This window comes from Gavia stellata, chromosome 2 (assembly GCF_030936135.1).
Source record: "Gavia stellata isolate bGavSte3 chromosome 2, bGavSte3.hap2, whole genome shotgun sequence".
Taxonomy (NCBI): domain Eukaryota; kingdom Metazoa; phylum Chordata; class Aves; order Gaviiformes; family Gaviidae; genus Gavia; species Gavia stellata.
In genome coordinates this window covers 107,897,398-107,962,253 of record NC_082595.1, presented here as the reverse complement: position 1 = coordinate 107,962,253, position 64,856 = coordinate 107,897,398, and the positions used below count along the sequence as shown (strand labels likewise).

Genomic DNA, 64,856 nt, shown 5'->3' with positions numbered 1-64,856 from the left:
ACACAAGAGGGTGAACCATACCCAGACATTCCACTGCATCGGTTTTTCATTTTGCTACCTGTATGAAGGGCTGCTTCTTTTACTAGAAACTGAAGCTCTGGGCCTGCCCTGACCTGTTTTTAACATTAGCCTGCACTGAGTTTCTTAGATAACATTGGATAAATAAATAAGCACTACATACAGAAATAGTTTAGTAGCACTTTCTTCCCCTCCATTGTTTCATCCTGTCTCTGTTGGCCAAATTACTATCATATAAAAACAAGTTATACTATCCAATTAAGGGAATTTATATTCCGTTATATCAATGGCTAATTCTGGTACCCTTGATTTTCTACCTGCTTGAAGCTCAGTTTCAACATCATGACTGTATGCCACTATTTAAGGTACCTACGACCACAGCCATACTTGTAGAAAGTGTAAATCGTACCAAAGCTGGGTAAAAATTTCCTGAGAAACCTGTGCTTTCCTCAGAAAATACTATTCTATAAAACCCCAGTTCTCTTACAGGAGGATACGTAATTTTGGCAAAACTCCCAGGTGTTTTCCAAGATATGGGGGACGAGTGGCTGGAAAGCTGAAAAGGACCTGGGGGTGTTGGTCGACAGCCGGCTGAAGATGAGCCAGCAGTGTGCCCAGGTGGCCAAGAAGGCCAACGCCATCCTGGCCTGGATCAGAAAGAGTGTGGCCAGTGGGAGTAGGGAGGGGATCGTGTCCCTGTACTCGGCGCTGGTGAGGCCGCGCCTCGAATTCTGTGTTCAGTTTTGGGCCCCTCACTCCAAGAAGGACATTGAGGTGCTGGAGCGTGTCCAGAGAAGGGCGATGAAGCTGGTGAGGGGTCTGGAACACAAGTCTTATGAGGAGTGGCTGAGGGAGCTAGGGTTGTTTAGCCTGGAGAAGAGGAGGCTGAGGGGAGACCTTATCGCTCTCTACAACTACCTGAAAGGGGGTTGTGGGGAGGTGGGTGTTGGTCTCTTCTCCCAAGTGACGAGTGACAGGACAAGAGGAAATGGCCTCAAGTTGCACCAGGGGAGGTTCAGGCTGGATATTAGGAAAAATGTCTTTACTGAGAGAGTGGTGAGACACTGGAATAAGCTGCCCAGGGAAGTGGTGGAGTCACCCTCCCTGGAGGTATTCAAGGAGCGTGTAGATATGGTGTTGTGGGATGTGGCTTGATGGGCATGGTGCTGTGTGGTGTTTGGGTGGGTTGTTTTGGTGTGGGTTGCAGTGTGTTTTGTGGTTTGTGGGTGGTTTGTTTTTTTTTTTTTAGGTTGGACTTGATGATCTTACAGGTCTTTTCCAACCTTAGTGAATCTGTGATTCTGTGATTCTGTGATTCTGTGGGTTGTTCAGTCTGGAGAAGAGGAGGCTGAGGGGAGACCTCATCGCTCTCTACAGTCACCTGAAAGGGGGTTGTGGTGAGGTGGGTGTTGGTCTCTTCTCCCAAGTGACAAGTGATAGGACAAGAGGAAATGGCCTCAAGTTGCACCAGGGGAGGTTTAGATTGGATATTAGGAAAAGTGTCTTCACTGAAAGTGTTGTCAGACACTGGAACAGGCTGCCCAGGGAGGTGGTTGAGTCACCATCCCTGGAAGTATTTAAAAGATGCGTGGATGAGGCGCTTGGGGACATGGTTTAGTGGTGGACTTGGCAGAGTTAGGTTTACGGTTGGACTCGATGATCTTAAAGGTCTTTTTCAACCTAAACAATTCTATGATTCTATGATTCTATATTTTCCAAGATTTAATTTCTGCTTACAACCAAGGAGATGGGGGTTAAAACTCCTTCCATCCACACACTTTCTTTTTCCTCCCTCTCTCTCTGGCCCAATGAATATTTAAAGAGGAATTATTTTATTATCAGAGATTTCTGAGACACCTCCCTCCCCAAAGAACCAGCTTCTGTGCTCTGGATATCCAGCTATGGTGTTTGGGCATGGCAGCAGCAGCAGCTGGAAGAGATACTCTGCACCACGAAGTGCCACCCTGGAGCATCACCCATCCTGCGGGGCTACTGCAGGGTACCCAGGCATTAACCGTCTTGCTTTCATAGGGGATTTCAAAAGATTCTGCCTCCCTGTTGATGTGGAATAGAAGAAATAGCAGGTGGGATGAAATGCCACCTAGATGATCCTCTTTCTCAGCACAGACTTCAAGGAGAGCTTGGGTCACTCCACTTAGTTGTTCATGTCCCTGGAAAGGCTGAGATACTTCCGAATATGAGTTTCCCATATGCAGGTGAGGTAAAAGCAACATGACATTCACTGAGATCCAGCGTGTCAAATAACATTTTTCTGCATTCTCTGACTGCATTTTCACAAATTTATTTTTTATACTGATGCCCTGAGAGTTATTTCCTTTATGGGACTAGCATATGCTTTTTGGTATGTGCTGAAGTTACATATGCAGAATTGTGCTGCTTTTTAAGTGTAGTTCAGGGGAGAAACTAATAACACCGAGAATTTCTTACAATTTCAATTCTGGTTCCAGCTATACTCACAAGAAGCACATATGCTAAGAGATGATAAGAGCAACTACTATGGTACAAGTCTAAGACTTATCTGTGGAGAATGATGTAAGAGCTCTTAAGCAGTTAACTTACATGACAAGGACTTTAAACACAGAGTTTTGAAAAAATGTTATGAAGTAACTTTAACAGTCTTATGGCTTGCGAAGGAAGAACATTTTTAATATCTAAAATACGCCAACTGCAGTAGTCACTTTATCTAATTTAGCTATCTGGGAATCAGCCTCTGGGCTAAGAAAAATAAAAGGTCTTTCACTTCCAGTATCCTAAAGTCTTGCTGAGAGTCATGGGCCTAAATCTTCCCTGTTTTTCTCCATCTATGGATATGATAGAGAGAACAACTCTTCCATAAATCTTACCTCACTCATATCCTTAACATATCACACCTACAATAGCAGCAGGTTAAGCAGCTAAAGCTAAGACTTTATACTAAATGGAAATACTTTATACTTTATATTAAATGGAAAGCAAGGGTTGGAAACCTTGACATGCCATTAGAAATTTGTGTTGTCAGAATACCAAATTAATGTCCAAGAAACAAAACTGTAGCAAGATGCCTGAGCAAGACCAAGCAGCAAAGGGCCATCAGAGCTGGGACAGGATGATGATGTTCCCCACCCCTGGGCTGCTCCTCACTCCTCTAAGCCAGGCTGCCAAAAATCGGATTCCTCTAAGTGTAAGGGCCACATTTAAACTGTGAAAAACAGGAGACGGACTTTCTCATTAAGAACCTACTTGACAGCTACTGTCTCCGCTCCGGGCTGCAAGCAAGACATTTAACCTCCATGCATCGGTCTCACCGACTGCACCACAGAGATAAACTGACATAGTCAGGGCAAGGAAGATTAATTAGTGAACACTGAGAAAAAGAGCCTATGAAGCACTAAGACCTGTTACTTATACTATCACATTCAGTAGCCACACCTCCAGTATAATTATATCTCAGTTTAACCACAAGTCAAGGGGACACAGGGCACCAGGAGATACAAGTGAGGAAATGACACTCCCTCCCATGCTGACCCACCAGTAATGTCTGAAGGTTCATGGGCTGGTCACTGGGATCAGTCGTGTGGGCTTGGGTCTGCGCAATGCAGCCATGGGGTTGTTCCCTAAGACTAACGAAGACATGCTGACACCCATGTCAATAACAAGTCTTGAAGAAAGGCAATTTTTAGGAAAAGTTGAGGTAGCAGATTGGCATGGAAATACTGCTGCATACATTAAGAAAAATGCCCATGTTAACTATTCATTCTGTTAATGATGGGCAACCCAGTGCTCAACACATGTGTAAGTGAAAATGGCTCTTTAAAATGCTTATCATCAGAATTCGGGGTTTTTCCGCAGTAATGAATGATCATTTCAAGCCAAATGTCACTTTTCTCTTTCTGTTTTGCATCATTAACACTCCTTCTCTGCTTTCTTCTCTTCTCCCACTTCTGCATAAAGCAATGGAAGTAAAGAAGCAAACCCAAGCTGCCAAACTAAAATCAAATTAAGGCTTTTATTTGTTTTGTTGACAAATTTTGAATGGAACACAAGGGGTTTTTTTATTTTATTCATTGACTTTAAACCACCAATTTTTATTTTAGGGCATGTATAACCTTTCACCTACCCTCTTCAAACAGTACTTTTCCCAATGTAAACATATTCCAGAAACTTATACAGAAGATAACAAAGGAAGTATATGCTAAACCATTGTATTTTTATGTAGTGATATACACCATTCTTTGTGCAGACACTTATGACAACCCAAGTTTTCCACAAATTGATTCCTGGATGGTGAAAAACTGCTTATTTTGGCAAAAGTTGAAAGGTAGCCCTTGTGATTTTTGTACAGGATTGTAACACAGAGGAGTAAGGAAGAGTTTGTAAGCACTACTGCTTCTGAAGCATGGAAATTACACAAAACCAGTAATTTCAAAGCAAGAATGGATTCACTTTTTGTGCAGATGTGGCTGTGCAACTCTGGCCCTATGATGGAGGAGACTTTCCTCCCTCACCCAGCAATGTATCAGAAAACACAAAAATGTCTCCTATTTTTTTGAATTAGACTCCTAACTTAGTGCTTTGATTTTAGGAGTGGTTCCTGTGCAGGTGTCACTATTTCTTATGTCAGGAGATGTTACTCAACATATTGGCTACCACAAGTGACAAAACTCCTTTTTTTTTTTCCTTCTTTTTCTATTGTACAGGGGGTAATGCATTAGTAATGCAAAACTGTCTTTGATTAAAATGAATAAATCTGAAAGAAAATTGAGCTTTTGCATGCACATTTAATATTCTGGAATTTTGTCACATGAGAGAGTTTAATCATTCACTTTAATAACAAGTTGTAGATGTGCTTTGCAGCATCCATCTCTCAGCAAGCAAGCCCCCTTGAAATTTTTTTCACTCCAGTGCTTGAATCTATACATTATTTCCTCAGCCTGATGAGGAGCACAAAATATGATACTGTTCAAGCTCAGTCCAAATGTTAGAATGATTTATGGGAATATTTTTGTCAACTCAGAGGTGTGAAGAATTCTCACCTTCCAACATTTCTGTCCTGGCAGAAGTTCTACTGGACAGAAGCTTATAGCAGCAAAACACGTTCTGCACCAGAGATTCCTTTTTAATATTGGAGACATGTTATCAAAAGATCTCTTTTGCTACTAAAACCTGTGTATCCAGCTAGGAAGGAGCTGGCAGGATGTTTCATTGGTATATGAATAGAGACTTCTCATCTGCAGGTAGACTAACTCAAAGTCAAGTTCTGTTTTCACCACCTTGATCCAGAAGGCAATGAAAGTCTAATGATACTTGTATTCTAGCCATAAATACTTTCAGTAAGTAGAAAAGCCTACTGGTTGGTTGTGACAACAGTGTATATCAGAGCAAGTGAGTTAATATTTGCAAGATCCAGATGAAGATCTGGGAGTAGCTAGTTTGCACACACTATAACTCTTCTGGAAGGGTAAGGATAGTGTTCTTCCTCTTGGTTCAAGACAAAATCTGGGTATTGGAGACAATGGCAGGAAATGAGGCAAACACCTTGTTTCTGAAAGTTTCGTAAATCTGGACACATTTTACTCACAAGCCTTTCCAGATCAAAATCAGGTTTTGAGTCTCCTCCCTGCTGTTTTTTCCAAAGCAGGCACTATTGTTGCAACTTGGTGGTTATCTGGCAGGCTTTCCTGGAATTCTGCGGTTTTGTGACTGTCTGGAGAACTACTGTTGCAGGTTAAAGAGTTTTATTTACCACTTTACATACCCGGAGGAGGAAGCTCAACACTTTAGACTTTCTCCTTCCTCAGGCACCTACACTGAGTGCAGAAATGGTGCTATCTAGTACGCTGTTGTCTCAGCTAACCCTGTTCCTAGGAGAAATTAAAGCAGCCCTTGTTCAAGATACCTATTTATTTTCATTTTATATTAGCCTTTAGCTATAAATAACAGTCACAGGATCGTGTGATTATCTTCAGGATGTGCTAGGAGTAGTTGTGCCTAAAAAGCTTTTTCCAAAGCCCAGTTGAGACAATGGAATGAGTGGGTCTGATTGACACCTTTCGGTGACACAAAAGATGGGACAGGCTTCATTTGCCAAAACATACAACCAAACTTCTCACTTCCATTCACAGTGAATTTTCTGATAAGTCTCCTTAAGCATGGTACTTGACATTGAAAACATAAGAGTACCCTGACCAGGTGTCCTGCAGTCCCAAAGCAGAATTCTCAAAAGACAGACTGATGCTTGGACATCTCTTCATATCATCCTTATCTCAGCCAATTGAGGACAATGTTTGCAGTTAAGGCAATGGAGCTGGAGCATATCAGACAGAGGTCCTGGTGCCACACTTCTTGAGTCTCCCTTGGAAAGGATCCTGGAATAAGCCAGGGCCTGATCCTCAGACTGTGGAGGATTCTTTGCTTCAATTCCTCATCCCTGAAACAGAAATGGTGTTTTCTCAAATGAATAATCTGCTATGCAACTAAACTACTTAAAGTCTGTGAGAATTTCAGGTGGGATTCATCTCACCTCACATTAAAGGCCTGTGGAGTTACTCCTTTTTATATTTGAAAGAGAAACAGAGAGACAGAGAATGAAAAAGTGAGAGAGAAATAAGTAAATTTTACCTGCTTTGGGTAATATGTTGAATTACACCCCTCAAATAGCTATTTCCTTCACCTCTAATAAAGGGAGCACCAGCTCACCAAGATAAATGTAGACATCCACAATGTAAAGGTTCATTTCTGTAGATGCCACATGGAATTAAAAGCTAGGAACTCCCCTTTCTCCCTTTTAGTAATACAAGAAATGTATTATTGCAGAAACCTTAAAGACATTTGAAGTGTGCTACTGTGTGTCCTCTTAGTCTTCTTTTGTTCTAAATAAAAAGAAAACTTTCAATTGTTCTTTCTGGCTCATTGGGTAGAAGGCAAATATGCTGCAGGTGAGTAATGTACCTTCTTTAGATGATGGTAAGTTATTTGTCCAGTTCTAAGCAGCTCAATCTGGAGGTTTTTTGTGGTCAGTGGGGAGGAGGAGAAAATAGTCCAAAACTAGTAGGATGAAGCATAGGCCTGGAGAAGCCTCAGACCATAAAGGGAGTCACAGTGACTAGTTTGAACTAGATGCTTAACAGTTACTCATTTTTCTGTGATAATGTTGGAGGCAGTCAACATGAAGCAATTCTACAGCGGAAAACATGGATATATTAATTGAAAGATGACTGTTAACTACAAAAGTGAGGTTGTAATCAAATGTCACCTTAGGATGCATCACGCATTTCCAGAAAACAGAAGAGCTAATGCTATCTTATGTGATATTGGTGAGAATTCATTCGAAATTCTGTTTATAACTCTGGTTATTTGTCATTAAGTGAGCTGAAATTAAGCTCCAAAGGAAGAAATATTAACATGCTCAGGAAAACAGTCTACAATATCAGAGAAAACCAAAGAGTCCTCTTGATTAGAAAAAGCAAAAGCTGAAGGGGGATATGATTACTCTCTGCAAACATCAGAAGGGTTAAAAAAAATGTAAGAGGTGCTTGAGCTACCAGATATTTTCATCACAAGAACAAGATACATACACTGTATGAATAAATTTAATGATGAAATCAGTTTCTAAGCATTAAAATGGGAAAGATTAGCAGCAACCTTCCAAGTGAATGAAGAAGGACATAAAAAAACTTTACAAATAGAGGGCAAAACATTTATGGAAGTGATTATGTGATAAGCTACCTACAATTCCAGGAAGAGTCCTCAACGACCTAAAAATTCCCTGTGTTCCTAAACAGACAAATGCTGGGTGATTGAAGAGGTAAAAAATGTCAGTCACAATAAATAATGTGCTGGAAGCAGCCATCGTGCTTCTTCCACAGATCGTAGCAGCTGGGTATTCATGAGGAAATCAGCTCACAAATGGGAAAGGAGAGAGGAGGCAGTGGAAGAAAAATAAATGGATAAAGAACCAGGAGGGAAAAGTGAAATGAAAGCAAGCAGTTTGGAGACAAACCATGAGATAAGGGAAAGGCCATCCAAAAATGTAGAAAGTTTGCTGGACAGGCAAAAATCACCAGAAGTATGAATGACCATCCAAGCCTAGAATTTCATAACAGGCATCAGGGATGTTTTAGGGCACTGAGGGCACTCATAGGCTTTAATGGCCCTGACCAGCCTCCCTTGGAGCCTCTCCCATCACCTACCCACAGCCCCAGAAGCCCCATTTTGGCTCACCATGTCTCATCTCAGTGTACCTGTCTCTAGTCTTGTTTTTTGCCCTGCCTCCTGGATGGGCCTTGGACCATCAATAAACATAAGGATGGGTGCTTTTGAAACACAACAACAATCCGGACCATTTTGACATAATATTGACCATAAGTATGTCGAAAACCAAGCTTAAATCTTTGGAGTTCACTTTATTCCAGTAGCTTCACACTAACAGTCATTGCAGATCTAGCTAGACAGATCAGTTGAACAAACCAGTATGAAAGATTTTTGTCCAGCCTTACATGAGTTATTTAATGCCGGTAAGCATTTGTTTTAGATGTACCTGGAAAGTGTCTAAGAAGAATGTGGCATCTAATGAGCTATGGCATGAAAACTTGTATCTTTCACAGGTTGGTATGAACACTTCAGAGATTGGACTTTACTGAAATTATTTTTCCTTGTATGCCCATATTTATTGGCTCTCAATTCGTTGTAGTAGCTCCAGTCTTGGCTTGTCCCGGAAGGGGTGTTGTATTTTAGATAGTAAGTTGGGTTGCAGTTGTTCATTGAATTTGTTCTTGGCCCATTGTAAGGAAATAATAAATTCATCTTGTCAGTTCAATAGCACAGGACTACTTCTGGGTATTCAGTGATTTAGTACCTACTTCCTGGTAACTAAAAAACAGCCATGTAAGTTAATTATGAAGGTCACAAATCATGTCTTCCATTTGGTCAGCATTCAAGCTACAAACAAAGAAGTCCCTACTTTCCTGATATTCAGACAACTGAAGGACATGTTAGTTGTGCATAGGAAAAACAAGAAATATGGGAGTTTCTTGTAGGAAATTTTTTTTGTATACTGATTGTTCTACCTACCTTTGCAACTTGTGCCAAGGTTGCACTCATCAGAATTTGTGGATCAGTGTTAACACATGTAAAAACAGCAAAGTTTTTGTTGGTTTTTAACTTTTGATGTGTCTCAGAGTTTACAGCACTCACCAAAATCAGGTATTTACCACTTCTCTGTCTTGACAAATCTTCATGGAGGTCAGACCAATTATTTCATGCATCACCACTAAACAGCACCTTGCTGCTGTGCGACTAAGAACGTTACAGCTCGTCCTCTGAGAGGCTGATGTTTAGCTAAATGATGAAAGTGCCACACATAGCAGGAGGTCTGGGATCAGCTCCCTGGAGCCTGTTTCCTACAGTCTCAGTCTGCAGACTCCCTCTGCGAGCTGGCTGCTACGGATGGGTTGTTGTACAAAAGTAGCACTGGGAGCTATATTAGCGAGGGAAATTGAAGTTAACACATCTTTTCATTGAGGAATATTCCCTAGCCACCCTCTTTGACTCTTCATGCATGGATTGCAATTATTGCGGCAAACAGCATTATGCAGCTCACTTAAGATTTCTGTACCATTTGTGTACTCTGCAAGATTTAGTGGAGAGAGGAGTACTTAACCTTCTCAACAGGAGGGCACAATGAAGTGGAAGAGATAGGAACAGGCCCTCTTGCTGAAACAGAAAGCATGCCAATTTTCCTGTAGTCATCACTCCGGTGATGTGGCCTTTCCTTACAGCAAATGGAGCGCACAGGACCTTTGCAGGAACAGCACAGCACTGTACTGAGCAAAATTGTAACCGTAAAAGACCAGTGGGGGCAAAAGAAAAGAGGATTTATAAAGCTGAAGTCTTCAGCAAACAGGGAGATGGAAATCACACACACCATTTACAGATAATGGAATAGACACCTTAGAAACACAGAAAACTGGTAAAAAACTTGATGTGAGGAACAAAAGTTCCTGTGCCACAAGACAGGGATTGTAATGCATATTGTCACAGTCAAAGCAAACAGATGAATACACTTACTGTTGCACTTATATCCCCTAACATCATAGCTCTCTAGAGTCACTATTTCTCAAAAGCACTTTTTTTTTTGCCAGTTTTCCTCACAGGGAAACAAATCCCCACCCACTTGCAAACTGGTTGATCATGACAATTATAAAAGTGGCACATGTGACCTGTGCACAAGCCCAGAAAAATCTCTTGCATATGTCTAGAAAATGCTTTCTACAATGTGGCACTTGGAAGTAGAAATTAAGCAAGGGGGAAAAAAAGCCACTATGTAAATCAAACTGTCAGGGAAGAAAAGAATTGGTAGAGAAAATTAATATTATTTGCTAGGAAGGGTGAAAGTAATAAGAGAAAACAGCATGTTACAGAATCTGTGCAGATTCACAGATAATCAGGACTTTCACCTAGAGCTGAAAGTTCACTTAAATTTTATGTGATAGATGAACATAGAAGGGGTTGCTAGAAACTGTTTTGAAGACTCCTTTGGGCATAATGTGATCTTCAGGTAAAAGGTAATTCGGAAGAATACATAATTTCCTTGACACTGGAAAACAACCCTCCAAAGTCCATGCTGCCAATGACCCCCTAGCTAGCACAGCTAAGAAATCCTGTAAACAACATTGAAAAATAATTATTTTTAGGTGCATCTTTCCAGTTTTCTTTTTTAACAGCATCCCCACTACTGAGCTTCTACCAAAGCCTTTGCTTTGGTAGAATAGAGCTTTCTGTTTCCATTTAAATCTTGTCTTATGTTTTGGGAAATTTTTGTTTTGATTAACATGAATGTAACAAGAACACATTGGAGGAAACAAAATTAAATCAAGTGATGTTATAGAGTGTCTGCAACCCAAGAGAAACTTGGAGATAGCTCAGATTGACATGCATTTGCATTTGCTGATGCCAGTAAGGAAAGCTTTATCATGAAAGGTCAATGAGGAACAAAAGACTTCTCAATTTCCCTGACAAGTGCTGTTTCTTAGTGGTCTTCTGGCAAGATGCAAACAGTAGAGTGAACACAAGGGAATAAAGATGTATTCCCAGCTCCAGACTGGATTTTGAAGCCTAGAGACTGTCCTCAGTAAGGAAAGACAACTGAGATGATATGTTGCCATGTCTGAAGTCATCTCCCAGTGCTTTTTCAGAAGCTTAATACCAGCTTGCCTTTAGAGCAAGACTTAAGTAAGGGACTTCAGACTGTCAGAAACAGCATCTCTGTAAGAGCCACCTCAAGTGCCTAGATATGACTAAGGACAGAGGACTGATGGGGAGCAAGAAAAACACTGAAATTAACACAAGAAAGGACAACAGAAAAACATGATTTATCATTAACAACTGTTGCAAGTAGCATCTGAGACTTAAAGCATTCATTTCATTTGTACTATTTCTTATTGTTTTCTCAGGATAATAGATAGAACTATAAGGTGGATGTAAAGCATCCACTTTCCCTGCAGTAGTTCCTTTTTCATCACAAGAGCAGTACAAACTAGCCCTTGTGTAAGGGAGAACAAACCCCATTATCTCTTGCAAACAGCTTTCCTGCAACTTTGGGATACACCTCAACCAAAAGCTCCTCCTTCTGCATTTTATTCCTTCTTTGCAATGCTCATGCAGTAAAAGCAGGAAATGAAACAGTGAAGTCTTTAAGCCCACCATGCTGCTCTTCGAGAAGGTGCACTTTAGCCAAACACAGCTTAACTGGATGTAATTCTCTGGCCTACTTTATTTAGAGGGGAGAACAAAATGACTGAGTAATTCCTTCTAGTCTTAACCTCTATCACTTCTTTGTGCACTGGAAAGAGGAAAAGCATTGTAAAGTAATCAAGCAAGGTCTTCCATAGAGAAGAAAATAATTTCAAATGGAAAAATAAAACAGTTACTTCAGCAAAAGACCCTGTAATAACGAAGTAAACTAAACCATCATCTATCTATTAAGCTGTGGTTGCTATTTGTCCATTGTGTTTCCTCCCTCTTCTGATGGACATCTTAGTGTTGCCTGTAATAAATTTTTAGTGGTGCATTAGCAACCTTATTTTCCTGACGTTTCTAAGAAATCAGGTAAGAGGCTGGTGGAGGTAATACAGATTCATTCAAGACAATCTTACTGTTGCTCTCCAAAGAGTCAGAAAACACACTTACTGTCATTTCCCTCTTCGAGGTGAAGGAGGCTATTTAAGGACTGCATGGACAAACTGCATTTACTTGGCTGAGGTTTCAGCTTGAGGTGAGGTAGGTGTCTGCTGACTCAAAGCGTTAAAGTTAATGCTTAATGAAAAAACTCTTCTACCGTGACACCACAGAAATGGGGTAAATGTCAATGTTCTCAAAAAAAATTATTCAGCTCAAAGTTCAGGAGATCTAAGAAATATTTCTGTCACAGTGTTCAGGCAAGCTGCACCTTAGCCTACCTTTCTGGTCTCTGTAGCTATGTCCACAATAAGAGCATACACCAAGAAGCATCTTAAAGATTGACATGCACCCAAGTCATGCTCCATAAATCCACATCGTTGGCTGAGGGATCCTCATAGCTCAGACTTCAATGAGCTGAACTCAGAGTTTTAAATAACACCAGCTTCTTCAGCAGACCACATCAGTTCTCTTCTAGGAGGCATCCTGAAGCTGGTTTGAGCCTGTGTCAGCCACCAAACATGACCAAAAGGGCACTGAGTGCCAGGTCCTTGCATTCACCTAGCCTATTTAGCCTATTTTAGGTATCTTCCTTTAAGATGAAATCAATTGCTCTTGGAATTTTCTATTTCTCTCTTCTGACTTAAAAGGGAAGCATTGCTGGTTAGACCAGATGCAGAAATGTGTAGCATATATCCGGTCAGGTGAATGCCACTCCTAATGATGTTTGAAGGTATTCTGTAAGAAGACTAGTAAATGCAGCTTCTTTCTCACTCTTCAGGTAAGGATACTGCTCAAACTACCCCTTTATCTCTTACTTTGATTTGTCTGGAAGCTTAAAAGTCTGCCATAACTTTTCACATTTATCTCCATAAAAGCTGTGATACCTCACCATCACCATATTTTTCCATCAGGTGGAAAGGCAGGATGAAAAACCCAATGGCTATTTAAAAGACAAATACCCATATTTAGTTAATAGATCCAGGTATGCAACAGTATTTATCAAAGAAGACCCTCACTTCTTCCATTGTATTTATAACTATCATGACTGGGTTGAAGCTAATAGGGAGACACAAGGGAATTTTCTAGACATTAAAGACCAGCAGCTCACAATGTGTGTATTTTTGATTGCCCTATGCAGCAGCTGGATTGACATGCAAAGACTGCTGGCCTTTGAAATGAGATGTTGCAGGTGGCTGTTCCCCATCACCTGGCAAGCTTGTGTGAGAAACAAGACAATCAGGAAAAAAGATGGGAATGACAGAGATAGCCATTGACATGGAAGTTGCTTCAGCTGGGAAATCTATCAGGCCAAAATGCAGGACCTACTGACTTTCTCCTATGCACAAAGTTTCCACTGTGATGTAAGGCTGCAGGATCAAGACCTTGTTTTCATGACTTAACAGGATAAACATTTTGTACACTCCACAGGTGGTATGATCAAGGGCCCACAGCCATCTGTAGAAGTTTTTCCATTTAATAGGGAACTTCATTCATACACAAATTACCTAAAAGAGTGAGAATACTCTCTTTTCCTCTGGATAAATGAAGTTGTTTCTGTTTTTAGCTGTGTATACAGAGGACAGCATTTATGGATCACTGTCAGTGCCTAATACTTCCCGTGATTTAATTTCACTTTTTTCTTTGAGACAGCCGCCCAGCGCGCAGCGGAGCTGGCAGAGAGGGGAGTCTGCATGCTGCAAACGTGCCTTTTCCTTGTCCCATGAATTTCTTACCAGGTTTGGATGAGCTACAAGGAGTTTAAAACTGCCATTTTCAGTGCTGGGGGTAGAGCAGCATCTTGTCCCAGTCACAAAGATCAATCCAAGCTTTTGGAGAGGAAAGCTGAAACTGTTCTCCCTGCCACCGCTGCTCAGACTCAGGGTATGGCTGTTTACCCCTCTTCCCTTGGAGAGGATGGAGGAGAATAGCTAAAAGACCTGCCATTTCCTGAAGCGGTCTCCAAACCCAAACATGATGCTGGGCAAAGCCCATCTCAGCAGGCAAAAAGTGAGGCAGTGAGTCAGGCCAAAATAGGTTTTCCTAAAAAATCCAGTGAGTAAAGTAACCCAACTCCACCCTCTGGGTAAAGCATCTTCTTCCTCCTGGCAGCTAGTGCTGTCAGTCCTTTTTTGCTTGAAGTTAGTAATATCCGAAGTTAAATGTTGGCAGATTAAGCCTCCTTAATGGTGAGAAGTGTTGCATTTACTTAGGAAGATAAATATTGGAGTATATAAGTGCTGGGATACAATGTCTTCAGAGTCCCTAATCACATGTAAATCACCTGTACATGTATGGGACCATTCATTTGTGGCTGCTGGACATCAGTTCACCTCACCGGGAAAATAGCTAAATTGCTCTTTCTGGTCAAAGAAAGAGGGGAAAAGAAAAGGAGGGGAGGAGGAAAGCTAGGCATTGGGCAGCCTGCTAAGAAGACAATGTGAGGTTTGCTAAATGTAATTCTTAAGGACTGTGTATTCCACTTACGCTGGTACATCAGCTTTCTGGCACATACGTGCTGGAGCACAGCTTTTGTTTGTACTCTCAGGTAACAGATCCTTGCTTCATCCACTGCCCAAGCCATGTGAATTACAGCAGAGCAAGCAAGAGTCCATTTGGCAAAACTTTGAAATTCTTTGGTGAAAAGCCTGGTCCTGAGTCAAGTTTCAAGAGTTTGTATGCTTAAATCTAAACTACTGACCAAAAGCTTGCGTTATAATCAGTGAAGGGAAATGAGAATCTCTAAAACATTCAGCATCTTTTCCTAAGACAGCTTTTTAAGAGAGTTGAGACTAAGCATTTTCTTGAGATGCCCATAATTTCATATTAACTACAAAGGCAGTATAACATGGCCAACTTAGACATGCACAAATACTCCTTCAATATAGATTGAGTGTCTGTGTGTGTGTGTTTATGTACCTGCGTGCAATTTAAAATATAAAGTAATAATCTCAGAGAAAGTCCTGCTCGAATGAACTTGACTTGACACATTTTAAAATTGAACCATTTGTTAAAAGGCACTTTCCCCAATAAGATTTCAACAAGGAGCCTTTTCTGCACCCCTGGAAGGACTTAATATAAGGATTGCACATATGTCATGTGGGATTCACTAGAGAAAACATTATGTAATGAATAACGCAAGATATTCATGGCTGAGCTATGGGTAAAAAACAATGAACTTTACTCGTGATTTTGTTATTTTTTAATCACTTCCTGTGCAAATGAAGGGGCTCACAAGTCCTTACAATCAAACATTGCCGTCTGTCTTATCCTGTGGTACAGCTGGGATGAGCAATAGCTTTTTAACAAAGCTCTGCTTCCTCTTTTTGAGCTGTTCAAATGAAATACAGTCGCTACAAAGAAAAAATATGTATATGTTTATTTTAGCTTTGCCACTTGCAAGTTTGATTCTGTGGTAGACTGGTATGTTCTTCTTCCTAAATAATTTGGTTTCCATTCCAAATCCACAGACCCATTTTCAAGGAGAAAAAGGTGAGATCATTTTAAACTCTGTCTGGACAATGGTCTAATTGCACCTTTATACTAGAAAACTGGACAGTGACAGGGCTTTTATCTTCCCTAAGATTACAACAGCAGTGTCAAGCAGACTTAATTGGGAGTTACCATGAACAGGGCACCATTATTAAAAGATGCCTGGTGTCAGCCACCCTGTTTGGCAGGCTAAATTTTGCCAAATACGTAAATTGGCCTCAGAACTAGAGAAAAGGCCATGCCACTGCTTGGTACACCAGTATAGATGTACCCTAAAAAAACCTGAGCTCTTGAAATCTCATCGCACATGAGCAATTTTCCAACAGTAGTCTCACCAGGACAGCAGCCCAATGTAGCATCACCTCCCAGCAGCATCTATAGATTATGCCGATTTTTATACTCGAGGACTGACACAGCATTTCTTTGCTGTATCCTACCACTACTACTTCATGACCAATTCGTCTACTACTGCAATATCATCCCTTTTTTAATAGATACAATTTTTCATGAAATAAAGGCTCCTGCCATGCAATTTTGGCCTATCTTCTGAATACTGGATGAACAGAGTAAGTAACTCAGTATCAGATCAATAGAATATTTTATCCACAAAACTTGTAAGAGTCAAGACAAATTTTGACAAGCAATGTGAATCTCAAGAACAAGTGATCATCCGACAGTAATCTAAGTGAAATTTATTTTACTCTTTTATTCATGAGAAAGTTTACAAACTGAGTTGTTTAAAATCATTTAAGAAATTTGGTCTCTGACTTATTTTCATTGTCTGAGCTAAGGAAAATGGAAAAATAAATAAATAAAATTGAAAAAAGATCCTATGTGAAGGATCCTATGTGAAGAGATAGGAGATTAACCGTGTTTCATATAAGATGAAAAACTATTTACCTTTTAAATCGAAAGCTACAACTTGAAGAAATGATTGACTACAGGAAACACAATTGAGTGTTGCTGTGTTCCTTGCTCTGTGCAGCAAACCAGCCAATGTGAGATTTTCTTCTAGGCTGTTTCCTTTTTAAAATACGTATAAGACAGTGAGAAACGTATCTGCGGCTAAATGAGCTGGTTTGCATTACAAACTGAAAAAATATCTAAGCCAGCATTTCATGCACAGAAATAGCCCGGGAAATAGAAATCGCTATATTGACCCATATTTTTTCCCTCCTGCAGTGGGTGTGACGGTGTGTTCGCCTGTCTCTCTGTTTTTTCATGGTTTGTTTTTTTTTTTTGCTATATCACCCAGATCCACTGAATTAGGCAGCTCCACTGAAGGCAAGCGTCCTTTATCAGGCTCTCACAGCCTCCTGCTCTCCTGCAATGCCTTCAGCCCTTGACACCAACATGAGGTTCAAGTTCTCGATCCTGGCTCTTCTTCTGGAAGTGATCATCATTGTTTTGTTTGGAATATTTGTGGAATATGACACCAGTGATGCCTCTCAAACTTTATACCCACGTAAGTGTTGCTGTCTAAGATTTATAGAAGTTAGAATTTCTTTAAACTAATCCTAAGCAAGATTTCTGAATAACTTACGAGACCTACTGATATAGCTAGAAAAGAAAGGCATGCTTTGAGGCAAACAAACTTTTCCTGAGGTGTGAAAGCAGCAGGCTTCAAAGACAAAGTCAGGTTGAGCATATATAAAATTCTGAAAGTAGCTAACTGCTGAGAAATTAGCTGTTCTGGGAGAGAAGAATCCTGAAAGTAGTTCTAGTGTTTGCATAGCAGGTTAAAACTTGGAGAAATATGAATTGTTTTGAACAATTCTAGCATGTTGCAGAGATAGATGGTAGTGCTTCTTGCCGGACCTTCTCTCCTGATTACTGTATGAAATAATGAAAATTAATGGAACATTTCATTACTATCACCCGGGTTTCAAAAGGTTGTTTTATGAGAACATGGAAATTGAGCAGCATATTCATCATCGTTACAAAATAATTTTGCAGAAACCAGACCCCAAGAAGGGCAATAGTTTTTGTCACAAGGTGGATAACCCCCTCCTATCTTTCAAAGCAGTGGCTCGATTGTTGACAGTAATGGTTCAGCCTGCAAACATTTCTGTTGATTTGTTGCTCTGCAAATGCTTGATGAATCTCAGGGAGAAAGCTTTTGGCCTGAGAAGTAGTTGCTGACTTCTCCCACCCTCCTCCTCCTCATGCAAAGATTAGACTGTTGTAAATAAATAAAAAAATAAGTCTGCAGAGAAACAGCCCGTGTTTTGCTGGCAGTATTGAAGGTTTGTTGTTCGTTTTCTTGGCTCTGATCTCTTAACGACTTGTAACCCTGATTGCAATCCTCTTAATGATGATCATAACGGTACAGAACTCCTTGCCTGTATGTAGTACCCATGTAATTTTGAGTGTATCCCTCTTTTTGTCTCATCCCAACTAACCTTTCAGTGACTGTGACAGGGGGATGTGATCTTGGGGTCACTTCATTCCCTAGTAGCCTTGTGTTGTATATTCTCACACAAAGCATTGTCCAGCTGAGAGAACAGTGAATGCATGGCATTATTCAGCTCCAGATGCAAGTCAGCTAATGAACATCAGGGGCTAATTACTCACATTTGGGTTAACTCCACTGAGATGCAACAGTATCCCCGAGAGGGAGTAACTCAGGCTATGCCAGAACCCGTTCGCTTTCTGAGACACAGCTTGGCCACGTCCGTGATGTTGAACTATCCCAGTTCCTAAGTGAGGTGGCCTTATCTAGAGGGTATATTGGGAATGACCCTTGGTCCACCGTCACCCAGGAGGTGATAGCTGGCCTAGGCAAAAACTATGCTAGAGACCACACTAATAATCGGACAGCACAGACAATTCTACTCTGGCACTGTTATTTTATTAACATAGCTATTGCCCAAAACACCTGTCCACCTACCTCTTCTCTGACTCTACCCCAGAACAACATGGCAACAACAGATACAGCCACAGAACAATAGTGTTTGGGGCATCTTTCTGTAATTTGGTAAGCCAGAAGGATGCTGTCTAGGACATAGGTCCTTCAGACTCTGATTAAGGTCTGTTTGCCCCGCAAGAACAGAGAAAATTACCTTCTCCAGTCTGAGTATCATACCTGCTGGCTCTGGTACTAAATTGACCTGCAATTTCTTGGAGTCCCCCTTACCAAGGAAAATGAAGAAAGGTGCATGAGATCCTCGTGCTTATGCCAGTAATTTAATAGTCTTCAGTGGCCCCTTACAATACTGTGGTGCATTTCTTAGTGAACCTCGAGTCTTCTGGATGGAGATTGCCTGTGCCACACACATTACCATGGGGAGCTCCTGAAATAGGCTGTTCTCGCACTTACCAAAGCCCTCTCCCAGCCCTCTTTTTTAATTTAATTTAATACCCCCATTTTAAAAAGACATCAGAGACAGGGCAGGAGCCTCATCCACATCACAGAGAAAAGCATTCTTCTCACCAGGTGCTAGCACTACAATATAAGCCTTTAAATGTAATCTCTCCAGTTAGGGATCACCTATAGTTATTTCATCCCTAATACCAGTGTCTAAAATACGTGGGAGAAGTTGCCTGCTGTCTCCCATGCCTTCCTGCACAGGCAGTGTATGACTATGTTATATCTGCACGCTGTCCCTGAGCTGTCCACACTATTGAACTGCTAGCAAGCTTCTGCCATGGTTTTGGCTCATGCAAACCAGCACCTTGACCTCCTCCTGGGTATGGTTTTAGGCATAGCATAGATAAGAGAGTACTCTCAACAAGCAGTACAGGTGGGAACAGTGTTTTGGGAGAGAAGAGCACGTAGCTGTACAGATGTGAGTCGACCTATGCCATTGGCCTTTTGGCCAGGCTGTTCAGTTTACCAGTAGAGACATAAACTAAGCGAACACCGCAGATGTAATGTTGGACTTTTAGATGCTGACCTAAGAGTTGGTGGATCTCATTCATAATAAAGAAATGGAATAAAAGCAGGATTTCCTAATACCTGTGGTTTTACTTTTAGGCCCTCTTCCTCTCAAACTTCCCTGTCTACAATGTGCACACAAGAGCACTCAGTTCGCCTGAGGACCTGGCAGAAAGTTAATGCTATGGTTGTATAGATGTATTAGGACATATGCTGAGCCAGGACTTCCCCTATGTTCACAAAATGATGGGTTCAAACTGCTTCCCACGCTATCCCCAGAGGTGTTAACCCACCTGTACCTCATAGATTTAGTTGTTTCATCCAGGGGCCAATTTATATTCTCAGAACTGCAGTGCAGGGCCTGCTTTTATATGCCTTAGATACCTCAGCACCATGAACCCAAGCTGTTTCAGTATTTTCAGACTGAAGATGGAAATAATAATTGAGGACCACCATAGTTTTGCACTTAGATAAGGGAGCCTGAGCTAAGATCATTCCCAAAGCATAGTTTTGCATATATATATTTCTGGTGGATCTAAGTACGGGCATGGTGAACGGGATGGACAACTTCAGGTGTGCCGTGCCACTAGAATGGGATACCACTAGTGCCAGTATCCTGTATACAATGTCCTGTGATTGATCCATGACTCATGGCTTAGGAAAACTTATGTGCCCCTTTTGTTCAGGGTTCTACGGTTTACTCCTTTAGGCAGAGCAAAATCACGGTTTTAGTATAAACCTAGATGCCAGAAAGATCTTTGCATTGAGACTGATCATCACGCAGAGACCTTGCAGTGGAATTAGTATGTTGCTCTTGGGCAGCCTTGCAGAGTCCTGTGCAGAGGTTTTGTTCAGGATCTGCTGGAGTGGTTTTCCCAATCTTTATTTTCCTGTCTCACAGAACAGAAGTACTATGTTTTGTTAAACACAACTAGTTACTGAAACAGTTTATTTCAAATTGTGCTGTTTTCTCCATCGTTTGAAATCATTCCAGACTTACTCTTCTTAAAAGAATGTGTAAAAGGTAGTTCAAGCACAACATATAGGCTAGATTAGTTGAAGCTGTCCACTCAGATTGTGAAATTTGTCCTCAACATCCATGAATTAACCTAGTTTTAACCAGGACTTTTAATCTTTTGTGTAAATAAGTCCAGACAGTTTTAAAACATTTATATGAATCCTGGCTAGCCTTCAGGAGGACCCTGTCAACCAGCTGCTTGTTTCAAACAGAATTGCTTCTCATCTTCAGGGCAGGGGTAAGATTTCTAAAAGCACCTTTCAAAAGAGACCTGAGCATGCAGAAGCCCTGTTGATGGGCACTGAGAATTAAACTCCTCAGTCTTCAAGGTGCTTTTGAAACTCGTTCTTTTGCTCATGTGTAGAGTCAGGTTACTTAAGCAGTAAAGCATCTTTTACTAATCTAGACATGATTTACTGAGATGTTGTGTATATGAATGGATTGTTTTGATGAGAACAATTGACTTGCTTTGTCTGCAATTATTTAACCCGGAGACTGCAAACGAGAGCAAGTAATGTGCTGAATGCTAACAAACTATAATCTCCCGTGGGAGACTGGGAAAACTTTCTTACCTGGAGCTGACTACCCTGAATGGGCAAAACCAAAACTTTATTGGAAAATCCATGGCATACGCTGATTAAATAATAAAAAGAGCAGAAGTAGCAGGCAATTTTCAAAGGTACCCCTCAAATTCAAGTGTGATACAGACTGAAAAGTGTTGAAGTCATATATCACTTTGACTTGTCATACTAAGAGTTTATTTAATACATTTCCATTTTCTTCTGCTAAAGTCAAACAAGAAGGCATCTGTAGATGTTTCTGTGCAGCTTTTATGGATTTGCCCTCTAGTTCTGTATTTTTCTGGTAACATTAACAAGCTTTTAATAAAGCGGTCTTACAAGAGTCAGACAAAGCTGCTGAACGCACAGGTTACTGGGCGAATGGTCACTAGCAGACAATTATTTCAAAAAGGGGAGAAAAAGGCTTGTTCAGCATTCAGTTTCCACTTATCCTCGAAAAAGAGGGGGAAAGATCTAAGGTTACTCCTTCCCTCATTTGAGAAGACCTTTCTCATGCGACCTGCCAACCTATATTTGTCCCACTTAAAAAAAAAAAAAAGATAGGTGATCACCTGTACCTGAGGTCATCAGGGTGGTGTTTAGAGGAAGGCTGGGAAGACCCTCCACTCAGCCTTACCGGCACTGACCACTGCTACATGTTTTCCAAGACATTTGAAGGAGAGTTGCTTTAGATGCGCAGTCCACCACCACGGTCAAGTCAGGCACAAAGACACAGATCTGTGTTCCTGTGGCACAGTTTGCTGCAAGCAGGGAGGGTGCACAGACAGACGTACCCGTCAATGATCTTGTACTTTAATGCCCTTTTCCTAAACACCCCTCTCTGCCTCCCTCTGACACAGGAATATGGGCAAATTAAGCTGTGTTTGGGGTTCTGCATCCAGTAGGACACTAAAAACTTTGCTGCTGGTAGGATCAGGAAGGTGGTATTAGCGTGGTTTGTTTATATTTTCCCCAGCCGTATCTGTTTCATCTCTTGTCAGGTCCTCTGGAGCAAGGGAGTATGTTGAGCTCTAAGTGAGACGGTTATTTTGGCACAGTATTGCCATATAAAATATGCGAGTATATCAAGAGCAGAAGCCCAAATGGGAAAGTTAAGTTGATTGTGTATCTTTTAAAATAGGTAGTAAGAACAACACAAGAGTTTGGAAAGTAGTTCTTGAAACTGAGTAACACGGAGGGAAATGGGAAACTTCCAAAGGACTGCAGGGGCCTCAGAAATCCCATCACTGGCTATTATTGAAGTCAGGAAAGAAATGTGAATATGTCCAGCCTAAAGAGGAAGCAAAAGGGTTGGGGATGTCTGCAAACCAGCTGCATTTCTATGCTGTTTCTTAGATGCGGGTAGCCCAATATAAAAGATCTTACTACATGCATGTATGCATTTCAGCGCTAGGTTAGGGCCGGAATACAACAGTGCAAATAGAATAACGTTTATTAGGAATCTCCAGTAACTTCTTATACTTCTGGGCCCTCTTTTGGCTGAACGTGGCAATGCATATAGCAAAACTATAGGAATGCTGAAAGTATCTCACTGGGAAATACAACTTCAAGCCAAATATTATACTAACCAGGTCAATGTCTCAAGTTTTTCCTGCATATTTGCGTGTAAGAGGCAATTAAATAGAAAATAAAAGAAATAGTTTCTCTGTACTGAGGTTCTTACTAACAAAAAAATAAGAGAAAAAGCTCTAATTACAGGACTCAAACCTGCTTGGTGTAGAGTCCATTAAATCACATAAAACATTTCAGAGTAACAAAATATTTTAAAATATAAAATATCCATGTTGTGGTGATAAACTCAGTTTGTATTAAAAAGCCTAAAAAAGGAAATTAAAAAAGAAAACCTAAAAAAAAAAAGAAAAGTAGAAAAATAACTAGCCATATTTTCATTAAATTCATATTTGGAAAAAAAAAAGCATATTTGAAGGAGGGCTAAGTATACGGTGATTAGAAATATTAATTTACTAGTGTAGCCATTACCTTAAATGCCTTTTTATTTTACCCAGGTAAAGAAGTCAGTCTGTTGTACAGTAGTTTTTAGGGATCACAGGCATACCTTTGCACTGGACCAACTAGAACTCTAGCAGACAAATCCCATGTGCAGTTTTGGAGTTAGCCAGAACACACTGGATGTGACAACCTTTATTTGAGGGGGAAGAGAACTTTTCTGTAAGGACATGAAGCTGTGATGTTCCAGGTAGCTTCACACACAGAGAACAGTTCCAGACATTAAATTTGCTAGTATAGAGATCTAGTGTTCTTTCTGTAATGATATAGCAAGGAACAAAATCAATAGTTGGTTCTTGCATTTTCCAGACACTCAATCTTCAACTAGTAAACTGGTCATGAAGTGGGGAAGGATGGATTACATTTATGACATGAGTTTGGAACTCTTTTCTATTAAATCTTCATTTGTCCCTAGCTTTCCTCCCTTCATAATCACTCTTCATAGTCACTACACAGACATGTTTTCCCTTCAGTCTTTCAGGATGTCCATGTGATGATATTTGTTGGGTTTGGTTTCCTGATGACCTTTCTGAAGAAATATGGATTCAGCAGTGTTGGCATCAACATGCTCATTGCTGCCTTCGGTCTCCAGTGGGGAACCCTGATGAAAGGATTTTGGCATGCGAAAGGAGGGAAAATTAATGTTGACATCGTAAGGTACATGTGAATTTACCAAAATTGACATTTCTATCCCTTAAGATATCAGGAGAAGCCATAAACTACAACATCTGTGGGATCAGACTTCCAAGTTCACTGAAATTTGATTGAGCGTTACTGTCCACCTCTCAACATTCATCTGCCCTTCACCCCTAAAGGAGCAACACCTGGTGCCCTGGGCCAAGGGAACCAAAGGGTGGGATGAAATATGAGGTGCTATGTTACATATGGTCATGTAGAGAGATTGCTTTGAATTTCTGGAGCTGGGGAAGCTGGAAGATTTCCAGCAGTAGCACAGCACCTCCTGCATCCAGCAAGCATGAAAGGATCTGTCCTTCCATGACACATGCGGTCACAGAAGAAAGGCTGGAACAGTATGTCTATCCACTCATGAGGTTTTCTCCTACTTCTAAAGGAATGATTTGCATGAGCACCATACTGCACTAGGTTTTGGATCCCAATCATGGAATAAGAGACCTCATGAGCAATGTCTCTAGATACTTTTAATCCCCCTCCCATTCATCTGTCCTGCTTCTACCAAGGTCTCAGAGTGTTTTCCACATCTGCAGTTCTGTTTTTTGAGACAACTTGCAGAAAATTTTGAAAGGAACAGCATCCAAACATTACTGAGAGACAAGCAGAAATAATATAAGTACCTCCTTAATGCTTACAGACAGTCATTTTTAGAGGGACCCATAAGTTAGTGCCCCTCTGTGCTGCAAGTTTTTTGACCAATTTGTGGTTTTATTTATCTTTGCAGTTCCCCATAACCTGTTAACACTGGTCCTTCCTGACAGCTAGTGCAAACATGATGCACAGTGATAGAAAGGCATGCAAGGCCTTTGAAATGACATAAACCATCTGACCAAAGCTGAGAGCTCCCTGTCATCTTTGGAGCTCAAGTGACAGTCAGAGCTGAAAATATCCCTGCACATCTGCAATACACATCTCATCTGACTTTTCACTATAACTTCAACTGGTAAAGCACATACATGGTATAAGCAGGAGGTAACCTTCCCACACTTTTTCCTCAGTAGCTGATAAGATCCCTACAAAACCCATCTGGAAAAGTTTGATTTAATTTTCATCCACAAAGATGGTCTTGATAATTTTATATCTGCAAAGTTAAAGCTCTATCATTTTAATGATATGACAGGTTTGATATTACAGCCTTATTTCTGGTATCTTTAAACTGTTTTTTTTTTTCCTGTATTTTTGTTTCGGTTTTATTCATTTTCTTAACTTCAGCATGATAAATGCAGACTTCAGTACAGCAACTGCTTTGATTTCATTTGGAGCAGTCTTGGGGAAGACAAGTCCTGTTCAGATGCTGATCTTGACAATTCTGGAGATCACAATCTTTGCATGCAATGAACATCTAGTTACAGAAATACTTCAGGTACAACTATATAACAGTAATTGTTTTCTGTTTATAACAAATGCTTTCACTTTGTAATACTTCCAGTTTACATACTCTACGTTCTAGTTTCTACCATAGAAAATAAATCTTTAAAGTCATCCAGATGTCTCCTTCATCAAACCCTCATCTTTATGCTGTATAAAATCTGTGGCATTATTTTGGGTCCCTATTACAGGCCACAGACGTTGGAGCCTCAATGACTATCCATGCTTTTGGAGCTTATTTTGGTTTGGCCGTAACCCTAGTCTTGTATCGCCCTGGTTTGAAAAACAAACACGAAAATGAAGAATCTACCTATCACTCGGACATATTTGCCATGATTGGTAAGTGAAGTAATAGTGAATGCTGATTAGTTGTTCATCCTTCTTTCATTCTTATGTTTTAATGATTGCCTATTATTCTGCTGCATCCATTTTCTTAACTACACTCCTATATTCTTTTTTGTCTGATGCATGCACAATGTTTTCAGTGACACACATATTTTTACGGTTTTTCCTTGGTTAAAGAAAAGAAAGATCAAATTAAAGAAGCATTTTCACTGGGCGTTAGTGGTGACTCCCTTTTTGTTAAACCTTCTGTTATAAGCAGCCATTTCCATAGAAATTGTCCATAATTAAAAGTATTGAGCTGTGCCTGTCCTGCTAATGAATGTTAGAAACCATACATCTATCTGTCCATGAGATCTGTCCATAGATCAATTTACCAGCTAAAACTATCAGTTATATCAATAGACGATCAATAGACATGGTTGGACTTGATGATCTTACAGGTCTTTTCCAACCCTAGTGATTCTGTGATAAGGGATTTGCATGTGAACAGTCTTGCTAATTGTGACAGAGAGAAAGAGACTACACTGGAAGGTTCAAATTAACATTTTATCTGAACTTCACTCACAGCTCCAATACGCCACTGTCGCAGGTTTTTAGGGATACAATGGAGGAACGCACTATTGCAATTAAATACACTATCACAACCGACAAGGCATTTCCAGAATTACTAACACAAACCAGAGGCGCACCAGATATCAATGCCCTAAGAGTGCACTCATCACGACCTTAAAGCATGCCAAATACCAGAGGTATTTTTCTTAATCACTCACCCTCTCTCTCAGGTAAGGCCTCTTAATCCCCGGGAAGTTCCCTTGTACAGAGTCCTGGACAAGGGGGGAAGAATCTCCTCCAGGCCGGCTGTATCCTTGGAAAAAGCCTCCCCCCTTTTCTGCCCAAACCTGACGGGTTTTATCCCCTGGTTTGGGGTGGGGGGGGGCAGGATTATGCACCCAGGTGTCTCCCTGGTGCCCTGATGGCTCCCCAGTCCCTGTGGCGAACTGGGCGATGTCCGGCACACACAGCCCCTGAGGAGCGGTGGAACGGCGCTCAGGGCGATTTGTTTGTCAAGGGATCAGTCGCGGCTCCGGTCGGCTTTCGGTCGTTCAGACAACCCCGGGCTGAGCCGTTTCCGCAGCTCCCCCCAGGTCATCTCTGCATAGATAAGGATCTGTCAAGGTGAGATGAAGCTGAGTCGAATCACAACTCCCTGCATCTCGCCTTTGTGCTCCCAAACCGGTTTAGCCGGGTGACCTAAGTGACAATTCCACCACTGATATATCATCATCCACCACTGATATGTCATCATTGGCCAATGTGTCTGTATAATTTTCATCTGACTCTTTAAGTAGAGCCAGCTATTCCCCAGTTTCTTGGTGAACCTTTACCTGAGAGATAGATTTTACAATAATTCTTTTAACACAACTAACGGCAATGCATGCTACAATAATACAAACGATAACAATCAATGTTTGCAACAAGTTAGTAATCCATCCTATAAATACCCATCCTATTTTACCAAAGATATTTCCCATCCAAGTGTACTTTAGTTGGTCCCACAGCTCATGTGTGACTTCTGCTATCTTCCTCATCTTCTGGAGGTTTTCCCAAAGGGGTAGTGACACATTAGGAATTGTAACACAGCATTCTTCTTGTTCATGGTTCACCTTCAAGAATCCACACCCCCCTTGTTCTTTGAGTAGTATCAGATCTGGCACAAGTCGATTTTGAAGCGTGACTCTCGAGACTGTTTGCACTTTGGTATTGAGCAATTCAAAATTGTCCTTAGTAAGGCCAGCTAATGTCTCCACCTGTGCAGCTAAATTAGGCAACATAATTCTAGTTCTAAGGTGACCTATTCCTAATCCAAAGAATCCTTCAGCCCATACTGCCAATTTCTGGGATACAGTCCAATCGGTAACATCCATACTTCGTTTGGTAGGGGAATGCCACAGTCCTTGAGAAATAAATTTTTCAGAGTAATAAGGACTTAATGATGGTACTCCCAAAGTACATTGCAGACCGGGATGAATAGGGTTTAACATGTCTGTAATAGTCCTGCCTGAGCATATCCAAGTTAATTGATATGGAGCATATATATAGGTGAGTCATCGCAATTGCCCATGGTTCAAGGGATCTGACAGGAGGATTTCTTAGGATATTTTAAATCTTTATAGCTTATGCTGGTATTACACCCCATTACTGGAGGATATAGCTTTATGTAATTTTGACACAAGCAGGCAACACTGATTAAATGCTGTAATGAAGGGATTAACCACAACCAACCCTTTCCTAGATCCCCTCCGGTGCTACAATTTATAACATTTGTCCAATTCCAGAGGGGATTTTTCACACTGGGTTGTGTTGAGGCTTTTTGTCGAGACGGTCAGGGATAGCAATCCTTCCTGTCATCTCTCCTCTCCTCATGGACGTGAGACCATAAACAATCAGCAGGTCGTCCCTGCATTACGTTGAACCATGTACATGAATTACTGTATGTTGAAGGAAACTCAAAGCACCACTGGGTGTTTACCGCTTCCACATATCTCAGGACTAAATATTCTCTCCAATATGGCTTATCCCCATACCGTGTATCTGCCCAAGGGTGTCTGGAACATGGCTGTTGGAAGAATTGTGGTTGTTTGCCTCTACATCCCACAGTCTTATTGTCCTGACAAAGGGGAGCATAGGAACAATTTAGACTCCAAATGGAAGTTTGATTTAATGTATTGTTAAATGGCCACTTCCATTCAAATTCACCCCAAATAATAGACTTATTTTGATTCCAGAGCCAATCTAAATTCTTACCTATATCCACAGGGAAGGCTGTTATGGGGATCCCCTGAGTGGAGGTACGTGGTAGAGGTAAACAGAGGTAAACATGAGAAAAATGAAGCATACGAGCAAAACCTTGTATCATCTTATAGATCATATTGTCTGGTTCAGTGTGATTTATAACTGGGGAACCATCAACATGTTGTTCAAAAGCCCGAGGCTGTCTATTCCATATCCTAGATTGTCTACTTATACCTATGGTTATTACAAAGCTAATGACTATTATTACAAAAGACCTTACAATCCCAGCCATGACAGAGCACCTACTATTTAAAACTTAGGTTAACAAGTAATTATCCTTATCAAACAAACATGCAAAAATCGGAAAACAAAACACAAAACAAAACAAAAAAAAGCCTTCTGGTCCACATTTAAGTTCTGCACAGCTTGTTCCAGTTAGGTACAGTTCATACTTCTGGTCGATGCTTCTTAGGTCCCCACCCCGTCATACTCCTCATCCCTCTTTTTGTTGGGGCGCACCTGCAAGTAAATGGAAAAGTGCTGCTCGACCATATATATGATCGACAATGAGTCAGTTAGAAATCTGGTATGATCCATGTACTACTTATTCAGTGTATGCAGCCAGAGTTATCTTTTGCTTCCCATGTATATGATCCCCTTGGATTAGTCAGTATCAGGGGTACAACTCTAATTTGAGGTAATCTGACCATTACTGGTTGACCAGAATGCAACTGTATGGGGAATTTGCCAATTTTATGTGGTTCCTTGAAGATTAAATCTCCAGTAGGACAAAATGCTTTTATCTTTGCATTTCTATTTTCACCCAATCTATTATTAAGCGTATGTACTGCTTCAGATAATCTTAGGTTGCAACTGGATGCATGGAACTTTTTGCTGTTTTTTTCTGTGATAACACTTATTTGAGCTCCAGTGTTGATTAGAAAATTTACAGATATTCGTCTGGGGCCTGTAGCTAAAATAATATGTGGGTCACTGACATGGTTAGGCCATTCTAGGTTAGATATTACACGGGTGGGTCAGCCTGAAATACCCCCCACGCTTTCTAGTTTTTTAGATCTATCAAATCCTTCCTCAAGTCCAAGAAAGGATTTGCAGGAGCAGAGGGGTTTTGCATTTTAACACCACCAGTACGCTCTGCAGCTTTGCTAATAGGCTGCTCCACCAGGTTTACCATTATACGAATATTCTCTGTGCACTGCCCACGTAACATTGATCGGGGTATTCCTAATGCCAACGCCTTCCTCCACAATTTGTTACGCTGAGGGTCGAAACGAGAATTGGTTTGTCGAGGGAGGCGGGGATTATTCTGCCTGCCAAACCCTGCCTGTCGGACCCGGTGCTGTAAACCTGAACCTTCCTCTAACCAACCCATCTCTCTACTGTAAATCACTATTTCTTGTAAAAGTTCCCCCCATGTTAAAATGGGCTGCGGTCGCTGATGAGGGTTGCGAGTGTTACCATCAATTGCCTGTGCAATCTTTTCCTTTAGGCTTTGCACATGCATTTTCAGAGATTCAGGCAGACCTCTAATCAATGGTTTAAGATGGACAGGATCCACTGGAGCAGCAAGGGGAATGCCCTGCTCACCACGGTCATACATGGCTTGTACACAGGCGGCCTTTTGCACCGATTCAGCCAGCCCGGATAACCCAGCAGTTTTAATAGCCAGCGGTTCGCCTCGCTCCCTGGGATCCATCCCGCCTGCCCAGTGGGCCACTCTAAGTGTTAAGGGTTGGTCGCCCACGGGACCCCTATCAAGGAACACACCAGGACCCCAATAACCCCCAGCTTCCTCCTCACTCAGCAAGATTCGATCTCCTCCTTTTAGCGAAACATTCCATAAATATTCAGTTGCACTTTCCCCGGGCTTGCGTGAAAATTTCTCTTGCATTTGCGCAAACTCGGGTCTGGACCACGGGGCGATACGTGTTGTAGAATATCTTCGATTATTTCTATCATTTAACTGCACCTCCGTTTTACTGAGGGGTTGAATTTCAATATTACCTGCCTGCTCGGGCTCAGCATCTGGGTCACCCCAGATGTCCCCGTCCCAAATATCAGGATCGACACACATAACTAAATTCCTGACTTGGGTGAGAGAGGGAGTCGGAGCATTTGACAATAACAGATCTAATTTTTCCTGTAACCTCCGATTCCTTTCTCTTTCAGCAATTAATTCATCTTTCAAAAACATGTTCTCAACTTCCAATTGTCTTTCATGAGCCCTTAAGGCTTCTTTCATCTTTTGTTCTGCCTCTAAAGCAGCTTTGGTAGCCTCTGCTTCAGTTTGCAGTTCCCAGAGTTTTTTCCTACATTCAGTTAATGCGGTTTCCTCCGGGTCGGCTGTACCCACTTTCTTCACCCTCTCAGATTTCCGTGCCTCCTCCTGTGCACAGGTTAAACACACCCCAAAAATAGTACACAGGATACCTTTACCTTTTCCGGTTTTTTTCTTTTTTTCCTTCATACATTGCTCTACCCATTCCACCACTTTCTCCTTACTTTTCCACAACCTCTCAGCCTTCTCCCTATCCTCGGGAGCAGGTTTGCAACCGTGTTTCTGCAATAGTTCTTCCATTGTATCCTGCCCACTACGCCAATTAATGTGACGGAGAGAAAGAGACTACACTGGAAGGTTCAAATTAACAATTTATCTGAACTTCACTCACAGCTCCAATACGCCACTGTCGCAGGTTTTTAGGGATACAATGGAGGAACGCACTATTGCAATTAAATACACTATCACAACCGACAAGGCATTTCCAGAATTACTAACACAAACCAGAGGCGCACCAGATATCAATGCCCTAAGAGTGCACTCATCACGACCTTAAAGCATGCCAAATACCAGAGGTATTTTTCTTAATCACTCACCCTCTCTCTCAGGTAAGGCCTCTTAATCCCCGGGAAGTTCCCTTGTACAGAGTCCTGGACAAGGGGGGAAGAATCTCCTCCAGGCCGGCTGTATCCTTGGAAAAGCCTCCCCCCTTTTCTGCCCAAACCTGACGGGTTTTATCCCCTGGTTTGGGGGGGGGGGGGGGGGGCAGGATTATGCACCCAGGTGTCTCCCTGGTGCCCTGATGGCTCCCCAGTCCCTGTGGCGAACTGGGCGATGTCCGGCACACACAGCCCCTGAGGAGCGGTGGAACGGCGCTCAGGGCGATTTGTTTGTCAAGGGATCAGTCGCGGCTCCGGTCGGCTTTCGGTCGTTCAGACAACCCCGGGCTGAGCCGTTTCCGCAGCTCCCCCCAGGTCATCTCTGCATAGATAAGGATCTGTCAAGGTGAGATGAAGCTGAGTCGAATCACAACTCCCTGCATCTCGCCTTTGTGCTCCCAAACCGGTGTAGCCGGGTGATCCCATACGCTAATGCATCCTATCCTGGTATGGTTTTCACAGTGGTGGTGGGCTCTGGCAGTGAGTGGGGCATGACAAGGGGTCACAATGTGTTAAAGTTTTCCAGTAAGTTTTGACAAGAGACCCTGTGACAAAATCCCAGCTGCCAGTATCAAAAGCTTCTCCGTAATCTGTTATCTACAATTCTCTGAAAGGGGGTTGCAGAGAGGTGGGTGTTGGTCTCTTCTCCCAAGTGACGAGTGACAGGACAAGAGGAAATGGCCTCAAGTTGCTCCAGGGGAGGTTCAGGCTGGATATTAGGAAAAAGTTCTTTCCTGAGAGAGTGGTGAAGCATTGGCAGAGGCTGCCCAGGGAGGTGGTGCGTGTGGATGTGGCATTGTGGGATGTAGCTTGATGGACATGGTGCTGTGTGGTGTTGGGTGGGTTGTGGCTTGTTATTGTTGTTGTGGTTTGTTTTTTTGTTTTGTTTTTTTTTTTTCAGGTTGGACTCGATGATCTTGCAGGTCTTTTCCAACCGTAGTGATTCTGTGATTCTGTGATTCTGTGGTGGAGTCACCCTCCCTGGAGGTGTTCAAGGAATGTGTGGATGAGGCATTGTGGGACATGGTTTAGTGGGCATGGTGGTGTTAGTTGATGGTTGGACTTGATGATCTTACAGGTCTTTTCCAACCTTAGTGATTCTGTGATTCTGTGATTTCTTCCAGCATTTTGGCTCTTTCATGTTTCTTACTGATCATCTTCCTCATTTCTTGTAGCTGGTTCTGTTGTGTTGGATCTTTCACATTGAAATACCTTATGTGACTGAATAGCCTTTGTTTTGTTTTGACTTATATTCATCCAGGTACCCTGTTCCTTTGGCTTTTTTGGCCCAGTTTTAACTCTGCCATTGCATCTGGAACAACTCACCAGACTACAGCAATTGTCAACACTTACTATTCCTTGGCTGCATGTACTGTCGTAACATTTGCCCTCTCCAGCCTGGTGGATCAAAGAGGCAAATTCAGTATGGTAAGAATTACAACACAACCTCTGTTAAATCGAGCCACCCCTCCATAATAAGGATGATTACGCAGATTCCCAATGTCCATGAGCTATCTGGAGCCTTTGCTCATATTGTGGGCAAAATTAGAGCTATTATATTTCTAAAAGCTATAATGTAAGATTGGGCCCTGAGGCAACCCACCCTGCTTTAGCTATGTGGTGATTCCTCAGTGGGATCACTGCATCTGGAGGGTGAAAAGCTCTTAGACATTACAGTGATGGTCCTGCTCCCTTGTTCTCTCTTGTCCACAGAACCTGCTGGACCATAGAGACATTAGTCCAATGTTCAGGTGGACTTTTGGGTCTTATTCCAAAGAAGATCCGATGTGAGTTACCGTTTTGCAATAGCCAAAATGGATCTCTCAAGGCAATTACCTGTTCACTGGCATCTCACAGTTGCAGCTGCACAACAGGCAAAGCCAAAGGAGGTTGGGGCTGCCAGGGTCCCAGTCTTCCATCTCCTTCCCCTAAAATCCAGCCCTATGTTTTCACCCATTTCTTTGCAGCAGTTGCAGAGTTTATCTAAGTCCAATATGATCAGGCGCAGTTCAATGAGCTTGCAGAATTTGCTGCTGTTGTAGGAGGCAGTTCTCCCTGGCTCAGCCCGGCTTCTTGAGAGGTCAGAGGAGTTTTAGTGACTTTGCAAAAGTTGGACTTCATTAATTTGGCCCCAGTTAAACTGGCTTAGAGCAGCTTCGAACCAACACCCTGAACATGTAACAGGGAACCCGGTTTTAAATTCCTGTTCATTCTTCATTGAAAAAATCCCACCTGAAGAAAAGGAAAACTTCGGTATGCAAAACAGCCTTCAAAGTCACTCAGCCCTAAAACAAGCCTCTTTTCCACATATATCATCTCCACCTCTGTGTCCTCTTTGCAGGTTCTCATTCAAAATGCCACCCTGGCAGGAGGAGTAGCAGTGGGTACCTGTGCTGACCTGTCAATCCACCCTTTTGTTGCTATGTGCATTGGGAGCATTGCTGGAATCATCTCTGTCCTTGGGTTCCACTTCCTGACTGTAAGTGTTGAGGACCCACCTCTGCTTTCATTTACTTATTGCTTCATTGGCTTTACTGGAGCTCCCTTGGTTTGCTAGAAAGGGAGTTTAGAAACTGGCTGATACAGTATAGAGAGTGAGCTCTAGATAACAGTTATTTTTAAATCAGTGTGATTTAAATATATGCTTATGAGCTAACTCCAGTCCATCACCTAGCTAAAAACAGAGAAGGATCACAAATATATTAGAGTTCATTAAAGTTGGGATTTCTGTTCAAGGAGCTGCCAGAATTTTGCTCCAAGCCCATGTTTCAGTGAAACAGGATTAATTACATTTCAGTCTTTTAAAATTTCTAAATAGATCTGTAATAAAAATACACTTTTGAAGTATAAAATGGAATTGTTTCATGTGCAAAATGTAGAAAAAAAATATTCTGACTGAAACTGTTTAAACTGGCCTTTCGTGATGGAGAAACATTCTGGAAGAAAATAGCTGACTAGCAGACTCAGAACAGGCATGTACGTGTTACTCTTTCAACCTTTGCTGCAGTGGCTGAAAAGATTAGGAACATCAGTGGACTGTCACGTGTTTTGTATCATTATATTTATGGTGGTAGTTTGGACATTTGTACCATTATACCTACATACTTGGGTTTCTCTGCATATAAACAATTTCACAATGAAGGGAAAGATAGCAGGTTTTATAGCTAAACTTTGTGTACATGAAATAAGTTAAATTGTTTCTTGTACTTCTGCACTACTTTCTTTTGCTTATCATTCTAGAAATAATGGAAGCCTGTAAACTTACTATAAACTTCATATTTCCTCTTATTTCAGCCTTTGTTGGCATCCAAGCTGAACATTCAAGACACTTGTGGAGTTCATAACTTACATGGTTTACCTGGAATACTGGGAGGTATTGCTGGCATCATAGTAACTGCAATAAAAGAGGTAGATAGGTGAGTTATAGAGAGAAGAGAGAAAGGAATTTATTGATTTTTGTAGGTCTATCTTAATTTTCCACCTTCCTTGGATCTAATATTTTTATTTTTAATTTTTGTTCACAAAATGCATCTTTGACTTAATGTCAGACATTGTGTTCTGGTTTAAATAAGACTCTTCTTGGTATCCTGCCTTTAGCACACCATTTATACGCCAAGCTTGTTCCAAATTAGAAGCACAAGTAAAAATAAATAAATCAAAAACCATTCAAACGTAGAAGAATCTTTATTATGATTCTACAATTATGCTGCTGGTAACTGTAAGATTTCCAAGAAAACTGGCAAAATGGGCTATTTCCACTATCTTGAAAGACTCCAAGTAAATGAAATGCTGGTCTTTTTGACAAAGGGGAGCATCGTCTAAAGGCTTACAAGGCACTAATAACCTTTTCAAAAAACTTGTTTTCATCTGTAGTCTAAAACAAAACGAAAATAAAATCAGGATTTCTGTCTTGTACACAGCAATGGCAGGATATTTTCCTATAAGCCATCTTGTCCAGCAGACAGCAAGTGCAAAGTTGTAAGACCAATTATCAGTCTCAAAGTGTAACAATTTTTTGATTGTCAATGGTTTGGTTTTCTGCCCTTTTCAGGAACGGTGTCCGGCTTACTCCTGGCATGCAGGCTGCTGCCCTGGGCAGTACAATTGGAATTGCACTGGTGGGTGGAGCATTGACAGGTCGGTACGACGCATATAGCAACTGAAATACACGTGAATTTAGAGGTTTGCCTATGGGGAACTTCAAGGTATCAACAATTTCATGTGAATAATACAAAATAGAAAAATAGAAATAATGCATGATGGCATACTGGCAGAAACTTGAATATGGAAAAGCAGTTTTCTAATAATTTTGTCTTCGAATGAAGCCTAGATATCTTACTGAATACATGCTTCGAAGATACTGGGTTGTATATATAAGAATATTAAGATGTTCTGGATGGAATTCTCTAGATTCGGACACTTAAAATTCTGAACAGAAACTAGTTTGAGATTAAGACATATTCATTTAGGTGTCATATGTTTCCATGTGATTGTGGATACTTTCCAAACAAAAATGCAGGCTGAAATAGAAAATTCCAGTCTGAAATCTGGGAAAGGTTTGAGCAATTAAAAACAAGCTCTTATTCACATCGACATGAAGAAACCTGCATCACCTCTTGTAATGAGTGACCTGATGTCCCAAGACGGTTGAGCATTTCTGTAGACTAGGAAATGAGTCAGAAAAATTAGATGACTCCCCAGGGCACATCCGAGGAACTTTTATTTGGGCATTTTGTCTTTTTTTTAACCTCTGATGCTGTTTTCCCTGCAGGTGGTATTCTAAAGTTGCCCTTCTTGGGACAAGCATCTGACCAGAACTGCTTTGATGACTCTGTTTATTGGGAGGTAAGATAAAACCTCTCTTTATTTTCACTATGTTTGAAGATGTACAGCACACCAGTCCTACTTTCCTGGGGTTTGCGGTTCGCACACATGAGTCAGCTTTCAAAATTGTTGCTCTGCCTCAGGCTGGGAATTTATCAAGGCCACCTTCAGGATTTTTTTTGGACTTGCTAGCTAGTTGTGCCATTCACATTGGACTAACCTTGAACAAAAAGCAGAAAGAGAGCGAGCAAATTGAGACCTCAGTTGAGCTCTTTATCTCTCTTTTAAGTGCTCACTGTGTCATGTATCCTCTTCCTTCTTGTAGTTTAGACACATGATATTTGCATTTTTGGCTATATGGTGCTGCTTTTCTAGTGTCATCTAGAATTTCATTCTGACTGAAATTTAAAGCACTTTTTCAGTATTTGTAGGGTGAGTCTCCCTTTGGCTGAGCAGAAGCTCTTCTGCTGCCTGGTTGAATGATCTGACCACTGAGGTTATCAGAAGACGATGGGCATCCTGGCACTATTCTTTTATACATGAAGACACAAACAATGGGGCTGAGAACAAGTACATCTGAAATAGTCCTGCTAGGCTCCCTTTATGCTCAATGAAGAGATGGCTCTAGATTGCAGTTCATTTGAATACTTCCAGATCTATGTTAGGTTACATGAATTCAAACCTTGAAAGTCTCTATATCCCTCACTGATAATGAGAGACCTTTCATTGCCGACCTCAAATGTAGAGCTCTATGCCGTAAAAACCTAGATTTGATCAGTTGATTCCCACATACATGTCTGAGTTGGATGCCTACAGTCAAGTGCAGAGTAGAAATTCAGACATACCTTTCCTCTTGGCTAACCTAAGAAGCTCTCTGTACTGTTTGTAGGCTTTCTGCATCTCCCTTCATTAGAGACTGATGACAAATTCTTAATTTAGGCAGTCTGAATTTTATCCTTTATACCAGGACAAACTCGAAAAGGCAAAACAAGAAGAAATACATGATACACATTTCTTGTAAATAAGATGCCATGAACCCAAGAGGAGATTTTATTAGTTTTTTAATGAGTTAAATTCCAGTATGAACCACACAATCTAGCTTTTGGTGAGAGAAAGTTTGCAGTCTAAGGGGAAGTTTTGAGACAAAAGATCAGCTGTAGCAATGACAATCAGAAAAAACAACTTTTAATGACAGCTTTGCAAGTCATTCGCTGTTTGGCCTCGGTAAAGTGAAAGGACTGGTTTTTGGCAAAACCTGAAATAGGCTGTCATATGTAAATGATAAAAAGTGTCAGGAAAAGGAAAGTTTTAAAGTGTGGCTGAAGAATTCACAGCCTGTGTTGACCAGTGATAATAATGCAACCCTACTCAATTGAAGGTCCTGTAGTATCAGTAGAACTGCTCAGAAATATTCTATTCTAAGTGAGCTTTATCAGGTAATGGGAAGGGACATTGATATTTGGCATACAACATCATTCACATTTCATTAGAGATGGTCATCTTGTTTCTTTAGAGCTCTTTGGAAATATCAGATATTAATTTTGCACTCTCATAGCTAACATCAGTGTTAAGGAATTCTTTTATTAAGAAAACCCTGAATTCATCCCTCAGAATTCAGAACTGATGGTTCGTGTCAGGCTGGGTCAATGTTAATAAATAGACACATAATATATGTAAACAGAATGACATTCTCAGTGCACCTTAGACTCCTTTTATGGCAAAAGGAAGTCTATATCGCATCAACTGAACTCTTGCTCTGATTTTCATGGCAGGTTCCAGAAGAGGAGAAACCACGTGAAATTCACTCCAACAACTATGATGAGCACAGCAGATTTGAAGCCACCATGTAGAAAAAGAATCCGTCTGTAACATTTGTCCTAATGATGCTCTTTTCAGTTTCTAATGCTAAAAAACAACATCCAAGTATTGTCCTAACCGCACTAAGTTATCAAGAAGGGGCTGTAGCTAGTTATATTTTTGTGATATAAAACAAGCTTAATTTTAGAATACATAGTCATTGTGACAAGCATGGGTGAATTAATTAGATCCTTCCAATCTATTTGTTCATCAGAAAAACCCACCACAAACTGCTCTACAAAATGATCCGTATTTTACCTTTTTTCATCACTGAGTAAATATAGCCATTGAAACAATCTTTGTGTTTCAAACCTATTACAGGATACCGTATTTAACTGTAAAATTTCTGAGTTACAGTCACATCCTTCAACTGTGTAGGAGTAATCAAGAAGAAATGGATTGATATTGTTTATTTGGATTCTAACAAGCTTTTCATCAGAGCATCCCAGATTAACTTTTTAAGAAAGTGTGTTGCCCTATTTTTGGATGGGGGAGAAAATGTGCTGTACTTTGAAGATTGGTTATGACAGAAAACAAAATGTTAAAATCATTTTCAGGGCAAAGCACAGAATATAGTGATTGATGAGGTATACTAAGTGGCAATACGAGTATAAAGATTCTGTGTTAATAGATTTATTGAAAGGGAGAAGAAAGTGAAATGGTGAAAAATTTCATTATTGGCATACATTTATTTAGACTGTTTCAAGGAGACAATAAGGCAATTGAGTAGGAGCTATGAAAAACATTAATATGTCTTATTATGTCCAACAGTAATAAGTGGATACTAACACTGTTAATGTCAATAGATATAAACTGAACTAAATGCTAGCTCCAAGAAAAAGCGTGAGTTGTTAGGAACTGATCAGAAACCAGCTATGTTCAACCTACGGAAGACTCAGTGGAGAACTTCTGTGTGGCGAGTTGCTACCTTTTAAGTTACTGCCTCCTAAAACAAGAGAAAGTGGAAAGAAGAAAATTGAAGCTAAATTAAGGTAAATTAACTCCACCTGGGAAGTGATGATAATGGCTGCTCAATTAAGAGAGACAAAAATCGAGGTATCTGAAGGAACTCTAGGAGATGACAGCTGGGAGCAGAGTCACGCATCTGTGTCTATCTACATGGGGTAATCCATTGAGAGGCAATGGATGGGAGATGAAAATCTAACAGAAAGATCACAGTGTCTCTAAGCATTATTCAGACACAGAAAGCTACCACTGATGTCTCAGAAGGACAAGCTGCAGTGGATGAACTTTCAAGACTTTTTTATATTAGCATTTTATTTCAAGTGTTACTTATCAGATTTAAGGGGAAAACTCCTCTCATATAAAATAGCACAGATATTTTCAGTTCTGCTGATGTATTTTTCCTTGAAAAACTTTAGAAAGATACTAGACAGGGCTTTCCTACATGTTATATTAGCTGTATACTGCTATATATGTCAGATTTCTATGACTGAAAATACATTTGTTACAACACACTTTAGTTCAGATATGCTCTTTGGAAGATGTGCAATGACTGACTCTTTTCTACCTTGTTGGCTAGAAGACATCTTTTATCCTTTCAAAGTTTTCACACAATCATTTTTGTAAAAACTGAGAAGGCATTTAACAATGCAAATGCTGCATATGTAAAGATTTTAGAAGTATTTTGTGCGTAATTTACAAACACGAAGTATTGAAGTACTTGAAAAAGATTCCATATGTAGACAGAATTTAAAAATCTTATCGTGAATACATGAAGCTCACCCCTCAAAATCCTGCTTGGGGATTCAGAGGGTCTTTCATTCACCTACAGCTGTAAGGTAGTTTCGCTGATTGTGAATGTTGACCACAAACGAATACCTGAGTGAGAAAGTACGACTCACTGTGAGTAAATCTTTCAGAATGATGCCCTCAATAGTTATCTTTAGTTCTTTGAAACAAAAGGGGAAAAAATAAACTCTGCAGTTTTGTTCTCCAGTTCTCTGTATAATCTTTCCATAGTAACCCAGACCCTCATCCACTAAGTACTCATTTTTGTCCTCTGCCTTTTTTCAGAAGATTACTGCCGCAGAGAAATCAGTCCTTCAGGTTCTCTCAAAGAAGAGAGCAGGGAAATGGATCCCTTTACATAGAGCTTTATTCCACCTAACCTAGCTATCATTCTCAGGAAATTCTTTGTTTCCTTTTTGACAAAGAAGGACCCTAGAAGTAGGGCCTGTAGCGATAGGATGAGGGGCCTGTAGCGATAGGACAAGGGGTAATGGTTTTAAACTAAAAGAGGGGAGATTCAGACTAGATATAAGGAAGTATTTTTTTACACTGAGAGTGGTAAAACCCTGGCACAGGTTGCCCAAAGAGGTGGCAGATGCCTCATCCCTGGAAACATTCCGGGTCAGGCTGGACGGGGCTCTGAGCAACCTGATCTAGTTGAAGATGTCCCTGCTCGTTGCAGGGCGTTGGACTAGATGACCTTTAAAGGTCCCTTCCTGCCCAAACCATTCTATGATTCTATGATTCTAAGTCTAGCTTAGCCTGGGAAACTATATTTCAGATGTCTGAAACCATGTGAGGAGTATATGACTTTAACAACTGGAAGAGTGATTACAAATGCATCTGTGAAAAACATTTTGATAGGTCCGTTCTGATGTTCACAATACTTAAAAACTAACAAATAATACAGAAAAAGCATTAGGACAATTAAAAATGTAAGAAGCATGTGTTGTAAAAACATCAAACAAGAAACAGGACTGTAAGTGATCATTTGAACAACGTTGTGCAGCCAGATGACTAAACCCTTATGTGAAGTTAAGCTAAATGAACAGGATGTGAGAAACTATAGACCATTATATGAGAAAATTGCTGGATGTGACAGGAAACACTCTAATAAGAATTACAGGTAACACCATGAAAAATGAAAATTAAGTTACATGAGAAACGGCCTAATAGCACAGATGATTGTAGGGGAGAATTGGGGACCTTCTGGGGAGCATAACCTTGAAAGGCCAGCAGTGCCCCTGTAATCATAGCTGAAATACCAACCTCAGGTACAGATGTAGCAAATCTGAGACCAAACAAAATTCAATTAGTAGTAGGCACAGATGGGAAAGGCGAAGAAATAGGAAAAGGGACAATGAGGCATGCAACAAAAACTCAATGAGGGCTGTCTGGGGTATCTGTCAGACAGTCCTGAGACAGATCACTGTAGCCCAGAGCAAGACAATAAATCAAATCTCTTGTTTTTATCATCCATATATGTTTGATTTCCTCCTGTGGTCTCCACCCTGCTATGGTGGGGCCTGCTGATCATGCACAACCCAAAATTCATTCATTCCCTATAGCCCGAAGCCTTAGACAAGTGACTCAGCTCGAGATAGATGAATCCAGGCCTTATGGTTTGACCATCCTATATGAAAAGACTGAACACAGAATTTTCCCAGCATATTTCAGACTTTTTCCAGCATGTTTCAGACTGCTCTTCACCCTGGAGAGACTCTCTCTATGCAACAGACGGTGCACAAAGATGTCTGTGATGGTGTCATCACGAAATGAAATACAGCAGTTGTTGGCTTTCTGGATAACCTTTGTTTAATCAGAGCTTTAAAAATTACTTTCTTTCAATGTGACTGTGCCCTCGAGGTGTATGATTTGTTTTTCCTAAGGTTCTTTACCCTAATCACTCACCTCCATGCTTCAGATGTCAGTGGCATTCGGTTCTCTGTCTTAGGGTATTTTCTTTGGTTGGTTTTTTCCAAACTAATTAAGGCTTTGAATACCCTGAGTCAGTAGAGCTTCTTTTGTATATAGTTAAAACTCCTGTGTAATATGTTACTGGGCACTATGGAGAGGTGTCCAGCCTTACAGAAGGTTAAAATGTTTTTTAAGAACACTTTTGCTCGTCAACGAGGGAGCCATACACTGTCAGGAAAGGAACGCAAGGAGTTAAACGAGACACAGGGTGGAGGATGAGCTTTGAGGATGGGACTGAAAAGTAAACCAAAGTTAAAGCACAACTACTCTAACTTTAAGGTTCACGATGACTAGCATTTCTTTTCTTTCTCATGGAAGACTGCCAATGTTTTGTCCTCTCCAATAACCACTGAACACTCTGTCTTACCTTTGTTCTGACTTTGACTTGTTTTTACATAAAAAAGCTTAACTAAGGAGGTTTTTTTAAAGTGAGTAAAAACTCATTCAGTATCAACATTTATTAAGCTGTGCATAAAAATATCTGAAAAAGAGGAGTTAAATGGCAGCAACTGTGTGTAACTGTCAACTTGAAAAGAGATTCTACCACCAGGATGCTGAAAGCTTTTTCTTAGATAACTGTCATGCTTGGAAGAAACCTTAGAAGACTGTATTTTCAAATTAGTAGCATTTTGGAGGTTATGTAAGCCATCTTTTAAAAGATATTTTCTGTATCCACTCCTAATCAGAAAACAGATCTCTTTCTCTGTAAGGGTTAAACTGACAGAAGCCACTGGGATTGGTGGTTTTCTAAGTGAAAACTTCAAATTTAATGTTTCTAATGCAGTGTATATCTTTTTTCCTTTTTTTTTTTTTTTGAAAGAGATTCAATACAGTTAGATTAAATTTTAATGAAATTAAACAAAGCAGTTGGACTTAAAGAAATAAAACTTTTGTCTTATTATTTCCTCTTGTTAGCAATTATTTCTTATTTAAACTAACCAAAGGTCTTATTGACACTCAAAGCTTATTGACACTCAGCCCTTTTCCAACACACCAGTAGATGATCGTAACTCTGAAGACTGTCTTACAGATATTCAGTACTACCTCTCTCAGAGCAATATCTTTGTATTTCACTACTGAAAGGCAAATTTATTTTAAAGCCATTTACTGAACATTTGCCTACAAAATTCCTTTTAACCTTTGTATTAAAACCTGTTGCTGATTAAACGCATTAATTGAATGATCAGATGATCAATTGTATTTGTTTGTTATTTCTTGGGGACATACAGTCTTCTTGCTCTCTCACTGGGATCAACGTGTTAACAAAGTATGTACGGTGAGGCTCGTGCCTAAAGAGAGCTCTTCCTCTTCTTCACAAGCCTCCTGCAGAAGTTCACCTTTCACTTTCCCCTAGGAGTTTCCATCTCAGACCTGGACCTCTTCCCCTCCATCGGGTTTTTCATCCACTCAAAGCCTTATAAGGTCTACACTATACCACCTTCCTAGAGCTTTTCTCAGATGTATTTCTGACTCAGAAACAAAAAATGTATACATTCAGTACAACATATATTAACAGTCCACTGCCACATACGTATCCCTACACCTATGCATCTTCTCATCAAGCAAACAGGCCAGGGATCAGGTTCTGGTACTGCACAGATCACATACCCGCTCAACGACACTTTCTCCTCCCTGACCCCCAAGGCAGACCTTGGTTCTTTGCACATTCCTCCAAATACAGACACACACACAGAGATGCACACAAGTACTAGTACAACCTACTGCAAGAAAATGATAGATATTGTCCCGGTTCAGAACTACTGTGCAAACACATTGAAGAGTACCGGAGGAAATACGATACTTGGAACTAAGAACTAATTTACTTCAGAATAGTATGCATAGTAATGAGATCCACTGAACTCTTAAAAAAAAACAAACCCAACTTTCCCACTTTAGGATGAAACTGCCTCCACCATTGTCTTCAAAAATGCAAAGATGCTTGCTTTATTGTGAGTGACATAGCTAATGTGATCAGATGCCCCAGTTTTCCAGCAAATTTGGCCAATGACCCCTATGTCTGTATCCAGTTTGGGTATTTTTTCTTGAGTTCATGTTAGGTGAGTAGAATTGGGACAGTGAAAAGAATGACTCTTGCTCTACTAAGAGCAAGAGATGACTAAGCACCACAAGAATCTTCTCCTGTTCCTAAAAGAACCTCCAAGTTCTCCTTATGCATCATGTAAAACACCATAGAGCAAAGAAGTATTTCACTATCATAAACTTAAAAAACACTTCAGAAACAACTCATCTCATTCAAGACGTGTTTCTAGAGACATTGCCTGTCAGACCTTGGAGGAGCCACGAATATTGGCCCAAAGCAGGATCTTGAATCTCCACATCAAAATAAGGCCAAGGGGAAATGTTGCCAAGCAGGGAAGAAACGCTCACAGCCTGTCACTCACGTCTGTGACAATCTCACCCTGCTCGGCTCACTCACTACCTGCCAGCACCTGCCAGAGACCTGCTGGAGGAAATCAGCAGGACTGAGCAGGCAAGGGCAATGGGGTGAGAGGGGCTGTCTCCTTCTCCCACGGCATTGCAAGAGATGCCCCCAGTTCCCACAGTGTCCTTCCAATAACCTAGAGATCCTTGTACAGGCAGGTAAATGCTGTGCTTGTTCTGAAACTCTGCACAGACCTAACCCTGGACCCATCTCTTGGGAAACGACTCAGAATTGTCGCTTCCTTTTGTATCTCAGGAGTCAGTATCTGACTCATTCTTTGTTAATCGTTAAATCCCAGATATAGGTGGAAAGAATTACATTCTCAGTGCCTTTTTACCTCCTTTGGGGAGGTGGAGTAGCAACAGGCCAACTGGCACACAGCTGGACATAGGCCCTGGACTTTTTCCAGGACACCTTCCAGGTAGGTGAGATGTCCTGATCTTTCCTCCAGAGACCCTGGGGGCAGCATCAGACTTGGGGCAAGCTGGTACAAAAGCAAGCTTGCTCTAGCTTCTCTTCCAGGCTCCCAGCCAGGTGCCCATACTCTCTTTCTCTAGGTTTTCGCACCTCCATCCCCTGGGGGGGCTGACTCCTGTGTTGTGGGGGCTGTGTTGTGCCTTGTTGTTGTTGTGTGGTGGTTGGCTTGCGTGGGTTGGTTTTTTTTTTTTTGTTTTTTGGTTTTTTTTTTCAGGTTGGACTTGATGATCTTACAGGTCTTTTCCAACCGTAGTGATTCTGTGATTCTGTGATTCTGTGACTCCTCTCCTATGCCTTTGTTCATGACTCTGCAGGGATCCTGATGCTATAAAGAGTCAGGGACAAGGGGGTCTGCCTGGGCATCTCACCTCACACAGCCTTCATGTTCTCACCTCAAGGTCATGTACAATTTAGTTCTCTACACTTCTACTGGAAAGCTCTTCCAAACACTGTTCTGAAGGCTGCAGCTCATCTTCTCTGGTCGGTCTCAATGAAAGCCCTGGAAGGTTTCTTCTCCATGGCTGCTTCTTTTAACACCTCCTTCTCTGCTGCTCACTCTCTTAGACTCTAAGACACACAAGTCAGACTGTACCTCAGCCCTCTTTCCTCAACCAACAGAGGCCATATTTTCTCATTTTCCCCTCAGCTTTGACTCCCATTCAGAAATAATGATGCAAGCTCTTCTCTCCACCTCTCTTCCTGAAAAGGTTACAGCTGCATGTCAAAGGCAATTGCCACAGATGAAGATACCCTACTGTACAACTGGCTCTAGGTTGTCCTGTTTGAGCAGCAGTGTTGGACCAGATGACCTCCAGAGCTCCCTTCCAGCCTCAACCATTATGTCAAAATCAGGAACATGTAACTCAGGGATTATCTGACCAGTTTCAGCTTCTGGTTTTGGAAGAGAAAGTGCCCCCTGCCCTCTATTCACTTTAAAGGAAGCTGAGGTGATCAGATCAATACAGACCTCACCATTTGGCCAGATCAGTCTAACCCTACATTTCACTCTGCTTGAACTCCTGCTGGAACAAAGATGTGTGTGCTACAACAAATTATATAGCTAGCTCAGAGGAGCTTGGCATTGAGTTCTTCTCTTGAGTACTTCTGATCAATGCAGCTTTCCACTATAGGACCCACAGTGTATCAAGGCCATAAATCCACATTCATGTTACTCAAAAGGAATCTTCAGCACTGTCTCAGATCCCTTGTCAGCTGAGCTTCTGCTCTTGTCAAGACCTGGCATCCTCAACATCTTCCGTAGAGAGAGAAGAGAAAGCCTGAGCAACCCATGGAACCTCTTCCTTCTTCTCCCAACTCTTCCCACTCTCAAAGTTCAAGGAAGTGTTTGGGTTGCTGTTTCTAAATTGGACTTATGCCCACAGACATCTCTGCCAACGCACGGGACCAGTTTAGACGTCATCCATTAACCAATAACCATCATAGGGTAAAGTGAGCGCACATGGTGGTGAGAGTGCCTAGTAGGGATTCTCCAAGGGTAAAACATTTCTACCATTTCTTAGAGGTGAAGCTCATATCTCTGTATGTGTAGAAGCACTGTTAATGCTTGAAACTCTTAACTTCTGACAGGAGATTGCACTCTTTGCCTGATTTTTCATCTTCTCAGCTAAGCCTTTGCTGAAAGACAATGGATTGGGTGAATCTCGTTCCTGCAGGGTTACTGTTTATACTCATTCTCCTGCTGATACTGAAAATACAACATGTCTGGAAAAGCCACGCAAAAGGGAACTTCCCCCCAGGACCCAGGCCTTTACCCATCATTGGAAATCTGCACATCATGGATCTGAAGAGACCTTACCTGACAATGCTAGAGGTAACTTCTGTTGTTTCTTTTCTTAGAGCTCTCTGTCTAAGGCACTCACTGACCCCCCAAAAGGGATACAATTTTTTCTCTGGACAGGTAGATGCAAATTCAACAGAATTAATTATCTGCAGTAACTGCTTTTCCTATCACTGATAGGACACTGATATTGTGTCAGTGCAGGGGAACTGAACTCCAGCCACATCAAGAGAATTGACCTATTTCTCTAGAACACAGGAAATTCTGGGGTTCTCCAGACAAGGGTAACTAGAAGAGAGCGGCCCTACAATTCCTACAGGAACTTCCACCAGAGGCTGCTGAAACATTAGTGAGGAGACCAGACCTTTCTGGAGGCTGTTTGGTGGACTCAGCCATTACGGAACTGACAGAAAACAGCTTCTTGATCCTATGCCTTCATCCTCACCATGAAGGAGGAACTTTCCTAGTTTCCCAAAGCAAAGTAGGAAACAAATAAACACTGCTTAATTTTTCATATCTGGTGGCAGTAAACTCCAGGACTTCAGGGAAGATGGTGTGTTACAGTCAGATAGTGTATGATTTTTGGGGTCCTCTCACTGCAATACTCCTCAAAGCCATGAACAGGAAACCTAAGGGTTCCAGACAGTTCCTGTGCCCTGATGTACTACCACCTTGAAAACTGGTCTCCTTCTGGGTTAGGGAACATATCCCCTATGAGTTCACAGCTTCTCAATCAAAAGTTAACTACAGAATCCGTGTAGTGGACACAGTTACCTCAAAACTCAAAATGAAGCCATTCTTACCATGTTTTCCTGGATTTCATTCCCATGTGAGCCATGCAGTCTATTCCTGCCTGGTTGTGGCTGCAGCTCTTGTACCTTGCCACTAAAGGCAATAACTCCAGATGCACCTAAAGGCATAACTCCAGACTATTTAAGAGTTGTTACTCACAATTCCAGCTGATATGTACCTCCCCAGATTTGTACACCAGGAACTGAACAGGTTTTGCCATGATTACTGAGAAATTCACTTTCCGTTTGTATTCTTTTATTGTCTTCTTTTATTATCTTCTTTTATTGTCCCCTTTCATCCCACTAGTTATCCAAAACATATGGCCCAGTCTTCAGCATTCAGATGGGACTAAGGAAAATGGTGGTGCTATCAGGATATGACACAGTGAAGGAGGCTCTGGTGAACCAGGCAGATGCATTTTCAGGGAGACCTAAAATACCAGTCATTGGAAAAAGAGGAAAAGAAAATGGTGAGTGTGCTGTTCAGTTCCCCATACATCTGCCTTCTGCAAAGAACGGTGAGACTTTCTCCATGGACAGGAGAATGCAGAACCTCTCACTTTGTTTTGCTAAACATGTGAGGCAATGGAAACGAGGAGGAAATTGAACAGTGTGTGGTGATATCCATCGGGGATAAGGAGAGATGACACTCTTAATTACACATAAACGTGTAATTTAGAGGTCTGAAACTGCAGCTGAGTCTTCCCTTAGAGGTGACATGTTGAGGAGCTGACATAGGGGCATCTCCTGATCTCTTCCCACAAAGGCCACCCCTGCAGCCACCCAGCTACCAAAACCTGGCCACATACATAAACCCAATACAAGCTGGCAGAGAAGTGTCTATTACATCAGCAGCACTGTCTCCAAATACTCCTTGTGAGATTGATATTACTGAATGCTTATTTTAGATTTTTTAGTTCAATTTACATTTGAGAATAAATCTCTCTTTAAGAGAGAATAAACAATAATCCAAGCCTTAAGTTTGCTTCCCCAGAGGGAGCTCACTCTTGCTCTGAGTTCTTCTGGTGCAGATTTCACCCTCCACAAGTGTTAGACCCTAAACCTGATCTTTCAATTCCCATAAATATTGATGGGACAGATGGAAGTAGGGACATAAGAGATTGTCTTCTCCAGACAGGAAAGCAAGGGTGAGCACATTTGTATCTTGTGACCAGCACTGAGTAACCAATGTATTGTTAAGTGCCAACATATCTGCAAATGTTTTATTTCCTCACTGGGGACAGTTTCTTGAACAAGACTCTAAACAAGAATAAGAGAGCAAGGTGCAAGGAGCATGAACAGCAGCACCAGCTTGACTGAAATTTTCTCTGCAGATGCCACTGAGAATTCTCTGCTGATTTTCTAGTGTATAGGAGGGTGGGATTACCCCCACCAAGTGGGGAGATCTTCCAAACAGATGCCCGTATTTGAAGTTTCATTTACTCTCTACAGTCTATGTAAGAACACAGGCACTCTTGAGAGAGGATGCATCTCACCTAAGGGAGACATCTAAGGTTAATGAGCAAACTCATCATCCCAGGTGATGTCCCAGAGGCACAAATCCAACTCTCTGTTCTAAACAAAGCTGAACAAAAGCCTTCATGTCTCAGGGCACATCAGACGCCTCATGAACTCAGAACAATGGCTGCTTCCTGCAGAGCTTTCTCCTGACATATCTTTCCTGTCTTATTTCATTCCACGTGGGGACACAACATGTCTTGAGGGCTTGACAGGTTTCATGCCAGCACTTGTCTTTACCAGGATTCAGGGTAGATGAGGAATCTTTGCTCTCATGATGAAATTTCTATTTATGTATTTTCATTTTCCATTTCAGGAGTTATATTTTCTGATGGAGAAAACTGGAAAGTGATGCGAAGATTTACTCTTGCAACGTTGCGAGACTTTGGAATGGGCAAGAAAGCCATAGAGGATCGTGTTGTAGAAGAGTATGGATGCCTGGCAGACATCATTGAGGCACAGAAAGGTGGGGGGAATCTTACCTTCATAACACTCTGATTTTCCTCAAGCCTCCTACAAAAATGCCAAGGGTCAAGGAAGAAGAGTCTCTGAACTCTTTCAGAGATCTAGCTTTCTCCAACATCCATGCTCTGAGGAGTTTATACAAGCTGTCTGTCTCTGTCTCTCTACCTGGCAATTGCCTGACATGCAAATGAAGAACATTCATTGAGGCATTGGCAGTCAAACATGGAGTCAGACATCAAACAGCACATCTGAGAAGAGTAATTTGTTCCTCTATGTGCAGCATCTTTGATTGATTTAGTGGCATTGGGAGAGCAGAAGGCTATTGCAAGGACTTGCCTGCCTATACTAAAAAATTGATTGTCCCTAAAGTCACTTGTCTGGGAAACCCCTTCCAACAGGAGGCAGAACATCCAGTTACACATTTTGCCAGCATCATCCAAGATTATTTCTCACTAGGCTCAGTTACCAACAGCAGGACTTCAGTAGGTAGCTCTTTCAACCAAGCAGACTTGGGATAAAACCAGATTTCTATATCATCATTCTAGTTGAGGCTTCAAGTCCTCATCTTGAACCCCTGAAAGCACGAGCTGTATCCAGCTGCAAAGGGGATGCACCAGAGGGATCTAGAAGCTGTAGAAGTGAGAGCCCCAGCAGGAAAGATTGAGTGATCAAGGGCTACTGAGTTAGGCAATTGGACCTAGAGGGCCTAAAGGGACACAGTCCAACTCTCATAGTGGGGATAACTGACAGCCCGGGATGGCACCGATGGGGGAAGTGGCAATGCTGAGTTTCCCTTATACCAGGAAACTTTAAGATCATGTATGCCCAAACAGAGCAGCCTGGAAAAAGGCCACAAAGACCCAGGGCCTCAACAGTCTTGGAGAAAATGGAGGGGAGCACAAAAGACTTGCATTCAGTCTCTGGTCTGTTGAAATGCTGTCAGGGATGTGCAAACCCTGAGATGGGGGAGCCCTTTCCTCCTGCCAGGTCTGCGCCTATCATGTCTCAGACTTCACTAAGCCTCTGCATGCTACTTTAATTAATTAGAATAACTATTGACTTTGTTGTTTGCACCACCTTTTCCCATGCTAGGAAAGCCCCTTGAGATGACTCTGATGATGAATGCTGCTATTGCTAATGTCATCGTATCCATATTGCTTGGAAAGCGATATGACTATGAAGACCCCACATTCAAAAGGCTCCTGTCATTGGTGAATGAAAATTTCAGAGTTATTGGAACTCCATCAGTTTCGGTAATTCATGCTGTTTGAATATTGCTCTTCAAAAGCATGATTATACAGTGGTATATAATGCTGATCATTGCAACACATTTGTCTGTGCATGACAAATGAATCCTGAAATGGTAGAAAGTGGACCTCTGATGCTATTTATGGATTTCTCTTAGTAGCATAGCCTGGGAAATTATAAGTTCCTCCTTTCATGAAGAATTGAACAGCATGTAATACAATACAAGGATTGTGTCCCCTAGCAATAGAAGTTGGTCATTATTCCCCATCTCCCATTACAAACAAGGTCAAAATCAGTGTGGGAATGCCTATAACTGCCTCTAACTACCTCTTAAACTTGAGACTCCCAATTCTAACCAGTGTGGAGAGGGAGGGATGAATTCTATAGGAGTGGAGAGGTAGGAAATTGTGTGAAGGACATATGCATAAACATGGGATTTCTAGGCCATAATCAACTAGTGTGATTAATATTCAGTGTAAGAGGGGATAAATTTTAACCATTTTACACAGTTGGCCAGGGACAAAGGAGGACAAAGGAATGTATTGCATGATGAGTATAAGACTATACACCATTTTATGTAAGAGCTTTTCTTAATATATGCTGTTGAACTGTGATACATCTGCTTAACATCTGGGTTTTTTTCCTCACTATCTCTGCATCTTGCAGTTGTACAACATGTTCCCAGTCCTTGGATTCCTCCTGAAGGACCACAACATTTTTATTAAGAATGTAAAAGAAATCAATGCTTTTATCAAGGTGACTTTCATAGAACATCTCAAAGCCCTAGACAGAAACAACCAGAGGAGCTTCATTGACACTTTCCTTGTGAGACAACAAGAGGTAATTGAATCCTAGCAGCTTCTTCAAATCTCACTTTCTTTTCAAGGTTTGGTAGATAAACAAATGTTCTTCAGTAGGGAACTAGTATGTGCAAAAGTCCTACCAAACACTGTGGTCGGACTAAAAGACTGTGCAGTCATTTCAGCTAGGAGATAAATTGATCACAGACAAGCATCTGTTATGTGTCCCCAGTAATATATCAGGAAAACACAAAACACTATTTCAGCAAGCAAAGTGTGAGAAGCTGTCATTACCTGTAGTTTAAAATCCCTTTCTGTACCCCAGAATTTCTGACTCTTTCTTTAAATTCACATCCCCATTTGTAGAGACATACCCAGGGAAAGCTCTAGGCCCAGGACTCTTCGGTACATATTTCTCAGTTTCAGTTGCCAGCTCACACAAGATTTCACTTACGTGCTTCAACAAAACTCTAGTTTTACAGTTCTTGTAAAAATGTGGCAGTGTTGGTACCCAGCCCTCACCTCTATGTGGTATGGCCTCATGAGGTTTCAGCCCGTCTGCTATAGCAAAAGCATGGGTTGGCTGCTGGATTACAGGGGAACATGAACTACCCTTCTAGGCTCTCTTTTGATGCTAGTGGCAGGTAAAGGCGATATCATCATGGACCAGGTTCCTAGTACCTCTTGAGTTCGTGTCAAAACCCAGCCCTGACAGCAAATTTATTTTTCTTCCCAACAAATCTCATCCTGCAAGATGCTCTGCTCCATGACCCATGGGCAGAAAAACTCGGAAGTGAATGATTTAATCACATGGGTGGCCCCAGTGACTGCTCTTTCTTTTCCAAAACGTTCTTGTTATCACAGACATTATCCAAGCTGAAGACCCTTGTTGTCTTGAGCGTGTATTCTAGTGGGCAGCATGGGCAGTCCAAACACTCTATCTCAAGAGTCAGCTTAGAACATGTTTCTCAAGGCATGCCCTCAAATCCTTCTTATCCTTTACACTTAAGTCCTCCCTGAGGGCTGCATATGAAAGTTTTCCCCTGTTCTTCAATGAAAAAGTGCTTTCTTGAATCTTTAATCAGCAGATATTATTATTGTTTCATATCTCCAGGAGAAAGGAAAGGCCAATGGATACTTCCATAATGAAAACTTAACTGAGGTTGTGAGAAATCTTTTTGCAGCTGGCATGGAGACCACGTCCACCACTTTGCGCTGGGGCCTTCTGCTCATGATGAAATATCCTGAAATTCAGAGTAAGTGAAAACTAAGTAATCAGTGGCTTCCTTCTCATCAGGTCACCAAAAATGTGATTTCACATTTAGCAGGGCTGAACAAAAAGTGAATTCTTCACATTCCCCTGTTCCTATCAGGAGAAAGAGACATTCATGTGATCTATGTATGATCCCTATCCCTTTCACAGAAAAAGTCCAAGAAGAGATAGAGCGAGTGTTAGGGTCAAACCCCCCACGAATCGCGCATCGAACTCAAATGCCATATACAGATGCTGTTGTCCATGAAATTCAAAGGTTTGCTAATATCCTGCCGTTGAACTTGCCTCATGAAACTACTGCAGATGTGACCCTCAAAGGCTATTTCATTCCCAAGGTGAGGCAACTTCTGCACTACTTTTCTTCCCTCCGTCCCCAGTGTAACACATGTCCCTTTCAAGTCCTACCTGCATCCAAGGATGCTTGCTCACACTGGGGTTTTCACAGCTACTTTGGCAGGAGCTCCCCTGTTTAAGTGGGTGTTTTGAGCTCCAACACTCACCATCGCTCTGATGGTGACAGCAACACCATCCTCAGTGCAATAACTGCTCTGCCTTGGCTTACAGGGAACCTACATTGTCCCCTTACTGGCCTCTGTTCTGCGAGACAAATCCCAGTGGGAGAAACCAGACATCTTCTACCCTGAGCATTTCCTTGACTCTGAGGGGAAGTTTGTAAAGAAAGATGCTTTCATGCCTTTTTCAGCAGGTATCATTCATTTTGGTTTTAGGGCTCTGAGGGGAACTGATCATCTAAGATTCCTTTCCCATTGGAGCTGGCCTCTCAGACTCTTCCCAGAGGTCATCTCCTCTCCTCTCCTCTCCTCTCCTCTCCTCTCCTCTCCTCTCCTCTCCTCTCCTCTCCTCTCCTCTCCTCTCCTCTCCTCTCCTCTCCTCTCCTCTCCTCTCCTCTCCTCTCCTCTCCTCTCCTCTCCTCTCCTCTCCTCTCCTCTCCTCTCCTCTCCTCTCCTCTCCCCTCCTCTCCTCTCCCCTCCTCTCCTCTCCCCTCCTCTCCTCTCCCCTCCTCTCCTCTCCTCTCCTCTCCTCAAGAAGCAGCTCCCACTGACTTTCTTATGGCCATTCTGCATTTCGTTCCAGGGCGGAGGACCTGTGCTGGAGAAACTCTTGCCAAAATGGAGCTCTTCCTCTTCTTCACAAGCCTCCTGCAGAGGTTCACCTTCCACCCTCCTCCTGGAGTTTCTGTCTCAGACCTGGACCTCTCTCCCGCCATCGGGATCACTGTCCCCCCAGTGACTCATGAGGTCTGCGCAGTGCCACGTTCCTAAGGCTTTTCTTAGTCACCTCCTTTTCCCGAAACAGCCAAATGAAATGGCTGTGTCTCTAGTCCCACGTGGGAAGTTTGGTACCTCTGAAGCCAGTAGGTGATTTTTAGCCCAAGTGCACCTTGGCTCATAGCCGGAGGTGTCTCTCCCACCATTACAGCAGTCAGCAGTCCTGACTTCCAGCCATTCCTTGAAAGGGAAGGTGATGGTCATTGTGAGGATGAATCCCACGAGGAAGACAGCAAAGTCCATTTCATTCTGTCCTTCCCTACACCTCTGCTTCTTCCCCTCGATGAAAGAGGCCAGGGCCAGTCCCTGGGACAGACCTCAAAAGGTACTGCACTGGTCTACACAAACACACACAAAATTCCAAGGGCTTTCACCTTCCACACCTCCAGCACAGCTACATCCAAACTGCCTAGGGAAAATGGTCCATTACACAATTTATGCCCGCACCAGTGCCCTAAATGCACGCGCGCGCACACACACACACACAAAGAATTGTAACTGAACAGCTCAACCTGAGACGCTCAACCTGAGACACGGAAACGTCAGATGTTCACTTGATGCAGAACTGCAGTGCAGAGGCATAGAGGGCTCTCAGGTGACGCCATGTGGCTATACGCTGTCTGGAAGTTAAAATTAATTTAGTTTACTGCAGAATAATGTGCATATTAATGATAAAGATAAAAGCACAGAAAAATAAAAAGTCCTTCTCCATTTCAAATCAAACTGTTGCTCTTGTTGTCTTCAAGGTTGGAAAGATCTTCTCTCACACCTGAAATGGCTTCTGGGGATGCACCCTTGCCTGGAACAGACAGCCAGTGCTGTGCTCCCAGCAGGAACTAAGCAAACCAGTCCTTCTGTGGCACCTCTTAGGCCTCTCCAACTTCTTTCTATACACCCCTGCTATAGCTTTTTAGTCACAAGAACAAGTTGTCTTAATCACAAGAAGTCTTCTTAGACTTCACTAAGGCTTTTGACACTATCATCTACCATCAGATCCTCAGAGACAAGTTGTTGATGTATGGGCTGGATGAGCAGACAGTGTGGTGCATTGAAAACTTGCTGAAAAGCCAGGCCCAGAGGCTAGAGATCAGTGGTGTGAAGTCCAGTTGGAGGCCAGTAACTAGTGGGGTACCCCAGGGGTCAATACTGGGTCCAGTCCTGATTAATGTCTTCATTAATGAGCTAGGTGGTGGGGCAGAGTGTACCCTCAGCAAGTTTGCCAATGACACTAAACTGGGAGGGGTGGTGGATACACCAGAAGGTTGAGCCACCATCTAGAGGCACCTCAATAGGCTGGAGAAATGGGTTGACAGGAACCTGATGAAGTTCAACAAGGAGAAGTGCAAAATCCTGCACCTGAGGAGGACCAACCTCAGTCACCAGTACATGCAGGGGGCCACCCACCTGGAACGCAGCTTGATAGAAAAAGACCTGGGGGTCCTAGCAGACACCAAGCTGAACATGAGGCAACAATATACCATTGCCACAAAGAAGGCTATTGGTATCCTGGACTGCATTAGGAGGAGTTTTGCCAGCAGGTTGAGAGAGGTGATCCTTCCCCTCAACTCAGCACTGGTGAGGCCATGCCTGGAGCGCTGTGTCCAGTTCTGGGATCCCCAGTACAAAAGAGATTTGGACATACTGGAGAGAGTCCAGCAAAGGGCCACGAAGATGCTGAAGGTACTGGAGCATCTCTTATACGAGGAAACACTGAAAGAGCTGGGACTGTTTAGCCTCGAGAAGTCTCAGGGGGTTCTTATCAGTATGTATAAACACCTGGAGGAAGGGTACAAAGAAGACAGAGCCAGGCTCTTTTCAGTGGTCTCCAGTGATAGGAATAGAGGCCATGGGCACAAACTAAACCACAGGAGGTTCCCTGTGAACATCAGGAAATTCTTTCTTTCTGTGAGAGTGACTAAGCACTGGCACAGGTTGCCCAGGGAGGTTGTGGAGTCTCCCTCCTTGGAGATATTCAAAAGCTGTCTGGACATAGTCTAAGGCAACTGGCTCTCGGTGGCCCTGCTTGAGCAGGGGGGTTGGACCAGGCGACTTCCAGAGGTCCTTTCCAACCTCAACCATTCTGTGATTCTGTGATTTTAAATTCCCAATGAATTCAGTGGAAGCAAAGTTATGCCAGTTCCTAAGCGCTTTAAAAAAAAATCAATCTCTGTGCACTAATCACTTGGGTACTGGCATTCTGATTTCAGTTCTCAGGGTATCAAGGCTGTGCCTGTACTGATGACGAAAATATAACTAATCAGTAACCTGAAAAGCATGCAGAATTCATGACTTTTATACCAAACACCAGGTTGATGACCTGTGGTTCTCCATGTTCTTGGACTTTGTTTGGACAGTGAGCTACACGCTCATCCAGTCACACAAGCTTGGCTAGTAAACATTTACCTGCCTCTGTACTGTACTGAGGATTCATTATCAAGCACAGCAAGGGGAACAAAACCAGTCACCAATCGCAAGGAAAACATACCTTTCACTGGGAATGAGGTTTATGGACTAGCGGAAGCGTCTCGCACAGGAAATTTTTGCAGGAGGACAGAGATCCAAATCCACATTTTCTCTTTTCTCTTCTGTAGCAAATACTTGGCTGAGTAGAGATGGACTGGAGCAGCTGCACTTCCATTGGTTTAGTGTTCATCCTGACTTTTCTAACCATTTTGAAAATGGGAGGTTTCTGGAATAACCACTGGAAAAAGAATTTTCCCCCAGGACCAAGAGCATTACCTATTATTGGAAATCTGCATTTGTTTGATTTGAAGAGACCCTACAGGACTTATTTACAGGTAGTCATTGTCTTTTCTATTGGTCCCATAATTGCATATATCACCAAGCTCCATAGTCCAAGATATCAGAGAGTTTCCCCTATTGCACCCGACGTGGTGCATCCACAGATGACCCTTAGCAAGGGACAGGAGACTGTTGTTTGAGCAGAAAACTTTGAAAGCAGCAAGATTTGTTCTTTACTGTAATACTTTCCTCATGCAACTTCATGCATTAATAACAAGTGCTCACCTTAATTTTGTGGTAATTTTGAGAAAAAGGTAATTGAATAAGGAGTGGTTTTGACATGTGGTATAACTCCCTCCACCTTCCACTGATTGATGTGTCTGGGGTTGTGACTGCAGCTTCCTGCCTTCAATGATTTAGCAATCCTTCTCATCTCCCTTTCCTCCTTTCTTCCCCAAAAGCTGAAGATAACTATATACTTTTAATATTCAGGGCCAACAGTTGCTAAAATATACAGCAAAGATCTAACCAAATCAAAGGAATAAATCTTTCGGTTTTCTTCTAGTGCTTTATTTACCTAGTTTATTTGTAGGACTTTCCCGATTTTGAGTCAGAAGGCTTCTATGAACCTGCTCTTTGCTTAGAGTTTTTTCTACTTAGAAATTGAAATTACATGTCCTCCTTGCTGATGATTTTAAAACAGATCTTTGCACCTACATATCTGTATGTATGCCACATCTACAAATTAAAAGACTGCTCAGATGCAGCATCTGGAAAATCACTGTAGCTATCCAACGCAGCCTAGTTGTATTGGCAAAAGCAAGCACCATCTCTTTTCAGGCCAACAGAACCAACATGTCTCTGGTGTAATCCAGTGAACCCATTCTAATGGAGGAGGTTGGTTCTCTGACTTGAGCTTAGGTCAAGGTTTAATATTGACACATATTTAGAGTGTAAATGCAACTGGAGAAGATACGCTCACCCTGAGCATCACCACTGCAAGCACTGGAAAGTCCTTACTGGAGAACACCCTTTGAAAAGATCATACTCTGCCACAGCTACAGCAGTCTGAGATAACAGTATCACCATCAAAGAAGCTACTCTTAATTCAGACACGTGTTGCTGCTGCTGTGTTATTTCCTATAGTTGGCTGGACTTGCTTACCAGTTGCTGAACATTTTGCATATCAATGCTAAATAGTTGCCTTGTGTTTCTCTGTGCAAACGCACTAGAAAATAAGTGCAGTCAAGGAAAACCTCCTCCTGTTATCAGGAGAATCAGGAACATTGAGTTACATGAAAATAAATCTGCCTTTACAAGCTAAAAAGGTACCAGCTTAGGCCAAATGTTGTCTCTGAGACAGATTCATGGTGGATGTAGTCATATATAAAAAGTGAGAATCTTCATGCTAGATGCTCGCCTAGAAACACACTGGGTTTTTATACAATAATGGTAGCAAAGCTTTGAACAGGTTTAGCCTGTAAACAAAAGAAACACAAAAAATTTAATTTAGTCAAAAATTTAATTTAGAGGGGTTCCCGAGGGAAGACAGAGCTGTCGGCACAGTCCTTGACTGACATGGGGTTTCAGCTATTAACACTTCTGCTCAGTTCAGCACAATGGGACTCCACTCCTGACTGAGCCATTTAGTCATTAGCCATCATAATGTCTGGCACATTCACGTTATTTAAATCAATTCTCTTTCTCTGTACTTAGGAAAACATTTAACATTTTAGTAACTTAGAGGCAGGACAGGAAAATAAGCAGCACTGAAAGGGTGGTGAATTTCTTTGTAAGCTGTAAAAGCTGTAAATCACTGTTATCTTCTCCTGACAGCTGTCAAAAGTATATGGTCCAGTCTTCAGTGTTCAGATGGGGCAAAGGAAAATAGTAGTGATTTCTGGGTATGACACAGTGAAGGAAGCTCTCGTAAACCAGGCAGATGCATTTGCAGAGAGACCTAAAATCCCAATCTTTGACGATTTGACCAGAGGAAACGGTAAGTTGGTTTTATTTTTCCTTATCAGCTTGACTTATTCAAAAAGCTTTTTCCTACAGACAAAGCAGGAGCTGGCACATCACTTTGGATCAGAGACCATATAAGGCATTGGAAATAGAGAGCAATTTCATAGACTTCAGTGCATTTATTCAAATTTGAAGCTACTGACAGTGACAACAAAACAGCCGTAACTCTAACAATAACTACAGCAACAGATAATGGGTAGTGTCACACTTTCAGGATCTAGAACAGGAGCATGCATGCCAGGGAAGGCATTTCTAGCTCTCATGATATGGTTCTGGACTTCTGTTGTTTTGGGCTTATCACAGAAACTCCTTTTCCTGAAATGAGTATTATACCGCTGCTTCTCATTTCAAGTGGTGAATGGTGCTTTTAAAATCTGAATGTGACAACAGAATGGAACACATACAGAAATGGGGATTTATTTTAATAAGGGAAATACTCTATACTGAACATGGTTTCCAAATAAGAATTTCACAGCCAAACTTCATTCTAATTTTGCATGAGAGTTTCATACTTACATCTCCAAAGACGCTTGGACAAATTCAGGAATAATTCTGCAAACATTTCAACAGTTGCATCTTTTGATCACATTATTGCATGAAAGCTTTCTTTACACTTTATTTTTTCCCTTGAAAAAATATAACTAAAGTCATTAGTTACATGGTGTAACAATATCAGCAAAAAAAATGATGGGGGAGGTTTTAAGATGCTACCTAAATTTTAAAGACATTTGTGCCTAGTCAGGTTTCTCCTGCAATCATCAGAGCCATGAGATCTCAATTCAGTTCTGCTTCCAAAGTATGATGATCAGCAGTTTGAACTTGAATTGCCAATGCCCTCTTTCTTTCAGTGACAAGTGTCTCTCAGAGATACATATTCTTCTTAAGATTTGATTAAATACCTCTTAAATAGTTTATCTTCCTTTTTTTGTGTGTGCAATAAACCTATTGTTGAGGCCTGAAAATACTTAAGGGAAAGTTGTTTTTTTCCTCAGCCAGATGTAATTTAGCTTGTTTTAAAAGTGACTGCTACTAAATATATACATTTTTTGTCTACCAATTAGTTATTTAACATCTTCTGCCACCTTGAAATGTTCTCTTCGTGTCAGGGATTGTTTTTGCTCATGGTCAAAACTGGAAGGTGATGCGAAGATTTACTCTCACAACCTTACGAGACTTTGGAATGGGAAAAAGGGCCATTGAGGACCGCATTGTGGAGGAGTACGGGTATCTGGCAGACACCATTGGGTCACAGGAAGGTGGGTAGATGATTCATTCTTCAAACCTCTGAAGTTTTGTTCAAGTACCCAGAGGCTTGCCAGTAACCTTCTCAAGTTCAGACCTTTTTAAGAAATGTACTTCAGGCTGAATCAATTTGATGAATTTGGCTCCTCTGGCATTTTTGTGTCTTGGCATGGTATTCTAACATTGAATAATAAACAATAATAGCAATCAATCATAACAAATAAATAACAATAATTAGTATTAAATTTACATTTACAAATTACATCTCCTGCCACAATGTAATATGTTCTTTTGTACATTATATAGGAAAGCCCTTTGACGCCAGTAAAATAATTAATGCAGCAGTTGCTAACATAATTGTGTCAATATTACTTGGAAAACGATTTGACTACAAAGACTCCAGATTTGTGAGACTTCTACATTTGACCAATGAAAGCATGAGGCTTGCTGGGAAAACTTCGGTTACGGTAATGATAAACATTTTTCTGTTGCTGTTCCACTGGATGCCATAGGAACATAGTAATACTGGTAGTCAGCTGTTTCTATTAAAAAGAAAAATCTGAGACTCTGAGAGATGATAGGTTTACAAGCACTTTCTGGGGCAAAACAAAGCTTGAGAGACAGTCTGGGAATCTTGAAGCCAACAATCAAACCCCCAGTCTCTCAAAAACATACTTAAGTGATAGTTGGAAGAGTGCTATATCTGGACTGAAAAAATCAGACCGCATAGTGCATGAACAGCAAGCTCAGCACTCCCCAAAAATACGGTTCACATGTATAAAGTGACCAGGCACAACAGTACACTCTCAGAACATGGGGCAGGGAGAAGCTGTACAGTATGTGCTCTACCTACACAAGGAGCCCTGATACAAAATCTATTTTCCCATGTTTCTAGTACACTGAAATGTCTCAATGAGTAACAAATACTCTCTGATACTCACAGGCAATGCTGCCACACACGAGATTCACTTCTGTTCCTTTAGGCTTTGAAACAGAAAAAAAAAATCAGTGGAAGAGCTGGCTAAAACAATAAAAAAAGTTGCTGGTGGCAAGTTGCAGGTGTTTGAGGCTGACATCTACACTACTCCTGCAAAACGGTAATTTGGGACTGAGAGTTTTCCATGTATTCAGTGGTCCTTGATGGATTTTCTACCATGACTTCATCCAGTCACTTTTTCGTGTTCTAAAGAACAAAATATTAATGTTAAATCTTTGTCTTTGTATCTGCAAAATGGGCACAATATTATTAATTTGTTTCTGTAGGTTTTTCAGACCTCTGGCCTAACATTGTTCACTCTTGCAGATATACAACATCTTCCCAAACCTTGGATTCCTCCTAAGGGCTAACAAGACTCTTCTCCAAAACAGAGATGAATTCCATGCTTATGTAAAAGTTACTTTTGTAGAACATCTCAAAACCTTGGACAAAAATGATCAAAGAAGTTTTATTGACGCTTTCCTGGTTAAACAGCAGGAGGTGACTGAATCTTTTATCATTTATTCCAACTTTTATGGTTATATGAAGACATTTACAATTTCCTTTCAGTCCTTATAATTATAGCTATATTTCTTTAGGGAATCTATCTTTGACAAAACATGTATAACAAACTGGTTGGGTTGAATAGATATTTCACTATGTTGCAGTTCCAACCCCGTTTAAGCAGCAAACATTTATCCTTATTTATGCTCTTCTTCAGACTGTATCAATATATTTAGAGAGGCTGCATCTTTTTATCTGCTCTCTCTGTTGTCCTAGCCCTTCCGGCTCTTTCAAAAACATAATGCATTACAGAACAAAAGCGCTACCTGGGCTTTACTGGGATCCTTATTTGGGGTCTCTGATATATCTGGGTAACCTTTTTTATAGAGAAACCAGCTCTCTTTGCAGCTGGCCCCAGTAAATGATGCAAAACATAAAACCTATGTCAACACTCTTCTCCAGTACAAGCCCAAAGCTCTTCTTTGTCTTTCACACTTTTTTAAAGTACAGGATTTATTTCTTAGTAAATGTTTAGCTACGTAAATTGCATTTTCACATGGAAAGCTTTAAGTTTTCATCCTTTTATCTCAACCACTTCTTTCAGGAGAAATCCACTACGAATGGGTATTTCCATAATGGCAACTTGCTAAGCTTGGTGAGCAATTTGTTTACTGCTGGTGTTGAGACAATTTCTACCACACTAAACTGGAGCCTTCTGCTGATGATGAAGTACCCTGAAATTCAGAGTAAGTGGGTTTATGACAGATGTTGTTACACTCAGTGCATTAGGAACTGAACAGGAACCTGGAGGGTCAGCACAGCTATACTAAGTTACAAAAAGCCAAGATTTCCAGCTAATTATTGTCAAGGTATCGCTGTGCCCTGTGTTTCAGACCCAGTAAGAGGCACACTAGTCAGCCTACCAGTAGATTATAAACAGAGTTCATATGGGCCAGGTCCCTTCCTCAGTAAAATCTCATTAATCAAAAAAAAGAGAGCTGTCCTCTGTTGGCCAATGAAATTCTTCCAGGTTTGCCTCAGAAACAGGCTGTTGATAAACCAAAGGCCTGTGCAGATGTTAAATGGACTGTACCGAGGCTTTAAATACCTGAGAAGATTCAGGGAATTGCTCTTTGTCTGACATCTCCATTCCAGTTTAGGGTAGTTAGGAGTCAAGGGGGGTTTTTGAGACACCTCTTGGTCAGAGCAAGAAACTTTAGGCAGAAGAGAGGGCAGAAAAATACAAGTCTTCAAGTTTCTTATTGGTAAAGAAATAATCAGACACTGTAGTTCTGTCCACCTCCCATTATTTCTGAAAGGAAAAAAAAGACTTTGGGAGAATTTATGGTTTTCACTCAAAGTCTTTTATACTTTACATCAGTAAAGCACAGTATGTCTCAGGGATGAATGAGTCCTTGTCTCTTTCTTATAGTTGATTCTTTCCTCAGGAAAGGTCCAAGAAGAGATAGAGCAAGTGATAGGGTCAAACTCCCCACGGATTGAGCATCGAACTCAGATGCCATATACGGATGCTGTCATCCATGAAATTCAGAGGTTTGCTAATATCCTGCCATTGGATTTGCCTCATGAGACTGCTGCAGATGTCACTCTAAAAGGCTATTTCATTCCCAAGGTGAGATGCCTACAGGATTGCTTCTTTTAGCATTTCTTCTTTCTCAAACCTGATTAATGTGATAAACATGAACTCTCTAATGAAGTCACATAACAGCAGTCAGAATAATCTCTTTCTCCAGGCTGACAATCTTGAAGTCTTATTACCATTACTGCCACTACAATATTTGTAGTCCATGGATTAATTCCATTGTCTTATTTTGCAGGGAACCTACATCATCCCCTTACTGACCTCTGTCCTGCAAGACAAATCGCAGTGGGAGAAACCAGACATGTTCTATCCTGAGCATTTTCTTGACGCCAACGGAAAATTTGTGAAGAAAGATGCTTTCATGCCTTTTTCAGCAGGTGCCCTCTCTTTTCCATTTATTGCTGTTGCCAGTACAGATCTTAGACAAGAACTACTTGTACCAGTGTTTTTCTGTTACTGAAGCCTGGCCTCCACACTGTCTTTTTCTTGGGACCATTTCACAACCCATTATTTCACAGATTTCTCAGGACACACCTCTGATAAGACAGAGTACTCACAAATGTCTGCTAATTACTCCAGCCTCTGGATGTTATTGATTTCTCAGTTAGTATTCAATGGTTATAAACGAGAATTTGTAGTGCCTTGTTAAATATGAGGGAGGTTTTCAGCAAATTCCATGATGGTTTAGAAAACACATTTCTGAATTACAACCTGTAGCCCACAACTGCTCCATGGCCTGGGCTTCTTTGTCTGACTCTTACCACACCCAGCCGCATTGTCAATGACCACACAAAGCACACAGGAAAGGTGGTTTCTGTGCCTTTCCTGGGGAACCATGTTTCATTTTTAGTGTCCCTTTTGAAAAGTCATGAATAATGTTGGCTGGGATCAAGACTTCATACACTGTGCCAACAAAGTAAAGGTTGGACTTGATGATCTTACAGGTCTTTTCCAACCTTAGTGATTCTGTGATTCTATGAACAATGAGGAGTTGCTTTATATAAAAACCCCAATTCTGTGTAAAATCGAAGGACAGAAAGGGGTTGCCTTTTGACGCTTCCACAGAGCATGACATTCACCTAAGCTTACACACCTGCACCATTTGCCAAAACATGGGAGATTCTGACCCCTAAAATGACTGCTCCTTCTCTGGCATTTCTCCTGCTTTGCAGGCTCTGTCATTGCTCAATTAAGTTCCTATAGTCAGTCTCTGGCTAACTTGTCTACCACATCCACAACACACTGCATTTTTTATAGACCCTATTTGTGTACTTTTAATTCTGCGTGATATTTCAATAAGGATTTTTCTTGTCATACTCACCATCCAACATATAGTAAATATTCTTTTTCATAGAAGGACTTATGATACTTCCAATTCACAGGCCTTCTTTTTCAGATTTAAGCCTAGATGTCCTAGTTGAAAGCACATCCAGGGAGCGTCAGGTCTGGGCATTCCTTGGAGGGCTTATTTCATAGCACGGCCATGCAATAGCTCTTCATTTTCCACTTTCTGTCATACAAGGGAGTTAAAATCAAATCTTACTTCAGGTTTTTGTTAGTTCTGGCCTTGAATCACCATGCTCTAATTAAGGCAGTTTACAAGCTGATGAATTTGACCAGGGCTGAGAAAAATATATATTCACAGCACTTTTGAAGAAAACCTTATATTAGGGGCTCCATAGAATATATCCACCACCTTTCTCCTCAGTCCCACTCTAGCCAGCATTTGTGAGTCTCCAAGATCTTTTCTGCCAAATTTTAATATAAAAAATTGCCTGTGACTAGACTAATAGTGCTAAAGTCTAGACTAAACCAGCCGAAGTTGGTCTGGGATCCAAAAATTGAACCACGTAGAGGAAAAATCTGAAAATGAAGAAAAATACAGATTTTACTGAAAACTGGAATTAAGGAATTCAGATTGAATTTCC

The 64,856-nt window shown here is 41.4% G+C and overlaps 3 protein-coding genes across 3 annotated transcripts in view; all 3 read left to right on the top strand.

The window, feature by feature from the left end:
• The first annotated feature begins 17,013 nt into the window (after positions 1-17,013).
• RHAG (Rh associated glycoprotein) lies at positions 17,014-38,560 on the top strand. The gene is made up of 10 exons (XM_059834922.1): positions 17,014-17,149; positions 23,641-23,824; positions 25,073-25,223; positions 25,420-25,567; positions 32,586-32,752; positions 33,666-33,803; positions 34,619-34,740; positions 35,376-35,461; positions 36,096-36,169; positions 37,921-38,560. The coding sequence occupies exons 1-10, from the start codon at positions 17,014-17,016 to the stop codon at positions 37,996-37,998; spliced, it is 1,284 nt and encodes a 427-aa protein (XP_059690905.1). The 3' UTR covers positions 37,999-38,560.
• A 7,739-nt stretch (positions 38,561-46,299) lies between these two features.
• On the top strand, positions 46,300-53,830 carry LOC104260503 (cytochrome P450 2K6). Its single transcript, XM_009816239.2, has 9 exons — positions 46,300-46,485; positions 47,551-47,713; positions 49,078-49,227; positions 50,319-50,479; positions 51,141-51,314; positions 52,389-52,530; positions 52,698-52,882; positions 53,112-53,253; positions 53,643-53,830. The coding sequence occupies exons 1-9, from the start codon at positions 46,300-46,302 to the stop codon at positions 53,828-53,830; spliced, it is 1,491 nt and encodes a 496-aa protein (XP_009814541.2).
• Positions 53,831-56,448: 2,618 nt separating this feature from the next.
• Positions 56,449-64,856, top strand: part of LOC104260504 (cytochrome P450 2K1) — an 8,894-nt gene continuing 486 nt past the window's right edge. The window contains exons 1-8 of the mRNA XM_009816240.1: positions 56,449-56,634; positions 58,415-58,577; positions 59,710-59,859; positions 60,152-60,312; positions 61,149-61,322; positions 61,930-62,071; positions 62,774-62,958; positions 63,164-63,305. Of these exons, the coding sequence (XP_009814542.1) occupies positions 56,449-56,634; positions 58,415-58,577; positions 59,710-59,859; positions 60,152-60,312; positions 61,149-61,322; positions 61,930-62,071; positions 62,774-62,958; positions 63,164-63,305 (1,303 nt within the window). The remainder of the gene's footprint in view (positions 56,635-58,414; positions 58,578-59,709; positions 59,860-60,151; positions 60,313-61,148; positions 61,323-61,929; positions 62,072-62,773; positions 62,959-63,163; positions 63,306-64,856) is intronic.

Excerpts from the sequence above, each read along its gene's own strand:
- RHAG (XM_059834922.1), top strand. The coding sequence starts at position 17,014 with ATGCCTTCAGCCCTTGACACCAACATGAGGTTCAAGTTCTCGATCCTG. Across the intron at positions 23,825-25,072 it reads ATTAATGTTGACATCGTAAG|CATGATAAATGCAGACTTCA; the intron begins GTACATGTGAAT and ends TCTTAACTTCAG. Across the intron at positions 34,741-35,375 it reads GCAATAAAAGAGGTAGATAG|GAACGGTGTCCGGCTTACTC; the intron begins GTGAGTTATAGA and ends TGCCCTTTTCAG.
- LOC104260503 (XM_009816239.2), top strand. The coding sequence starts at position 46,300 with ATGGATTGGGTGAATCTCGTTCCTGCAGGGTTACTGTTTATACTCATT. Across the intron at positions 52,883-53,111 it reads AAGGCTATTTCATTCCCAAG|GGAACCTACATTGTCCCCTT; the intron begins GTGAGGCAACTT and ends CTTGGCTTACAG. Across the intron at positions 53,254-53,642 it reads TTTCATGCCTTTTTCAGCAG|GGCGGAGGACCTGTGCTGGA; the intron begins GTATCATTCATT and ends ATTTCGTTCCAG.